We start from the raw sequence: 72089 nt of genomic DNA, 5'->3' as shown, positions 1-72089 counted from the left end.
GTGAGTTAAATCAACAATGAAGATAAAAGTTGCAACACAAGTATTCTACCCGAAGGAAATACCTGAGGAAACATCATATCCATTCATCCTTAAAATACGAAATGCCATTGCACATGTTGCTACATCCAACATGATTTCCTCATCTCTCTGTAACCAGAAACTACAAAATGGATATAGTAAATTAACAGGTCTATAAATATACATACATTAACTTTTCTCTCGGTCATTACCTATGTGTCATGTCGAGGATACTCTTTATTTCGGTTGAAAAATGATGAGATATTCCAGTCTTTTCAAGCGAATCCACCATCGAAAGCTGGCAGTATATATTTATTGGGAACACTGTTGGTACTGCAAATGTTGATTTAGGACGATATTTAGCAACAGTATACAGGTTGCAAATTCATCATGGTGTAAGGCACACAAACTCACCTGAACTACCAAATTTACTAACTAGCAAATTTAGATATTGGAGGGCTTTATCATCATGATTGTATATTAATGCAGCTGCAGTAGCGGAAGGAGAGTTGAACAATGATCCATTCTTCCTCTGAAATTTCATGACTTCATTCCAATCCAACATGTCTCCTAACCCTTCAGCAACATAAGCCATGTATTCTTCTCTACCATAAGATGTATCCTCAGCAAATCTGTATGAGACACACATAATAATTTTCAATTTGTTACTCACATGAGACTGAAATTATGATTGCTACATATGAGACTGAAGTTATGATTGCTACATATGAGACTGAAGTTATGATTGCTACTTTTGACATATACAAGATAAATATCATTGTTCCCCATTTTCCATTTCAAAATTATGGTTTCTCGGAAAATCTAAATAAAATAGAAAAAAATACAAACAATATTTTTCATAAAAGAAAGTGAGATAAAAAAATCAGCTAGTGAGTTTCAATTCATATCCACACATATGCATACTAACAACCAGTTAAACAAAATGCATATATACATAATTTTTGTATAAAGGTCACTCAGCAAACCTTTTCAATTCCATCTGCCGGATGTGAAGAATGTCATCAACATAAGTTTGTTTCACGGGAAATTCCAAACCCATGGAATTGGCTAGGGTAATCATACCAGTAAAAGTAACATTAAAGCCTACAGGAGCATCAATCTGCTCATCCATAACAATCGAGAAATTTCTGCCAATAAAATGTAGTCCTGCCACCCAAGGAAAAAAAGGAGTCATGTGAATGTACATCATTTTATCTCAGTTACAACTTATAGGCCGTCTAAAGTAGAGACCTTAAAACAACAAAAATAAATTAATGATGTTTCAATGTTTCATACCTCTGCTGATGTGCTCGGGACCAACATTCCATTTCTTAAGTGCAAGAATGCATGCCAATGTGGATAAGAGACTACACTTGTCGTTTGACGAGTCATATTTTCTGATACCCCAAGATCCATTATCCTATTGGTTTTGCAATATCCATTCAACACACTGAGGGAAGCATGGAGCCTGAGGGATACCTTGCGAGGGCACCATTGCCACCCATGCTGTGTCGTATGGGGATGGTAACCATTGAGGCTCTTGGAGCTCTTTCTTTATTCTAGCCACCCTTTCCTAGATTATATGCAACATTTGATCATTGTATTTAGTTGCGCCAATAATTCCATGAGACTAGCTCAAAACATCTAGCCGAAACAAGAGTCATAAGTGTTGGGTCATACCTTCTTTTGCATGCTCACATTTTCTTCTACCAAAATCTTCTCAGTATATGCTGTTTGATGAAAGAATATTTTAATGTTAGCATCAATTAGATAACGTTGCTCTCATACATACATGTATTACTAGTAAATAACCCGCAATTACAAAACCAAATACCACATATTCTCGGTGTGTGCTACTTAAGCCCTTGACGCACGGTGGAAGCTATTGTTACAAAAATAACCGACCCAGAATAGATCTGGTCGAGACAGACTCGGACGAATCCGGTCTGGAATCCGGTCAACCGGGCCAGGGACCGGATCGGCCGGTCTGGCGTCCGGTCAACCGGGCGGCAACCGGGAAGTTGCGAGGTTTTCCGGTTTTGATCCGGTACGAGCATCGCATCCGGTTGGCGCCCGGTCAACCGGGCTAGGGACCGGGCTGGCCGGTTTGGCGGCCGGTCCAACCGGGTGCTGGACCGGCCTGGACGTCTTCTTCTCCTCTCGCGCATGCCTCCCGCTCCTCCCTCGCGCGTCCATGAGATATCTTCATGTCCAGCTCCATGTCCAGCTTCACGTCCATCTTGACGTCCGTCTTCATGTCCAGCTGCTCCTCTCCTCCTCGTGCGATGCTCGTCTCTTCTTGATACCTGATGATACATAAGTAATAGGACTTAGGCAGTATAAAGTTCTCATCAATCAAAATACCGTTTAGAAAGAAGTTCACCTGTTGTTTAAGTAGCTTCGCACGAGCCCTTGTAATTGGTCCAATCCGAACTTCATTGGATTTGAGCTTCACAGCAGGTTCATCTTCATTTATCAGTGACAGAGGTAATGGTGTAGTAGGGATGTCCTCATCATCACCCCCCCCCCCCCCCCGTCAAAAGGCGTCGACCCCGACGCTCCAAGGTCTTCTCCGTCATATGGTGTCAAATCAGCAACATTGAAAGAATTACTGACACCAAACTCATCAACTGGAAGATCTATTGAGTATGCATTATCATTGATACTGGCAAGCACTTTGTAAGGACCAGCACCACGAGGCTTCAACTTAGACTTCCGTAGCTTCGGGAACCTATCCTTGCGAAAATGTACCCAGACCGTATCACCAGGCTTGAACAACATCTCTTTGCGCTTCTTATTCAAACTTGCAGCATTGCTCTTGCCTTTCTTCTCTATCAACTCTTTAGTCTTCACATGGATTTTTCGCACAAAATCTGCCCTCTTGGATGCCTCCATATTAACTCTCTCATGTATGGCCAAAGGCAACAAGTCAAGTGGAGTAATGGGTTTAAAACCATACACCACATCAAAAGGACATAGCTCCGTGGTAGAATGTACCGCCCTGTTGTAAGCAAACTCTACATGCGGCAAACACTCTTCCCACTCCTTCAGGTTCTTCTTGATCATGGATCTCAACAGTTGTGACAAGGTTCGATTCACCACCTCAGTTTGACCATCAGTTTGGGGATGACAAGTAGTACTGAACAGCAGTTTTGTCCCAAGCTTTCCCCAAAGTGTCTTCCAGAAGTAGCTCATGAACTTCACATCACGATCAGAAACAATAGTCTTCGGGACTCCATGTAGTCGAACAATCTCTCTGAAAAACAGGTTAGCAATATGCGACGCATCGTCACTTTTGTGGCAGGCAATAAAGTGTGACATTTTAGAAAATCTGTCCACTACCACAAATATAGAATCATGGCCTCTTTTAGTACGCGGCAAACCCAACACAAAATCCATACTAATATCTTCCCAAGGTGTAGTAGGTGCCGGTAATGGAGTATACAAACCGTGAGGCTTCAGCTTGGACTTGGACTTGTTTCAAGTAATGCACCTTTTCACATACCTGTCTACATCCCGCCTCATCTTTGGCCAATAAAAGTGATCAGCGAGCATGAGTAGCGTCTTCTCACGCCCAAAGTGACCCATCAAACCTCCAGCATGTGATTCCTGCAATAAGAGCAAACGCACAGACGATTCTGGAACACATAGTTTGTTAGCTCGAAACAAGAACTCATCATGTATGTGATATTTTTCCCATGCTTTACCAAGAGCACATAAGCGATATGGTTCAGCAAAATCATGATTAGTCGCATATAAATCACATAACACCTCTAATCCAGGAATTTTAACATCAAGTTGAGTTAATAACATATTCTTCCTAGATAGAGCATCAGCAACAATGTTATCTTTTCCCTTCTTATGCTTAATAATGTACGGAAAAGACTCAATGAACTCAACCCACTTAGCAAGACGCCTATGCAAAGTAGATTGGGCTTTCAGATATTTCAAAGCTTCATGATCAGAATGTATGATAAATTCTTTTGGCCACAAATAATGTTGCCAAACCTCAAGAACTCTAATTAAAGCATACCATTCTTTATCATAGATAGGATAGTTCAACTTAGCACCAGAAAGTTTCTCGGAAAAATATGCAATTGGGCGACCCTCTTGCATCAACACACCACCAATTCCAATACCACTAGCATCACATTCAATCTCAAATTGCTTATTGAAATCAGGAAGTGCAAGCAATGGTGCAGAAGTTAACAATCGTTGCAGTTCATCAAAAGCATGATCTTGGGCAACGCCCCACTCAAATGCAACACCCTTTTTAGTCAATTCATTCAAAGGTGCAGCAATAGTAGAAAAATTGGGCACAAAACGGCGATAAAACCCATCTAGACCATGAAAACTTCTAACTTGACTCACATTCATGGGAGTAGGCCAATTTTGAATAGCTTCAATTTTAGACACATCTACTTCTACTCCATGTTTAGAGACAACATAACCCAGATATATGACCTTATCTTTGCAAAATGTGCACTTCTCAAGATTAACATAGAGTTTACTATCACGCAACACTTGCAAAACATGTCGAATATGTATAATATGATCAGATTCATTGCGGCTGTAAATTAATATGTCATCAAAATACACAACCACAAACTTGCCAATAAAATTACGCAAAACATGGTTCATCAGTCTCATGAAAGTGCTAGGTGCATTAGTCAAATCAAAAGGCATTACTAACCACTCATATAAACCAAATTTTGTTTTAAAGGTGGTTTTCCACTCATCCCCTTCTTTCATCCTAATTTGATGATAACCACTACGCAAATCAATTTTAGAGAACACAGCAGCACCACTCAATTCATCTAGCATATCCTCTAAACGGGGAATAGGGTGACGATATCGAATAGTGATATTGTTTATAGCTCTACAATCTACGCACATACGCCATGTACCATCTTTCTTAGGAACAAGAATAACAGGAACAACACAAGGACTAAGGCTTATGCGGATATAACATTTGTCGAGTAGCGCTTGTACTTGCTTCTGTATCTCCTTCGTCTCTTCGGGGTTCGTTCTATATGGTGCCCGATTGGGTAGTGAAGCTCCGGGGATCAAGTCGATTTGATGCTCAATACCTCGCAATGGTGGAAGTCCTGCGGGTACCTCATGCGGAAACACGTCGCCAAATTCCTGCAAAACATTAGAAACACCAAGAGGAAGAGGGGTCATGTCGTTAGAAACCAAAACCGTACCCCTGTATAAGAGCACAAGAGGAATGGCTGTAGGATCCTCACTAAATTCTCTCATGTCTTCTTTGGTGGCTAATGAGATTAAGGAATTCACTCTCTCACTTTTCGTTATATCACTCACAACATTATAATTCTCTCGCCTATCTAAAGAAGCATCCTCCAAGTTAACTTCAACTTTTTGACGAGACTCATTGACAATTTGCTGTGGTGTCATAGGCTGTAAATTGATTTTCTTGCCCTTGAACTCCAAGTGATATGTATTGGCACGGCCATTATGTTGCATAGAACGGTCATAGAGCCAAGGCCGACTCAACAGTAGGTGACATACCGTCATAGGAACGACATCAAAATCAATGCAATCCTTATACGGTCCAATAGCAAACTCAACACGCACCATGTGGTTTACCTTCATCTCACCATTGTCGCTCAACCACTGAATATAGTATGGATGCGGGTGCGGTAGATACTTCAACTTCAGCTTGGTACACAACTCCTTGCTTGCTAAATTGTGGCAACTCCCGCCATCAATAATGACCTTGCAAGCCTTGTCAGGACCAACTAAAGCCTTTGTTTGGAACAAATTGCAGCGCTGAGTAGATGCACTAGGCAACACATTAAGAGCACGCTGCGACACAACAATGGTGCGAGCATCAGACGGATATGCATCTTCACCAACAGTGTCATAATCATCATCTTCTGGAGCATTAGGATCAACATCATCTCCAGTCTCGTACTCATTGTCCTCATTGATAACCATGACTTTGCGGTTAGGACAATCTCTCTTGAAGTGACCCTTGCCACCACATGTATGACAAAGCATGTCACGGTTACGTGCAATAGACACATTAGAGCCACTCGTACTTGCAGCAGATTCGGACTTCTTTGTGTTATACACACTGGAGACCGGCTTACTAGGTGGAGGGACGGAGCGTGTCGAAGGCGCCGGCGCCATAGAAGGGGCCGCGCGGGGTGTGAAACGCCCAGCTCCTGTAGCTCGACCTTTGATCTTTGCTTCGTCAGCCAACTGTGATTCAGCTTCTCTTGCATGATGTAACAATTGATTCATATTGGTGTAGCTGTAGTGACGAACAATGCCTTTGATATCATACTTCAATCCATTGAGGAAACGCTGCATTGTCATCTCGAGAGGCTCACGGACACGGCCACGCTGCATAAGCATCTCCATCTCCATGTAGTATTCATCCACAGTCTTCACACCTTGTCGCAATAAAGTCAGCTTATCATATATATTCCGCAAGTAATTTGTAGGCACAAAGCGAGAAGTCATCGCCTCCTTCATGGCACGCCATGTGCGTATAGGCTGCTCACGATCCTCTTCACGGTTACGAACAAAAGCATCCCACCAACGCAAAGCATAGCCATCAAATTCGGAAGAAGCAAGCTTGATCTTCCGATCGTCAGTATAATGTGGATGTAAGCTCCACAACTTCTCAATCTTGAGCTCCCAAGTGAGGTATTCTTCAACATCAGCTCCTCCTTCAAACTTGGGTATAGTAAATTTGGGCTTACCCAAACCATCTTCCTCATCTTGTCCACGACCATTGCGGCCAAGTGGAACCCAACCGCGAGCACGATTACCACGTGGCGCATCACGAGCATTGTGTGCGTCATCTTGAAGCTCAGGATCATCGTCATCTTCTTGATGTTGTTGCGCGGTCAAATTCTCAACAGCTAAGCGCAAATCAGCAAGATTGCGTTGTACATCCATCATTCGATCTTGCATTGTAGTGACGGTCACATGAGTAGCATCCAGCTTTTGGGAAATCTCATCAATCTTCCCATTAAGCACCTCGTCCTGAGCGCGGAATTCACGTCGCATCTCATTATGAAGAGCCTCATACTCCCTCCATGTGATAATATCTACAGCACTCTTGTTTTCCTGGTTAACAATTCTATGATCACTAGCAGACATGGTTAGTAGATTAGTGCACTAAATCAAAAATATATGGTGGTACTCTCACAACTCACTCAAAACTGATAAGAAAAGGAGATCTTACCGTTCCAAAGTAAATTAGTGTTGCTTACCACTTGTAGTAACAACTAGTGCACAGATGTAGCGAAGCAAATATCAAGGGTATAAGAACAATCACACGACAAAGCAGGGTATATGTGGGGCTGTAGGTAGGCTACCTATTTGCACCAATAACAAGCTCTAGCGCTGACCGTAGACAACCAATGATACTCACACAAGGCGATATAATAGGGCAATGCAACTATTTGTGGGAAAAGGTTGCAATGCACAAGAGAGACGCTAGCAAAGCTCAATGAGGCAGGCACAAGATTGCTCAACTACGGGTACAGTAAAGTAAAATTTAGGCCTTCACTTGAAACAACTAGCACTTCACTTTTCTTGTTGGATTTTCTATTTGTAGAACACACGCAACTATGTAGCTCTTTTTGCTTCTTTTCAATTTTCTTTTTTTTTTGATTTTCTGACACAACTCCTTGATAACACGGCCAACAGAAATATGCAAAGCACCGATAACCTAACGAGCAGCCTGACGAGCGGTAAAACTAGTCTCTTCTGGGGAAGTTCTTAGTCACTTATATCGAAAGGCTGTGTCTATGGTGGGGAACAAGCACACTGTACGCTATGTGGACTCGGAGTAACAAAAACTGACACTAGACGACAAAGATGATAGAGTAAACTCAAACCCTAAAAATACTAGATGGAAAGAAAACATACGCAAAAACAACTACGAAAAGCAACTAAAACTTGAAATTAGTGCAATCTAAGGCTATGGCAAACCCTAACCCTAACTTTTTATGGCTTTTTCTGGATAGGAAAACACTCACAACTCAACTATGGGGTGGATTGTGGATGACTTACCAAGGAAAACTGGAAATCTGATACCAAGATGATAAGGGGTGGCCCGATCTTTTCAGTAAGCAACGGTGGTGATGATGATCACGGGGTGATGGCAGCGGAGAAACACGACGATGTAGTGAAGGATAACTTGTATGACGCAACGAGATCTCTCGATTGGTCCCTGTCGCCAATGCAACAGCTCTCAACCCTGCAAGATATTCGCAACTCCACACACTTGTGCACGTAGCCGCCGACCACGAAGCGGTAAGTTGCAACCGTCTAATTCCCAATGGAACAGCAGATCACACAAGACTTTTTCAGGATCTACACAATATCAAGCAATATGGTGTAGGGATTCAATAGTTTTGCTAGAGCAAACAACTAAGAACTAGGGTTTATCTTAAACGTGGTCTAAAGCAGCTAGGGGGGCGTCCTGGGCACTTATATAGGTGTCCGGGACGAGTTCTGGTCGAAAAGATACAAAAATAACCGACCCAGAATAGATCTGGTCGAGACAGACTCGGACGAATCCGGTCTGGAATCCGGTCAACCGGGCCAGGGACCGGATCGGCCGGTCTGGCGTCCGGTCAACCGGGCGGCAACCGGGAAGTTGCGAGGTTTTCCGGTTTTGATCCGGTACGAGCATCGCATCCGGTTGGCGCCCGGTCAACCGGGCCAGGGACCGGGCTGGCCGGTCTGGCTGCCGGTCTAACCGGGTGCTGGACCGGCCTGGACGTCTTCTTCTCCTCTCGCGCATGCCTCCCGCTCCTCCCTCGCGCGTCCATGAGATATCTTCATGTCCAGCTCCATGTCCAGCTTCACGTCCATCTTGACGTCCGTCTTCATGTCCAGCTGCTCCTCTCCTCCTCGTGCGATGCTCGTCTCTTCTTGATACCTGATGATACATAAGTAATAGGACTTAGGCAGTATAAAGTTCTCATCAATCAAAGTACCGTTTAGAAACAAGTTCACCTGTTGTTTAAGTAGCTTCGCACGAGCCCTTGTAATTGGTCCAATCCGAACTTCATTGGATTTGAGCTTCACAGCAGGTTCATCTTCATTTATCAGTGACGGAGGTAATGGTGTAGTAGGGATGTCCTCATCATCTCCCCCCCCCCCCCGTCAAAAGGCGTCGACCCCGACGCTCCAAGGTCTTCTCCGTCATATGGTGTCAAATCAGCAACATTGAAAGAATTACTGACACCAAACTCATCAACTGGAAGATCTATTGAGTATGCATTATCATTGATATTGGCAAGCACTTTGTAAGGACCAGCACCACGAGGCTTCAACTTAGACTTCCGCAGCTTCGGGAACCTATCCTTGCGAAAATGTACCCAGACCATATCACCAGGCTTGAACAACATCTCTTTGCGCTTCTTATTCATCCTTGCAACATTGCTCTTGCCTTTCTTCTCTATCAACTCTTTAGTCTTCACATGGATTTTTCGCACAAAATCTGCCCTCTTGGATGCCTCCATATTAACTCTCTCATGTATGGCCAAAGGCAACAAGTCAAGTGGAGTAATGGGTTTAAAACCATACACCACCTCAAAAGGACATAGCTCCGTGGTAGAATGTACCGCCCTGTTGTAAGCAAACTCTACATGTGGCAAACACTCTTCCCACTCCTTCAGGTTCTTCTTGATCATGGATCTCAACAGTTGTGACAAGGTTCGATTCACCACCTCAGTTTGACCATCAGTTTGGGGATGACAAGTAGTACTGAACAGCAGTTTTGTCCCAAGCTTTCCCCAAAGTGTCTTCCAGAAGTAGCTCATGAACTTCACATCACGATCAGAAACAATAGTCTTCGGGAATCCATGTAGTCGAACAATCTCTCTGAAAAACAGGTTAGCAATATGCGACGCATCGTCGCTTTTGTGGCAGGCAATAAAGTGTGACATTTTAGAAAATCTGTCCACTACCACAAATATAGAATCATGGCCTCTTTTAGTACGCGGCAAACCCAACACAAAATCCATACTAATATCTTCCCAAGGTGTAGTAGGTGCCGGTAATGGAGTATACAAACCGTGAGGCTTCAGCTTGGACTTGGACTTGTTGCAAGTAATGCACCTCTTCACATACCTGTCCACATCCCGCCTCATCTTTGGCCAATAAAAGTGATCAGCGAGCATGAGTAGCGTCTTCTCACGCCCAAAGTGACCCATCAAACCTCCAGCATGTGATTCCTGCAATAAGAGCAAACGCACAGACGATTCTGGAACACATAGTTTGTTAGCTCGAAACAAGAACCCATCATGTATGTGATATTTTTCCCATGCTTTACCAAGAGCACATAAGCGATATGGTTCAGCAAAATCATGATTAGTCGCATATAAATCACATAACACCTCTAATCCAGGAATTTTAACATCAAGTTGAGTTAATAACATATTCTTCCTAGATAGAGCATCAGCAACAATGTTATCTTTTCCCTTCTTATGCTTAATAATGTACGGAAAAGACTCAATGAACTCAACCCACTTAGCAAGACGCCTATGCAAAGTAGATTGGGCTTTCAGATATTTCAAAGCTTCATGGTCAGAATGTATGATAAATTCTTTTGGCCACAAATAATGTTGCCAAACCTCAAGAACTCTAATTAAAGCATACCATTCTTTATCAAAGATAGGATAGTTCAACTTAGCACCAGAAAGTTTCTCAGAAAAATATGCAATTGGGCGACCCTCTTGCATCAACACACCACCAATTCCAATACCACTAGCATCACATTCAATCTCAAATTGCTTATTGAAATCAGGAAGTGCAAGCAATGGTGCAGAAGTTAACAATCGTTGCAGTTCATCAAAAGCATGATCTTGGGCAACGCCCCACTCAAATGCAACACCCTTTTTAGTCAATTCATTCAAAGGTGCAGCAATAGTAGAAAAATTGGGCACAAAATGGCGATAAAACCCATCTAGACCATGAAAAATTCTAACTTGACTCACATTCATGGGAGTAGGCCAATTTTGAATAGCTTCAATTTTAGACACATCTACTTCTACTCCATGTTTAGAGACAACATAACCCAGAAATATGACCTTATCTTTGCAAAATGTGCACTTCTCAAGATTAACATAGAGTTTACTATCACGCAACACTTGCAAAACATGTCGAATATGTATAATATGATCAGATTCATTGCGGCTGTAAATTAATATGTCATCAAAATACACAACCACAAACTTGCCAATAAAATTACGCAAAACATGGTTCATCAGTCTCATGAAAGTGCTAGGTGCATTAGTCAAACCAAAAGGCATTACTAACCACTCATATAAACCAAATTTTGTTTTAAAGGCGGTTTTCCACTCATCCCCTTCTTTCATCCTAATTTGATGATAACCACTACGCAAATCAATTTTAGAGAACACAGCAGCACCACTCAATTCATCTAGCATATCCTCTAAACGGGGAATAGGGTGACGATATCGAATAGTGATATTGTTTATAGCTCTACAATCTACGCACATACGCCATGTACCATCTTTCTTAGAAACAAGAATAACAGGAACAACACAAGGACTAAGGATTATGCGGATATAACCTTTGTCGAGTAGCGCTTGTACTTGCTTCTGTATCTCCTTCGTCTCTTCGGGGTTCGTTCTATATGGTGCCCGATTGGGTAGCGAAGCTCCGGGGATCAAGTCGATTTGATGCTCAATACCTCGCAATGGTGGAAGTCCTGTGGGTACCTCATCCGGAAACACGTCGCCAAATTCCTGCAAAACATTAGAAACACCAAGAGGAAGAGGGGTCGTGTCGTTAGAAACCAAAACCGTACCCCTGTACAAGAGCACAAGAGGCATGGCTGTAGGATCCTCACTAAATTCTCTCATGTCTTCTCTGGTGGCTAATGAGACTAAGGAATTCACTCTCTCACTTTTCGTTATATCACTCACAACATTACAATTCTCTCGCCTATCTAAAGAAGCATCCTCCAAGTTAACTTCAACTTTTTGACGAGACTCATTGACAATTTGCTGTGGTGTCATTTGCTGTAAATTGATTTTCTTGCCCTTGAACTCCAAGTGATATGTATTGGCACGGCCATTATGTTGCACAGAACGGTCATAGAGCCAAGGCCGACCCAACAAGATGAGTGACATACCGTCATAGGAACGACATCAAAATCAATGCAATCCTTATACGGTCCAATAGCAAACTCAACACGCACCATGTGGTTTACCTTCATCTCACCATTGTCGCTCAACCACTGAATATAGTATGGATGCGGGTGCGGTAGATACTTCAACTTCAGCTTGGTACACAACTCCTTGCTTGTTAAATTGCGGCAACTCCCGCCATCAATAATGACCTTGCAAGCCTTGTCAGGACCAACTAAAGCCTTTGTTTGGAACAAATTGCAGCGCTGAGTAGATGCACTAGGCAACACATTAAGAGCACGCTGCGACACAACAATGGTGTGAGCATCAGACGGATATGCATCTTCACCATCATTGTCATAATCATCATCTTCTGGAGCATTAGGATCAACATCATCTCCAGTCTCGTACTCATTGTCCTCATTGATAACCATGACTTTGCGGTTAGGACAATCTCTCTTGAAGTGACCCTTGCCACCACATGTATGACAAAGCATGTCACGGTTACGCGCAGTAGACACATTAGAGCCACTCGTACTTGCAGCATATTCGGACTTCTTTGTGTTAGACACACTGGAGACCGGCTTACTAGGTGGAGGGACGGAGCGCGTCGAAGGCGCCGGCGCCATAGAAGGGGCCGCGCGGGGTGTGAAACGCCCAGCTCCTGTAGCTCGACCTTTGATCTTTGCTTCGTCAGCCAACTGTGATTCAGCTTCTCTTGCATGATGTAACAATTGATTCATATTGGTGTAGCTGTAGTGACGAACAATGCCTTTGATATCATACTTCAATCCATTGAGAAAACGCTGCATTGTCATCTCGAGAGACTCACGGACACGGCCACGCTGCATAAGCATCTCCATCTCCATGTAGTATTCATCCACAGTCTTCACACCTTGTCGCAATAAAGTCAGCTTATCATATATATTCCGCAAGTAATTTGTAGGCACAAAGAGAGAAGTCATCGCCTCCGTCATGGCACGCCATGTGCGTATAGGCTGCTCACGATCTTCTTCACGGTTACGAACAAAAGCATCCCACCAACGCAAAGCATAGCCATAAAATTCAGAAGAAGCAAGCTTGATCTTCCGATCGTCAGTATAATATGGATGTAAGCTCCACAACTTCTCAATCTTGAGCTCCCAAGTGAGGTATTCTTCAACATCAGCTCCTCCTTCAAACTTGGGTATAGTAAATTTGGGCTTACCCAAACCATCTTCCTCATCTTGTCCACGACCATTGCGGCCAAGTGGAACCCAACCGCGAGCACGATTACCACGTGGCGCATCACGAGCATTGTGTGCGTCATCTTGAAGCTCAGGATCATCGTCATCTTCTTGATGTCGTTGCGCGGTCAAATTCTCAACAGCTAAGCGCAAATCAGCAAGATTGCGTTGTACATCCGTCATTTGATCTTGCATTGTAGTGACGGTCACATGAGTAGCATCCGACTTTTGGGAAATCTCATCAATCTTCCCATTAAGCACCTCGTCCTGAGCGCGGAATTCACGTCGCATCTCATTACGAAGAACCTCATACTCCCTCCATGTGATAATATCTGCAGCACTCTTGTTTTCCTGGTTAACAATTCTATGATCACTAGCAGACATGGTTAGTAGATTAGTGCACTAAATCAAAAATATATGGTGGTACTCTCACAACTCACTCAAAACTGATAAGAAAAGGAGATCTTACCGTTCCAAAGTAAATTAGTGTTGCTTACCACTTGTAGTAACAACTAGTGCACAGATGTAGCGAAGCGAATATCAAGGGTATAAGAATAAATCACACGACAAAGCAGGGTATATGTGGGGCTGTAGGTAGGCTACCTATTTGCACCAATAACAAGCTCTAGCGCTGACCGTAGACAACCAATGATACTCACACAAGGCGATATAATGGGGCAATGCAACTATTTGTGGGAAAAGGTTGCAATGCACAAGAGAGACGCTAGCAAAGCTTAACGAGACAGGCACAAGATTGCTCAACTACGGGTGCCGTAAAGTAAAATTTAGGCCTTCACTTGAAACAACTAGCACTTCACTTTTCTTGTTGGATTTTCTATTTGTAGAACACACACAGCTATGTAGCTCTTTTTGCTTCTTTTCAATTTTCTCTTTTTTTTTTGATTTTCTGACACAACTCCTTGATAACACGGCCAACAGAAATATGCAAAGCACCGATAACCTAACGAGCAGCCTGTCGAGCGGTAAAACTAGTCTCTTCTGGGGAAGTTCCTAGTCACTCATATCGAAAGGCTGTGTCTATGGTGGGGAACAAGCACACTGTACGCTATATGGACTCGGAGTAACAAAAACTGACACTAGACGACAAAGATGATAGAGTAAACTCAAACCCTAAAAATACTAGATGGAAAGAAAATATACGCAAAAACAACTACGAAAAGCAACTAAAACTGAAATTAGTGCAATCTAAGGCTATGGCAAACCCTAACCCTAACTTTTTATGACTTTTTCTGGATAGGAAAACACTCACAACTCAACTATGGGGTGGATTGTGGATGACTTACCGAGGAAAACTGGAAATCTGATACCAAGATGATAAGGGGTGGCCCGATCTTATCAGTAAGCAACGGTGGTGATGATGATCACAGGGTGATGGCAGCGGAGAGACACGACGATGTAGTGAAGGATAACTTGTATGACGCAACGAGATCTCTCGATTGGTCCCTGTCGCCAATGCAACAGCTCTCAACCCTGCAAGATATTCGCAACTCCACACATTTGCGCACGTAGCCGCCGACCACGAAGCGGTAAGTTGCAACCATCTAATTCCCAATGGAACAGCAGATCACACAAGACTTTTTCAGGATCTACACAATATCAAGCAATATGGTGTAGGGATTCAATAGTTTTGCTAGAGCAAACAACTAAGAACTAGGGTTTATCTTAAACGTGGTCTAAAGCAGCTAGGGGGGCGTCCTGGGCACTTATATAGGCGTCCGGGACGAGTTCTGGTCGAAAAGATACAAAAATAACCGACCCAGAATAGATCTGGTCGAGACAGACTCGGACGAATCCGGTCTGGAATGCGGTCAACCGGGCCAGGGACCGGATCGGCCGGTCTGGCGTCCGGTCAACCGGGCGGCAACCGGGAAGTTGCGAGGTTTTCCGGTTTTGATCCGGTACGAGCATCGCATCCGGTTGGGGCCCGGTCAACCGGGCTAGGGACCGGGCTGGCCGGTCTGGCGGCCGGTCCAACCGGGTGCTGGACCGGCCTGGACGTCTTCTTCTCCTCTCGCGCATGCCTCCCGCTCCTCCCTCGCGCGTCCATGAGATATCTTCATGTCCAGCTCCATGTCCAGCTTCACGTCCATCTTGACGTCCGTCTTCATGTCCAGCTTCTCCTCTCCTCCTCGTGCGATGCTCGTCTCTTCTTGATACCTGATGATACATAAGTAATAGGACTTAGGCAGTATAAAGTTCTCATCAATCAAAGTACCGTTTAGAAACAAGTTCACCTGTTGTTTAAGTAGCTTCGCACGAGCCCTTGTAATTGGTCCAATCCGAACTTCATTGGATTTGAGCTTCACAGCAGGTTCATCTTCATTTATCAGTGACGGAGGTAATGGTGTAGTAGGGATGTCCTCATCACAATGTTTGTTGATGCGCGATATTTCCAAACCATAGTCCTATTACCTCCATTCTTATGAATAGGCGCACAAGATTTTTATAACTCTGTTAGGATAAGAAAGCTACAAGAATTATAGTAAAAAGTATTAGCACCATATGAAAGAAAAGATGAAAGGATTTATCAGAAGAGATTTGGGTGGATGAAAAATGAAAATTCTCCTCCAAAACAGATTATAAATGAATCATTATTACAGAAGTTTTGGAAAGCTAAATTTCGTTTGTCAAAATGCTTTACATTTAGGAACAGAGGTAACAATTGAAATTCAAGATTTGGTTCCTGATTAGGAACAAATCTTGAGCTGTTGTTAGTCAATGCACATGTGTTACTTCTGCGCAGTTATATCTCACTAGTCACTACGAAGTTGCGCGGGACTTATCGCCATGAGTCACCACATACTGTACGAAAGTACACAGTCAAGTGTGAGTATCTAAGCTGGACCTTCACCACAAATTCTATAGATGGTACCGGTCAACATGTGTGCCTTATTTTTCCGCAGTACTCCGTATATGTTACCGGTCACCACAATATAGAAGCTGGATTTTGGCTTGACATCTGTGGCTCTAATCAAGGGCCGTGTACGTGGGTCTTACTTTTCAAGCACACATGTTGCGACGTCGAGCTGCAGTTTGGAATAATGTTCCATCCGAAGTGTATTTGACATTTCCTTGGTGAAATGGTGAGTGGTGAGTACAACCAACCCGAGCGAGGCTATAGCCTGAATGTACTTAAGAGCGCTGAACAAGAGTACATCCAATCCTATTGAACAATCACTCCGTCAATGGAGTATACACAACCTTGTGCATCCAATCCTAGTTACTGATTCAACGCCAGGAATATGAGACAAGCCTCGGAGCAGAAACAAAGGTGACTCGCAAAAAAAATTAATCAGATATATACACGCACAAATAAGTTCGTAAACCATACAACAAAATTGATTGATTAAACAAGTTAAAAAAAACGGTCATGTTCGATAGAATGACTATATACATGAGCTATTGTTTAATGGACGAACTCGGCAGCTCATTAACTACTACACATGTTCTATTAGCTTTAATATTTTGGATCAAAATTAGATTGTTCGGATAAGACCATTGGATAATTCAAAATAATTTTGAGATACGGATATCTACAGGCAATTTAGCATACCATATCCTATATTATATCCGCTATCAAGTTCGGAATCGTGTATCCTTGTCCCGATCTCTCACCTCCCTTTTAACCAAGGTTTTTTTTTGACAAATATAACCTTGGGGCAAAATTAATGCCTCATCAATTCATCGACAAACTATTTCGAAATCTGAACCTCAATTTGGATGCTAAGGCTGACCATAGTGGGTAGTATCATATAATAGTATCATGCATATGATACTTTTGTATGATACTAGATTCATAATGAATAATATCATAGACTTGTATCATAGTTTTACTATATTAATTGATTTGTAGAATCCCAATACAAATTTGTGTACAAGATTTATTTGATATTAACTTTTCTCGTGATGTGCGCTATGATACGGTATCTAATCTATGATAGTCTAATCTTCTCTCTCATCCATAATTACCTGCCACATCAGCATTTTTGGTGAGGCTATGCATGATCTAGTTATGATACTAGCACTAAGGCTAGCCTAAGATGATGCATTAGTTTTGCGAAAATGCGAAAATGTTAGTTTTGTGAAAGGTCAGATTTGTAAGAGGAAAAAAAATACCGCGCCGCCGGTCCCCTGCTAAGCCTCCGTCCCCGCCTCCGGCAACCACGGTACTCCAGGCATGCGCCGCCGCAGCTCAGCTCTATTTGGGAATCCCCTCGTGCACGGATGCAAGAGAGGGGCTGTTGGAGATGCCGCTCCTCCTCTGAGCCGCTCCCCAACTCCCGATTAATGCCGCCGCTGCCTCGGTCGATGACGGTGCGGGCCCGGCCATGGACGACGCTTGCGGCTCCGGCGCTCCGCTGAATACTAGTCCATCCAGGCCGCCGGCGTCTGCTCCCAGCCGGACACCGTGCTTGCCCACGCCTCCTACTGGCAGATGACCAGGCTGGGCGCCTCCACCATCCTCACCAGCGACCCAAGTATGTGACTACCCACATTTGCTCCTCATTATCGAATCTTGGGCACAAAGAGACTGCAGATTGATCGATGAGCGACTTTGTCGATTCAATCGTATTATTAAGGCCACAATGCACTGCGGTTTTCATGAGTACTACAGTCCGACTCATACTCTGCTCTTCAGGATGCTGCTCGTTTTCCCTTTAACTTTCATCTTGTTCTGCACAATTTGTTTTCGTTAACAAGTTAGCAGTCTGATTAAGCATAACTGCTTTAGCACATAGCAGAATCATATAAGCACCTGCAGATCACAAGTGAAGATGACAACTAGGATTGTAGGAGGAAATAAATACAAGAAATCTTTGTGAAAAATCAGACAGAACAAGCAAGAACAAGATACAGCAGAGCTTGTCAACTGATCACGGAACAATCAAGACTTGTAAGGGAAATATATTACACCGTTTATAGAGAACATGCAACTGCCACATCTTTCAGTCTTCCCCATTAATATATCAAAATTCACTATGAACAAGTACATCGCCGAGACTGGGCACAGCTGTTACACAAGAAACTGGACCTATACATGGGACAACTCTTCCTTCATCTCGAGGCTTCACATCTCCACCTAACTAATTTTAGTTCCTTCTGCACCGCGGCATAGTTAGACAGGGCATTTATACTGCACCAGATCATATTTATTTATCTATCAAGGAAAGCTTGTGATCCTTTAGGAACCCTTAGTGTTCTGATTTAACAGTCAAAGATGGATCGCTAGTTTGGAGTTTGAGAGGCTCGTAGATAACGGCATTCACTGCACCAACCATTTCTTTTTGAGAGCTATATCCATCAGTCTGAGAGTAGAACAAGTGATTTATCTTGCACATCTTCCAAAACACCTCCTTGCATGGCCTAGGAACAGCACTGTCTTCCTTTAGAACCAACCTCAGCAAGTCTTTCCGACATGAAGCTATATACTCCTCAATCGTCTTTTTAGCTGATTCTGAGGACATGAAACCACCACTGTGAAGAACAAGTAGTGAGACACTATTCACTTTTCCCTGGCTGCCCTCCCTCTGCAGGATTTGGTAAAAAGATGTCATAATCTCCAAAAAATACATACGAGTTTAAACAAGAATGGTCAGTATTATTGTTTTCTTACTCTTTGATAATTCAACACAAAAGGCCTATGGGTATTATATGTATGTATATATACCATCCTGTTTGTGTGACTGGATACCATAGACCATAATGCATATATTTGAGTATTATTTGGACGTATATTTACCCTCCCTGCTTGTAAATGTATCCCCTTAATTTAATAAAATATATATCATCAAAGACTGCTACAGTTTTTTGGCAAACAATAATGCATATGTTTCGCTACAGTTCCATATGTAGCTGAAATTATACTACGACCCAAAAGAGGTATTTGTTCAGCGACTATAAAAACAAATTTGATGCACCATTTTTAATCTAAAATCCAACAAAATAAGTTGCGTTGGTCTTCTTTTTCTTAACGTGAAATTTATTTCTATGGCCTCAACCATTGAAAATTTTAAACCATTTTCTCGGAACTTATAGTCCACTAGACTTAAATATGCTACATGCTAGAAAGATAATTTACGTGTAATGATATGTGAAATAACTTGCTATAACATCAAACAGAATCATATTTCTTAATAGCTACAACAAATGTTTATGTGTTTGAACGCAGTTTACAAGGATACAATCATTTTGTCATAAAACGATTCATATACGTACCTCATATCCTTGAATGTCATTCAGGAGACGACAACAGATGTTCATTAGCCTGATTAATTCATTGTACTCTTGATCTCTGACAACCGACTCCGAAAGCTCTTGCCCGACAAAGTACAATGACGCGGGTATAATAGGCCCCAGTCCATATGAGAGATTTGCATTTGTCATGTACTCATTGATTGTCGGCACATACTGACTCGTCACCCATTCTGCCTCAGCTGACATGGACCTCAATGTTTCTATCCACTACAGATGCAATTTAACTCATTATAAAAATCATGAATTTCAACATGCAATACATAACATGATACAATTCATAATGATGGGATCATATATGGAACTCACCAATTCTATCATGTGCTTCCTAACATCACGGTTTTGTAGCGCAGAAGCGCTTTCCCCGAGCTGATTCACTGTAGTATAGATAGCAAAAAATAATATTTCTACACTCTCAGAGTAAAATTGAAGTTCTTGGTGCTCATCCCACCTAAGACAACAAAGCAAGCCAGACAACTTGTTAACAAGTGCACAAGAAACAAGCACCTAACAAAAAGCAGCCAAAGAGATCAAGATAAGGAACTATACTTTTCGACTAATGATATCAGATTTTCTATTTCTTCTGTTGATCCCGCGACATCGAAGAAGTCATCAACAATAGTTATGAGAACGGAAGTTTTGGCAAATGAAATGCGAGCTTCAGATAGTTCCGGAGTGAACATGGTGCCAGAAGCAGAGAGGTAGCAATATGCCTGCTTCTGTCTTGCAAATTGTAGCTGGTCTATGTAACACCCCAAATTTCAATAAAAAGAAAGTTAGAGAATTCCAGAAAGCAAAATTTCAAACCAACAAAAACTTTTCTTTTTTTTGCATATAGTACCCTGCATAGGACTTGTGCATTTGAGTGATATGCCATGATGATTGCTTCTACTTGTATTTGCTATACTCTAAAACCCTCGTGTGATCATATGAAGATCACCAACCAAATAAATCAAAGAGGAAGAAAATATAATAAAATGCAAAACCCTAAAAACCCCCACATATGCCCTATGGCATTTTTGTAAATCTTGACCCTAGACCTATTTGGTCTTCACCATTAGTTGGATAATGTTATTAAACACTTATTACAACTTTTGGAATCAAAATTTCACAGTTCAAATGAAATTCAAACACATTTCCCACTCACATATGATAATGGTCAAAACTGAAATTTATAGTCTGATCACCACTTTGAGCCCCTGCAATTCAATTTTCCCAAACCAATTCTTGCTAACTCTTTGCACCATTTCAAAGTCAACATCAAGGTGAACAACTTTGATGAAGATCACCATGCCAAATTCATCTTTGATCATTAGCTATTCTCATCCAAAGTTGCAACATTTTAACAAGTGGAACAATCTCACACTTGTCAATTTTTGCAATTCTTGAATTCTACTTTTTCCACCACCACCTCTACTCATCTCTGGTCAAATACAACTTATCTCAACACTCACATTTCAAAAACTTGCACCTTTTGAATTAATTCAAATTTGGACAAATTTGCAATTTTCCAAATATGGCACTATTTGCACTATTTGCAAATAGTGAATCTACTCCACCCCATCTACCCTAACCTGCCCCATTTGGTTCCCTGGTCCCCTTAAACCCTAATTGGTGTATAGTAAGGCTAAGGAGAGGAGGAGAGCAACTAGGGCATGGCCATGCCGGCCATGTCCCGAGCCCGACCACCTCCCCCTCTCCTCCTTCACTTTCCGCCCTGGCCACCGTGCCCTTGATCGCCACCGCACCTCCCTAGTGCCGCCTAGCACCGCCCTGGTCGAGGAGGAGCTCGACAACGCCCGGACGATGCGCGCCCAAACCTGCCCTGGATGCCGCTCGCGTCGCAACCATGCGCGCCATGGACGCGCACTGGCCACGCGCCGCGCAGCCACTCCGCTCACACCCTGGACCCCCTGTCTTTGCCAAGCACACCGCCGTGACACCTCAGCCGCGCCAGACACGCGCCCAGCCCCAACCCGTGACCGCCGGCGCCGGAGACGACGACTTGTTCCCGTACGCGCCGCGGCCGTCGTGGAAGAAATGCGACCAAACCAGACGTCCCCCGACCAAGCCAACACCACCCATAGCTTCGCCTGGAAGAGGAGAACCCGACAGCGCCCTCGCCTAGCCCAACCACTCGCCGGAATCGCCGCGAGCATGTCGACCTCGCCGCAGCCCTCACGGTCACTCGCTCGCCTATAAAAGGAGAGCTCCGTTCGTCGAATTGAGCACACCAGCACACTCCCCTCATCTCACTCGACCGCCTGAGCCACTCCACCATCAACATTCGCCGCCGTAGCCACCCAATCGCCACCTCACTGCCAACGGACGCCGCGGAAGCTCGCCGCCGATTGAAGCCGATCCAGGAGTTGCCGCCGGTACCAGTCGACTCGCCGTCGTCTACACCTTCACCGCGCACACTGCCAACCCTAGCTGGAGCCGCGGTGAGCTCTCCGACCCCCTACCCTCGCCGCCAACCTCTCTGCCTCTCGCCGGAGAAGACGACGCACCAGCGCCGTCCGATCCCGATCTAATCCTACGTCCCACGTTGAAACTTACCGTTTCGGGTTTTAAGAGAGACTGACGGGTGGCCCCCACCCTGTCAGCAGGCCCGCGCGCACTGGATGCGTTGCTGGGCCGTTTCTTCCTTTTTCAAACCGTTTCGGCCCAGTTAGTTTCCCGCCGGCCCTTTTAGTTCAAACTGAGTTTAATTAATTCAAATGAATTTCAATACTGCCCAAACTTTGAAATTCAACCATTTCAAATTGGCTAAACCAAATTTAGTGAATTTTATGTTGTTAGAAAGCCACTGAAATTCTCTACAACATGCCACTGGCCCCATGGCCAGATTCCTTGTAGAATTAATGTGACAAAAATAACAAGACAGGGACTTTTCCCTATTCAAATAATTCTTAAAAATCAACCAAAATAGATATTAAGTTAGTTCCAACTCTAATAGCTCACATTTGACTTACACTAATTGTTTATGCAATAAAATGGTGTGGTCACTTTGCATGATCATGCCCTAGTTTAATTAATGGATATTTTGACTAGTTTAACTAGTTGATATTGTCCAAAACTATTAAAGTTAAAGTGTGTGAAGTCTTATACTTCATTTAAACTTGTCTCACATGAATTCATGAGATGTTTGGACCCCTGGTCCCAAACTCTCTTATATGAATTACTTGAGATTTAAATCAAATGTAGTGTTATTTAAATGGTATGAGGTGATCCACCTCATTTAAATCATTTTCCCAAATGATGATGATGAACATTTGACTTAGGTCAAGATGAGTTCATACATGATTGTTGGAGAAATTAAATCTTAAGAAGATTTCAATGAGAGGAAATTATTTCTCAAGAACCCTATGGAAACTATCATTTACATATGAAATACAAAGAAGTGAATTCTATTTAAACCCCACAACCCATGCACCCTAGTTTATTTACTTGTGTGCATAGACTAGTTTGTGTGTTATATTGATGTATGGAATAGCCATTGAATTAGTGAGTAATTATACTCGTATTCAACTTTAGACGGTAGCACTGTCAACACCCGGATTTTTAAGTCCAGATGCCTGTTATGCCATACCTCGCAATCCTAGGAATATTGTTGTTGCGAGACATAACAGTTGAATATCATAAGTCATCATTCATTACATACCATAGTCGCCTTACAAGTAGAGATCACCTGATCCAATATTACACAAAGAGTTGATCTAATGATCAACAGACACAAAGTTCATAGTTTCATAGCGGAAGCGTAACGTAGAAGGGACTCGCTAGTCCACAGGCCAACGTCTGACGTCAGAAGATTCCCTAGTTGTCGTGGGCGTCCTGCTGGTCGTCCTCCTCATACCTGCTGTTCTGCTTCATAGTCTGGCCATTTGAATAGCCAGGGACACAGCCGTGAGTACTTTAAAGTACTCGCAAACTAATACTAATGAAAGTGCTAACAATTCTAGTAAGGGGTGCTAAGCTCTAGTTTATTTTGCATAAAGCCCATTTTAGTTCACAAACATTTTTGTAAACAACTCTTTATGTGCTAACTACCTCAAGTGGGAACATTAGTGTCATTCCCACAACTCTGTTGTGATTCAAAGTCAGAATCACCTTTCAAATTCAAATTCACAAATCACCATTCACCATCTATAGTTTTTGAGAAAAGTTCTGATGACGGAACAGTATGGCCTTTCCAATTGTCCATAACCAAGGACGCGGCTATTCGAATAGGTTTAACTCTGCAGAGGTTGTACACTTGTGCCACAACAATTGCAATAGCTCGTCGAGGTAATCGGCCCTGATTTATCGTACGCGATACGCGAACTACCAATCATAACCTTTCATTTACATACCCTAGTATATGCACCTCTCCCCATGAGCTTGGCCTCCCAGTGAAGACAGACAGTCAGCCTGGGAACTGCACAGGGCTTGGGCCGGACATTCACCTCTTTTCGCATCATATCATATCGTTTCTATTGTGGTAGAGACAGCTTTCGGCATAACCCCGATGACGCTTGTTTAGAGGGAACCCATACTAAGACACACAAACTTCCGGTTAAGCCCTACCCAGATTCAGGTATTGTGGGGGTACATGTAAAATTGGAATGGTATCGCATCCGAACCCAACCATCAGTGTTTTTGGTAAAATTCACCAAGTCCTTCACCAGTCATATTCACCTTCAAAATCTCTCAATAGAATGACTCATCATTCCAAGGTTTTCAAAGTCATTTCAATTCCCAAATTCCCAAATGGAGTAGTCACTTTCAAATTAGCACTAGCATCTAGGTATGAGGGGTGCTAAGTATTTTGCTTTGCTTCTAGGCTAACTTTGATACTCTTGTACTAATCCAATACTAACCAAGTGAATCATGAATCAAAAAGTACTTTGATAAAACAAAAGTAAATAAAGATTGTAAAGTAAAACTGGGAAATAGGATCATAAGCATAAAGTAAAGAGGGTAATGCCTTGCTCATAGTGAGCTTTGCAATGTGCTAGAGTATTATCTTGCACTGGGGTTAACTTGCAAAGTCTAGCTTGCCTTGGTAATCGCTTGCTAACTTTACCACCCTAGTACTTCTTTCCTTTGACCAACGTTAACTATAAAGTAACTCATTTAGAAAAACCATTAAACTTGTAAAGTAAAAACTTGGGATGGGTTCATATAAGAAAAGGTAAGAATCATGGTGCCTTGCCCCAAAGGGGCTTTGCACTTTGCAAGAATATTAGCTTGCATTGGTAGTAGCTTGCCTTGGTTGAAGTGAGGGTCCATGTTCTCTTCTCCTTTCTCTTTGTAGAAGTCCTCCTCTTCCGGATACTCCTTGGTACTAGCGTCTAAAATACGAATACGGGGTATACAATCATCATACCAAATTTACATACTAAACCAAGCACACACAAGCTTTACACACTTAACTAGCATTACACACTACTATTAAGTAGGTGGATGTGTTCCTCTTATTTAAGAAAATAACTTCCTCTCATACTAACTTAGGTGTTACTTTCAATTACTTAGAGAAATAATTTCCTCTCATTACCTTATTAAGATTTAATTTCTCTTATGAACAAAATATGACCTAGGTTGACTAAAGTCAACCTCTTCATACTTATCATCTGAGAAAATGATTTAAATGAGGTTCCATACCTCATACAATTTAATATTAACATGGTAGTGATTTAAGGTCACCCAGTACTCAACATGAGATTATATAGACCATGGTCACCACCTCATGTTGAAATACTTGAGACCAAGTGATACGTCTCCGACGTATCGATAATTTCTTATGTTCCATGCCACATTATTGATGTTATCTACATGTTTTATGCACACTTTATGTCATATTCGTGCATTTTCTGGAACTAACCTATTAACAAGATGCCGAAGTGCCAGTTGCTGTTTTCTGCTGTTTTTGGTTTCAGAAATCCTAGTAAGGAAATATTCTCGGAATTGGACGAAATCAAAGCCCAGGGGCCTATTTTTCCACGAAGCTTCCAGAAGTCCGAAGGAGAGACGAAGAGGGGCCACGAGGGGGCCACACCCTAGGGCGGCGCGGCCCCCCCCCTTGGCCGCGCGGCCCTGTGGTGTGGGGCCCCCGTGCCGCCTCTTGACCTGCCCTTCCGCCTACAAATAGCCTCCGTGACGAAACCCCCAGTACCGAGAACCACGATACGGAAAACCTTCCAGAGACGCCGCCAACGCCGATCCCATCTCGGGGGATCCAGGAGATCGCCTCTGGCACCCTGCCGGAGAGGGGAATCATCTCCCGGAGGACTCTACGCCGCCATGGTCGCCTCCGGTGTGATGTGCTAGTAGTCTACCCCTGGACTATGGGTCCATAGCAGTAGCTAGATGGTTGTCTTCTCCCCATTGTGCTATCATTGTCGGATCTTGTGAGCTGCCTAACATGATCAAGATCATCTATCTGTAATTCTATATGTTGCGTTTGTTGGGATCTGATGAATAGAGAATACTTGTTATGTTGATTATCAAAGTTATACTTATGTGTTGTTTATGATCTTGCATGCTTTCCGTTACTAGTAGATGCTCTGGCCAAGTAGATGCTTGTAACTCCAAGAGGGAGTACTTATGCTCGATAGTGGGTTCATGCTGCATTGACACACAGGACGATGTGAGAAAGTTCTAAGGTTGTGTTGTGCTGTTGCCACTAGGGATAAAACATTGATGCTATGTCTAAGGATGTAGTTGTTGATTACATTACGCACCATACTTAATGCAATTGTCTGTTGCTTTGTAACTTAATACTGGAGGGGGTTCGGATGATAACCTGAAGGTGGACTTTTTAGGCATAGATACAGTTGGATGGCGGTCTATGTACTTTGTCGTAATGCCCAATTAAATCTCACTATACTCATCATGATATGTATGTGCATTGTCATGCTCTCTTTATTTGTCAATTGCCCAACTGTAATTTGTTCACCCAACATGCTGTTTGTCTTATGGGAGAGACACCTCTAGTGAACTGTGGACCCCGGTCCAATTCTCTTTACTGAAATACAATCTACTGCAATACTTGTTCTACTGTTTTCTGCAAACAATCATCTTCCACACAATACGGTTAATCCTTTGTTACAGCAAGCCGGTGAGATTGACAACCTCACTGTTTCGTTGGGGCAAAGTACTTTGGTTGTGTTGTGCAGGTTCCACGTTGGCGCCGGAATCCCTGGTGTTGCGCCACACTACATCCCGCCGCCATCAACCTTCAACGTGCTTCTTGGCTCCTCCTGGTTCGATAAACCTTGGTTTCTTTTTGAGGGAAAACTTGCTGCTGTGCGCATCATACCTTCCTCTTGGGGTTCCCAACGAACGTGTGAGTTACACGCCATCAAGCATATTTTCTGGCGCCGTTGCCGGGGACCTGAAGAAAAGTTACACCACAGAGATCTCTAACTCCCACGTCAACTTTGCGCCAGCAGCCATATTTTCTGGCGCCGTTGCCGGGGAGATCAAGACACGCTGCAAGGGGAGTCTCCACTTCTCAATCTCTTTACTTTGTTTTTGTCTTGCTTAGTTTTATTTACTACTTTGTTTGCTGCACTAAATCAAAATACAAAAAAATTAGTTGCTAGTTTTACTTTATTTGTTATCTTGTTTGCTATATCAAAAACACAAAAAAATTAGTTTACTTGCATTTACTTTATCTAGTTTGCTTTATTTACTACTACTAAAATGAGTAATCCTGAAGTTGAAGTTCGTACGTTTAAGCAACGAGGGGGAGAATGTTTGAGAGATGCTTGGTATAGAATTAGTGATGCCCATAATAGATGCACTAAGAAACACTCCACCATTATTTTACTCAGGAACTTTTATGTTGGTATCTCTAGCTGGAATAGATATGTTCTTGATAGTCTCGCAAAAGGTGACTTCTTAAGTACTCCTGCATTAGAAGCTAGTTGCATTATTGAGAGTTTATTTGGAATACCCCCTGTTGATAAAGCTAAAACTGAAATCTCTCTTGAAGATGTTATGAAAAAATTGGAAACCATAGAGAAAAATTCTCCAAGTATTGAAGCTAAATTGGAAATATTACTTGATAAAACTGATGAACTTGATAAATCCTTAGGAGGAATTGATGAAAGAATTAGTGTCCTAGGAACTAATGCTGTCCATGATGATCAAATCAATAGGATTGACGAACTTGAAAAAGCTATGGAAACCTTGGGTTCAACATTTTCTTCTCTTAAATATAAGGAGAAAGCTTATGTGGGTAAGGAGCAAAAGTTTATGTATGTCTCTAAAGTGCCTAGACCAAAGAAGTATTATTATAGGCCTAAAATTGACAAAGCCCTTAGTACCACTGCGGATAGGGGAGCTCATAATAACGACACACCACCCTTCGATAATACTTGATACACACTTTCTGCGCCTAGCTGAAAGGCGTTAAAGAAAAGCGCTTATGGGAGACAACCCATGTTTTACCTACAGTACTTTGTTTTTATTTTGTGTCTTGGAAGTTGTTTACTACTGTAGCAACCTCTCCTTATCTTAGTTTTGTGTTTTGTTGTGCCAAGTTAAGCCGTTGATAGAAAAGTAAGTACTAGATTTGGATTACTGCACAGTTCCAGATTTCTTTGCTGTCACGAATCTGGGTCCACCTCCCTGTAGGTAACTCAGAAAATTAAGCCAATTTACGTGCATGATCCTCAGATATGTATGCAACTTTCATTCAATTTGGGCATTTTCATTTGAGCAAGTCTGGTGCCATTTTAAAATTCGTCAATACGAACTGTTCTGTTTTGACAGATTCTGCCTTTTATTTCGCATTGCCTCTTTTGCTATGTTGGATGAATTTCTTTGATCCACTAATGTCCAGTAGCATTATGCAATGTCCAGAAGTGTTAAGAATGATTGTGTCACCTCTGAATATGTCAATTTATATTGTGCACTAACCCTCTAATGAGTTGTTTCGAGTTTGGTGTGGAGGAAGTTTTCAAGGATCAAGAGAGGAGTATGATGCAACATGATCAAGGAGAGTGAAAGCTCTAAGCTTGGGGATGCCCCGGAGGTTCACCCCTGCATATATTAAGAAGACTCAAGCGTCTAAGCTTGGGGATGCCCAAGGCATCCCCTTCTTCATCGACAACATTATCAGGTTCCTCCCCTGAAACTATATTTTTATTCCATCACATCTTATGTGCTTTTTCTTGGAGCGTCGGTTTGTTTTTGTTTTTTGTTTTGTTTGAATAAAATGGATCCTAGCATTCACTTTATGGGAGAGAGACACGCTCCGCTGTAGCATATGGACAAGTATGTCCTTGGTTTCTACTCATAGTATTCATGGCGAAGTTTCTCCTTCGTTGAATTGTTATATGGTTGGAATTGGAAAATGATACATGTAGTAATTGCTATAAATGTCTTGGGTAATGTGATACTTGGCAATTGTTGTGCTCATGTTTAAGCTCTTGCATCATATGCTTTGCACCCATTAATGAAGAAATACATAGAGCATGCTAAAATTTGGTTTGCATATTTGGTTTCTCTAAGGTCTAGATAATTTCTAGTATTGAGTTTGAACAACAAGGAAGACGGTGTAGAGTCTTATAATGTTTTCAATATGTCTTTTATGTGAGTTTTGCTGCACCGGTTCATCCTTGTGTTTGTTTCAAATAAGCCTTGCTTGCCTAAACCTTGTATCGAGAGGGAATACTTCTCATGCATCCAAAATACTTGAGCCAACCACTATGCCATTTGTGTCCACCATACCTACCTACTACATGGTATTTTCCGCCATTCCAAAGTAAATTGCTTGAGTGCTACCTTTAAAATTCCATCATTCACCTTTGCAATATATAGCTCATGGGACAAATAGCTTAAAAACTATTGTGGTATTGAATATGTAATTATGCACTTTATCTCTTATTAAGTTGCTTGTTGTGCGATAACCATGTTTACTGGGGACGCCATCAACTTTTCATTGTTGAATTTCATGTGAGTTGCTATGCATGTTCGTCTTGTCTGAAGTAAGGGCGATCTACACTGAATTGAATGGTTTGAGCATGCATATTGTTAGAGAAGAACATTGGGCCGCTAACTAAAGCCATGATCCATGGTGGAAGTTTCAGTTTTGGACAAACATCCTCAAATCTCTAATGAGAAAAGAATTAATTGTTGTTGAATGCTTAAAGCATTAAAAGAGGAGTCCATTATCTGTTGTCTATGTTGTCCCGGTATGGATGTCTAAGTTGAGAATAATCAAAAGCGAGAAATCCAAATGCGAGCTTTCTCCTTAGACCTTTGTACAGGCGGCATAGAGGTACCCCTTTGTGATACTTGGTGAAAGCATATGTATTGCGGTGATAATCCAGGTAGTCCAAGCTAATTAGGACAAGGTGCGGGCACTATTGGTACACTATGCATGAGGCTTGCAACTTATAAGATATAATTTACATGATGCATATGCTTTATTACTACCGTTGACAAAATTGTTTCATGTTTTCAAAATCAAAGCTCTAGCACAAATATAGCAATCGATGCTTTTCCTCTATGAGGACCATTCTTTTACTTTTAATGTTGAGTCAGTTCACCTATTTCTCTCCACCTCAAGAAGCAAACACTTGTGTGAACTGTGCATTGATTCCTACATACTTGCTTATTGCACTTATTATATTACTCTATGTTGACAATATCCATGAGATATACATGTTACAAGTTGAAAGCAACCGCTGAAACTTAATCTTCTTTTGTGTTGCTTCAATGCCTTTACTTTGAATTATTGCTTTATGAGTTAACTCTTATGCAAGACTTATTGATGCTTGTCTTGAAGTGCTATTCATGAAAAGTCTTTGCTTTATGATTCACTTGTTTACTCATGTCATATACATTGTTTTGATCGCTGCATTCACTACATATGCTTTACAAATAGTATGATCAAGATTATGATGGCATGTCACTCCGTAAATTATCTCTGTGTTATCGTTTTACCTGCTCGGGACGAGCAGAACTAAGCAGGGATGCTGATACGTCTCCGACGTATCGATAATTTCTTATGTTCCATGCCACATTATTGATGTTATCTACATGTTTTATGCACACTTTATGTCATATTCGTGCATTTTCTGGAACTAACCTATTAACAAGATGCCGAAGTGCCGATTCTTTGTTTTCTGCTGTTTTTGGTTTCAGAAATCCTAGTAAGGAAATATTCTCGGAATTGGACGAAATCAAAGCCCAGGGGCCTATTTTTCCACGAAGCTTCCAGAAGTCCGAAGGAGAGACGAAGAGGGGCCACGAGGGGGCCACACCCTAGGGCGGCGCGGCCCCCTTGGCCGCGCGGCCCGTGGTGTGGGGTCCCCGTGCCGCCTCTTGACCTGCCCTTCCGCCTACATATAGCCTCCGTGACGAAACCCCGGTACCGAGAACCACGATACGGAAAACCTTCCAGAGACGCCGCCAACGCCGATCCCATCTCGGGGATCCAGAGATCGCCTCCGGCACCCTGCCGGAGGGGAATCATCTCCCGGAGGACTCTACGCCGCCATGGTCGCCTCCGGTGTGATGTGTGAGTAGTCTACCCCTGGACTATGGGTCCATAGCAGTAGCTAGATGGTTGTCTTCTCCCCATTGTGCTATCATTGTCGGATCTTGTGAGCTGCCTAACATGATCAAGATCATCTATCTGTAATTCTATATGTTGCGTTTGTTGGGATCCGATGAATAGAGAATACTTGTTATGTTGATTATCAAAGTTATACTTATGTGTTGTTTATGATCTTGCATGCTTTCCGTTACTAGTAGATGCTCTGGCCAAGTAGATGCTTGTAACTCCAAGAGGGAGTACTTATGCTCGATAGTGGGTTCATGCCTGCATTGACACCGGGACGGTGTGAAAGTTCTAAGGTTGTGTTGTCTTGTTGCCACTAGGGATAAAACATTGATGCTATGTCTAAGGATGTAGTTGTTGATTACATTACGCACCATACTTAATGCAATTGTCTGTTGCTTTGCAACTTAATACTGGAGGGTTCGGATGATAACTGAAGGTGGACTTTTTAGGCATAGATGCGGTTGGATGGCGGTCTATGTACTTTGTCGTAATGCCCAATTAAATCTCACTATACTCATCATGATATGTATGTGCATTGTCATGCTCTCTTTATTTGTCAATTGCCCAACTGTAATTTGTTCACCCAACATGCTGTTTGTCTTATGGGAGAGACACCTCTAGTGAACTGTGGACCCCGGTCCAATTCTCTTTACTGAAATACAATCTACTGCAATACTTGTTCTACTATTTTCTGCAAACAATCATCTTCCACACAATACGGTTAATCCTTTGTTACAGCAAGCCGGTGAGATTGACAACCTCACTGTTTCGTTGGGGCAAAGTACTTTGGTTGTGTTGTGCAGGTTCCACGTTGGCGCCGGAATCCCTGGTGTTGCGCCACACTACATCCCGCCGCCATCAACCTTCAACGTGCTTCTTGGCTCCTCCTGGTTCGATAAACCTTGGTTTCTTTCTGAGGGAAAACTTGCTGCTGTGCGCATCATACCTTCCTCTTGGGGTTCCCAACGAACGTGTGAGTTACACGCCATCACCAAGATTTAAATGAGAGGGAAACCTCTCATATGAGTTAACACATAGTTGTAACTTGGTTAACAACTATCATTGAGGGGATTTAACATCATCAACAATTCATTGGCTATTCTAACATTACTTGTACTCACACCAACTATTCTATTCACACAAATACTACAATTAGGGTGCATTGGTTGTGTTGCTTGAGGAAAATAATTTCCTCTCCTTACATATGTAAGTGATAATTTCCATAGGGTTCTTGAGAAATACATTTCTCTTATTGAAATCTTCTTAAGATTTAATTTCTCAAACAATCATACATGAAATCATGTTGACTCAAGTCAACCATTCATCATCATCATTTGAGAAATAGATTTAAATGAGGTAGAGTACCTCATACCATTTAATAACACTACATATGATTTAAATCTCTAGGTAATTCATATAAGTGAGTTTGGCCAGGGGTCCAAACATCACATGAATTCATTTGAGACAAGATTTAAATGAAGTATAAGACTTCATATGAAGTACTTAATAGTTTTGGACAATATCCACTAGTTAAACTAGCCATATTGTACACTACTTAAACTAGGGCATGATCATGTAAAGTGACCACACCATTTTCTTGCATAAACAATTAGTGTAAGTCAAATGTGGGCCATTGGAGTTGGAATCAACTCAATATCTATTTTGGTTGATTTTTAAGAATTATTCTAAGGCAGAAAAGTCCCTGCCTTGTTTATTTTGCTACATTAATTCTACAAACAATTTTGAGATGGGACCAGTGGCATTTGATAGAGAATTTCACTAGCTTTCCAACGGTATAAAAATCATCAAATTTGGATAAGCCAAACAGATTCTATTGAATTTTGAAAACAGGGTCAGTATTTAAATTTGTACTAAATTCATCTAACCAGATTTGAAAAATGGGCCGGCGGGAAAATAACCGGGCCCAAGGATTTGAAAATGCCAGGGGGCAGAGTTGGGCCGGCCCAGCAGTGCTTCCAGCGCGCAGCGGGCCAGCTGACAGGGGGAGGTCCACATGTCAGTGATGGTGGCTTACCGAAATGGTATGGAGGATTGTGGGACGTAGGATCAGAAGCAGATCGTGCGGTCGAGGCGCGTCATCTCCGTCGAGGGGAGGGCTTGCTGCCGCGGTGGAGGAAGGGGGTCGGCGGCGAGCGGGGACTCCGGCGAGGGTCAGCGGCGGCGCAGGACGGCGTTGTCGATGATGAGGAGTGCGCTGGTACCCGCGGCGTCGCTCGGGGAGGCGTCAATCGACGGCGGCTTCTGCGTCGGGTTCCGGCGATCGACGGAGCAATTGGCGAGCTCCAGTGAAGATTGGAGAGGGGAAAGGGGTCGAGGAGATCGGGGAGAAGGAGGCGAGCAGGTTTGGTGTGAAGATGAAGGCGCGGGGATGGCTCTATTTATAATGGCGAGGGGGCCGTGTGGGGTGCGGTGAGGGTGACAACATCGCGGCGGCTCCGGCGGGGGAATCGGGTCGGCGAGGTAGGCGCTAGCTAGGTGTGGTCCAGGCGGTGCTAGAGAGCTAGGATACGAGGTGGGGGACGGTCTGGTTGGCGCGCGCGACGTCGAGCTCTGGCGGCACGGGCGCGGGATAATGGCGATGATGTCGACGGCGACAGGCGGCGCGGGGACACGGGACCGGGTCAGGCAGGTTGGCGCGGCGACGGTGATGCTCAAGGTGCAGAGAGGGGGGCCAGGGGCTGCACCGGTCGTCGGGGCGGCAGGTGGCCGTGGCGCGCGCTGGGGGCGTGTCCACGCCGTGATCGGCATGGCCTGGGCCACTCTGGACGCGCGTTGCCTGACGCGTGTGGGCTTCCTCTCCGGCAATGGCGGGCACAGGGGGTTGCAGGGGAGTGAGGTGGAGCCAGAGGACATGGTGGCCACGGCTGGTGTGGAAGGAGAGAAGAAGAGGGGGAACATGGCCGGCATGTCATGGCTATGCCATGCTTGGCTAGCTCCTCTAGGGTTTCTGTGGGTGATGAGGCAGAGAGGGGACAAGGGGATAGGGACTTAGGGTTGGGTGTAGGACACTATTCCAAATAGTGGCAAATAGTTCCCTATTTGCATTTCACAAATTTTGTCCAAATTTGGTTTGATTCAAAAAGTTGGCCAACTTGATTTGTGTGGGTTTGGTTTGGTTCCAAATGACCAGAGGCAAAGAGAGGTGGTGGTGCAATTTAGAAAAGCAAAATATTGCAAAGTTCACTAAGTGGGAGATTGTTCCACTTAATTGAAAGTTGCAACTTTGCATGAGCATAGCAAATGATCAAAAAGGATTTTGGCATGGTGGTCTTTACAAAAAGTGCTCACCTTGATGTTGACTTTGAAATGGTGCAAAGAGTTAGCAAGATTTGGTTTGAGAAAATTGAATGGCAAGGGCTCAAAGTAGTGATCAGGCTTCTAATGGCAGATTTGACCAATATCACATGTGATCCCCAATTGAGTTTGAAATTGGTTTGAATTGGGTTTCTTGGATTCCAAAAGTTGTAATAGGTGTTTAGTAACATTATACAACTAATGGTGAAGGCCAAAATGGTCTAGGGTCAAAATTTATAAAAAATGGCATACACCATAAGTGAGGGTTTTGTGATTTTCTAGCTTTTTATTTTTTTATTTCTCTTTGCTTCATTTTGACAAGAGTGAGGTTTATTTGGTGTTAGATTGAGTTGGGTAGAAGGTTCCAACCATTTTGAGGCAAAGTTGGTGGCTAGGTCAAGATTGGATAATTTGGCTCAAGGTGTATGTGAGTGAAAAATGGAGTTATCTCACTATTTGATTCCTCTCCATTTGATTTGACTTTTCTTGACTCTAAGGTGATTCCTATTAGTTTAGAAACATTTTCAAACCATTGAAACCATTTCAAATGGTCTTGCTCAAAGATTTGCAAAATTGGCCAGAACACATGAGAGGGGACATGTCAATTTTTCTTATTCTTGTAAGGTGCTCCCCTTGCTTTACTTGAGCAAGGTTGAGGGTCAATTTAGGGTTAGATTGGGTTTAGATATGGTTTCACACCATTTGGTAAAAGGAGCAGTGCATAGGACAAGAATTGATGAGAATGGCTATGTGTCACCTATGCTTCTATGCATATGTGGCATTTGATTTTTAATTGGCTAGGCTTGACCCAATTGATGTTATTGAGAGTTGAAAAGGTATATAGGAGTGATCCAACCATTCAATTTCAAGTCTTAGGGTCAAGATCCTCAATTTCACAAATTTGATATTTTGCTCTCATATGCCTCTATGGCATTATTACTTTCTTCTTACCATCTTTTGTTTCACTTGGGACTGGGTTGGAGAAGTTCTAGATAAGGTTTAAGAAGATTTTCCAATCCTCTAAATAAATTAGAAAGGCCTAGGGTAAAGTTTTACAAAATAGCCATAGGCATATATGCCTCTTTCTTAAATAAGAGTTTTCCTTTTTATCTTATTTCTCAAAGATTGATGACGAGAGGGATGTGGTTTAGGGTTTAATAAGTCTTGCAATGGTTCACCACCATTTAGTAAAAGTAAGAAAAGATAGTGTTCAAATTACAAAATAAGGCCATAGGCCCACATATGGCTTTTTCTTTATTTTAGGTTTCTCCAAATAGATCCAAAAGATATTTGAGAAGGTTTAGGATTTAGGGTTTTTCTTATTTGATTTCTTTCTCTTTTAACTTTATTTGGTTTGTGATCTTCACTTGATCACTCTAGGGTTTTAGGGTGTATCACACAAGTATAATAACACTCATCATGGCAAAATACAAATAATAGGTAGGAGCACTAAGCATAGCACTCTATGTAAGAAAAGTTTTTGTTGGTCCTCATTTTTGTAAAAAGGAAATTCATTTTCTCTTTATTTGGAAATTTGGGGTGTTACAAACCCTTCCCCCTTAAACAAATCTCGTCCCGAGATTTTAAGAAGAGTTAGGTTCCTAAGAGAGATTGGGTGATATGATTTAGCAGGAAACATACTTGGCATATTCCGAGGTGCTTCTTGTGCTTCGGTGGCCGTCATTTTGTAGTAGCGGCCGTTGCGGTTGTTCGGGTAGTTTGGAGCATACTTTCTTCTAGTTGCGATACGGCGTTGCTGCTGTGCAGGTGCAGCGGGGTTGGTGGCAAGCTTGGCAAGCTTCTTGGGGCATTCATTGGAGTAATGACCCACCGTTCGACATTCATAGCAGGTTACCGTTGACTTGTCTGTTTGTGCGATGGGTACAGCATTGCTTCTAGTCCTTGGGGCATTGTTGGCGGCTTTCATCGGGCACTTGTTAGAGTAATGACCAGTAACACCACATTCATAGCAAGTCACATGGGACTTGCCTCTGGGGGCATTGTTGGGTGTCGGGATGAGCTGCTCCAGTGATGCTATCCTCACGCGGAGGCGAGCAATGAGGTAGTCCTTCCTGGCGTGCTGATGGCGAAGTGCCTTGCGCTCCATTGCAAGGATGTTGATGGTGTCAGTCATCTTGGCGTGCTCAAGGTGCACCTGGTTGGCCTGGGCACGGGAGTTGTTGCGGGTTGGAGGGGCCATCTGAACAATGGGGTAGATCATAAGATAAGAGGGAAATTTCTATGGTTTGTTTGAGTTCAAGTTCAACAGTTCAAAACTTGAAGACTTGGGTAGTGTTGAGGGGGTAAAAACCAGCAACACTTTTTCATTCATACCTAACATCACACATTACAAATCTAACACACCGTTGGTTTGAAGAACCATTCATTCGCTCTACGATACAGGGGGATCCTGATACAACTCACACCTACTTAAGTGCTGGAGTGATACTACTCTTCCGGGTGGATTCTTCTTCTTTACGGGTGAGGTGCTTGGCTAGAGGTGAGAGCGTTGTCCAAATCCCTGCGGGTTTTGTACTGCCTGAAGTCCTGAGGTGCTTCATAGGGGTTCATCTTTGGTTGTGGTGGGGGCATGGTCATCGGTCTTCCCATGGAGTCATGTCTTGGGTAGTAGATGAAACGAGTGTTTTTGATCTTGTCCTCATTTTGTCCACACAGACGGGAAATTGCTTCTTGCATAGCTTTGACTAGTCCTTTCCTTCCAAGTGTTTCCCGTTACAGAAATCCAGATGGTTTCCCATACCGGGGCATCAAGCTTCCTTCGTAGATCAGTAGAAACGTCCCACTGAGGTGGTTCTCCTGACTGAGCTTTGAGTGGTATTCCGAAGAACTCGGGATACGGGTGTCCTAGATAGTCCACTAGTTGCTTCAATTCCTTTTCGAACTTTAGGTCGCCTTCGGGACCAAGCTGATAGGACTCCCATTGGTACTTCATCTGTGAGCAATTAGGGTAAGTAAGTTAAAGAAGTAGTCCAGTGTGCAACATTTTAGGTAGGCTTGCAAGGAAAGTCAAGTAGAGATTTCTCATTTTTGCAAAAGATCTCAAGGATAAGAGTAAGAACAAGTTTTCACAAATATTCATTTCATTGGTTTTTGAAACTAAGTTTTTCAGACGTCCATTCTAACTAGGGTCTCCTAAGGTCAAACAATGGCTCTGATACCAACTTGTCAACACCCGGATTTTTAAGTCCAGATGCCTGTTATGCCATACCTCGCAATCCCAGGAATATTGTTGTTGCGAGACATAACAGTTGAATATCATAAGTCATCATTCATTACATACCATAGTCGCCTTACAAGTAGAGATCACCTGATCCAATATTACACAAAGAGTTGATCTAATGATCAACAGACACAAAGTTCATAGTTTCATAGCGGAAGCGTAACGTAGAAGGGACTCGCTAGTCCACAGGCCAACGTCTGACGTCAGAAGATTCCCTAGTTGTCGTGGGCGTCCTGCTGGTCGTCCTCCTCATACCTGCTGTTCTGCTTCATAGTCTGGCCATTTGAATAGCCAGGGACACAGCCGTGAGTACTTTAAAGTACTCGCAAACTAATACTAATGAAAGTGCTAACAATTCTAGTAAGGGGTGCTAAGCTCTAGTTTATTTTGCATAAAGCCCATTTTAGTTCACAAACATTTTTGTAAACAACTCTTTATGTGCTAACTACCTCAAGTGGGAACATTAGTGTCATTCCCACAACTCTGTTGTGATTCAAAGTCAGAATCACCTTTCAAATTCAAATTCACAAATCACCATTCACCATCTATAGTTTTTGAGAAAAGTTCTGATGACGGAACAGTATGGCCTTTCCAATTGTCCATAACCGAGGACGCGGCTATTCGAATAGGTTTAACTCTGCAGAGGTTGTACACTTGTGCCACAACAATTGCAATAGCTCGTCAGGGGTAACTGGCCCTGATTTATCGTACGCAGTACGCGAACTACCAATCATAACCTTTCATTTACATACCCTAGTATAGGCACCTCTCCCCATGAGCTTGGCCTCCCAGTGAAGACAGACAGTCAGCCTGGGAACTGCACAGGGCTTGGGCCGGACATTCACCTCTTTTCGCATCATATCATATCGTTTCTATTGTGGTAGAGGCAGCTTTCGGCATAACCCCGATGACGCTTGTTTAGAGGGAACCCATACTAAGACACACAAACTTCCGGTTAAGCCCTACCCAGATTCAGGTATTGTGGGGGTACATGTAAAATTGGAATGGTATCGCATCCGAACCCAACCATCAGTGTTTTTGGTAAAATTCACCAAGTCCTTCACCAGTCATATTCACCTTCAAAATCTCTCAATAGAATGACTCATCATTCCAAGGTTTTCAAAGTCATTTCAATTCCCAAATTCCCAAATGGAGTAGTCACTTTCAAATTAGCACTAGCATCTAGGTATGAGGGGTGCTAAGTATTTTGCTTTGCTTCTAGGCTAACTTTGATACTCTTGTACTAATCCAATACTAACCAAGTGAATCATGAATCAAAAAGTACTTTGATAAAACAAAAGTAAATAAAGATTGTAAAGTAAAACTGGGAAATAGGATCATAAGCATAAAGTAAAGAGGGTAATGCCTTGCTCATAGTGAGCTTTGCAATGTGCTAGAGTATTATCTTGCACTGGGGTTAACTTGCAAAGTCTAGCTTGCCTTGGTAATCGCTTGCTAACTTTACCACCCTAGTACTTCTTTCCTTTGACCAACGTTAACTATAAAGTAACTCATTTAGAAAAACCATTAAACTTGTAAAGTAAAAACTTGGGATGGGTTCATATAAGAAAAGGTAAGAATCATGGTGCCTTGCCCCAAAGGGGCTTTGCACTTTGCAAGAATATTAGCTTGCATTGGTAGTAGCTTGCCTTGGTTGAAGTGAGGGTCCAAGTTCTCTTCTCCTTTCTCTTTGTAGAAGTCCTCCTCTTCCGGATACTCCTTGGTACTAGCGTCTAAAATACGAATACGGGGTATACAATCATCATACCAAATTTACATACTAAACCAAGCACACACAAGCTTTACACACTTAACTAGCATTACACACTACTATTAAGTAGGTGGATGTGTTCCTCTTATTTAAGAAAATAACTTCCTCTCATACTAACTTAGGTGTTACTTTCAATTACTTAGAGAAATAATTTCCTCTCATTACCTTATTAAGATTTAATTTCTCTTATGAACAAAATATGACCTAGGTTGACTAAAGTCAACCTCTTCATACTTATCATCTGAGAAAATGATTTAAATGAGGTTCCATACCTCATACAATTTAATATTAACATGGTAGTGATTTAAGGTCACCCAGTACTCAACATGAGATTATATAGACCATGGTCACCACCTCATGTTGAAATACTTGAGACCAAGATTTAAATGAGAGGGAAACCTCTCATATGAGTTAACACATAGTTGTAACTTGGTTAACAACTATCATTGAGGGGATTTAACATCATCAACAATTCATTGGCTATTCTAACATTACTTGTACTCACACCAACTATTCTATTCACACAAATACTACAATTAGGGTGCATTGGTTGTGTTGCTTGAGGAAAATAATTTCCTCTCCTTACATATGTAAGTGATAATTTCCATAGGGTTCTTGAGAAATACTTTTCTCTTATTGAAATCTTCTTAAGATTTAATTTCTCAAACAATCATACATGAAATCATGTTGACTCAAGTCAACCATTCATCATCATCATTTGAGAAATAGATTTAAATGAGGTAGAGTACCTCATACCATTTAATAACACTACATATGATTTAAATCTCTAGGTAATTCATATAAGTGAGTTTGGCTAGGGGTCCAAACATCACATGAATTCATTTGAGACAAGATTTAAATGAAGTATAAGACTTCATATGAAGTACTTAATAGTTTTGGACAATATCCACTAGTTAAACTAGCCATATTGTACACTACTTAAACTAGGGCATGATCATGTAAAGTGACCACACCATTTTCTTGCATAAACAATTAGTGTAAGTCAAATGTGGGCCATTGGAGTTGGAATCAACTCAATATCTATTTTGGTTGATTTTTAAGAATTATTCTAAGGCAGAAAAGTCCCTGCCTTGTTTATTTTGCTACATTAATTCTACAAACAATTTTGAGATGGGACCAGTGGCATTTGATAGAGAATTTCACTAGCTTTCCAACGGTATAAAAATCATCAAATTTGGATAAGCCAAATAGATTCTATTGAATTTTGAAAACAGGGTCAGTATTTAAATTTGTACTAAATTCATCTAACCAGATTTGAAAAATGGGCCGGCGGGAAAATAACCGGGCCCAAGGATTTGAAAATGCCAGGGGGCAGAGTTGGGCCGGCCCAGCAGTGCGTCCAGCGCGCAGCGGGCTAGCTGACAGGGGGAGGTCCACATGTCAGTGATGGTGGCTTACCGAAACGGTATGGAGGATTGTGGGACGTAGGATCAGAAGCAGATCGTGCGGTCGAGGCGCGTCGTCTCCGTCGAGGGGAGGGCTTGCTGCCGCGGCGGAGGAAGGGGGTCGGCAGCGAGCGGGGACTCCGGCGAGGGTCAGCGGCGGCGCAGGACGGCGTTGTCGATGATGAGGAGTGCGCTGGTACCCGCGGCGTCGCTCGGGGAGGCGTCAATCGACGGCGGCTTCTGCGTCGGGTTCCGGCGATCGACGGAGCAATTGGCGAGCTCCGGTGAAGATTGGAGAGGGGAAAGGGGTCGAGGAGATCGGGGAGAAGGAGGCGAGCAGGTTTGGTGTGAAGATGAAGGCGCGGGGATGGCTCTATTTATAATGGCGAGGGGGCCGTGTGGGGTGCGGCGAGGGTGACAACATCGCGGCGGCTCCGGCGGGGGAATCGGGTCGGCGAGGTAGGCGCTAGCTAGGTGTGGTCCAGGCGGTGCTAGAGAGCTAGGATACGAGGTGGGGGACGGTCTGGTTGGCGCGCGCGACGTCGAGCTCTGGCGGCACGGGCGCGGGATAATGGCGATGATGTCGACGGCGACAGGCGGCGCGGGGACACGGGACCGGGTCAGGCGGGTTGGCGCGGCGACGGTGATGCTCAAGGTGCAGAGAGGGGGGCCAGGGGCTGCACCGGTCGTCGGGGCGGCAGGTGGCCGTGGCGCGCGCTGGGGGCGTGTCCACGCCGTGATCGGCATGGCCTGGGCCACTCTGGACGCGCGTTGCCTGACGCGTGTGGGCTTCCTCTCCGGCAATGGCAGGCACAGGGGGTTGCAGGGGAGTGAGGTGGAGCCAGAGGACATGGTGGCCACGGCTGGTGAGGAAGGAGAGAAGAAGAGGGGGAACATGGCCGGCATGGCATGGCTATGCCATGCTTGGCTAGCTCCTCTAGGGTTTCTGTGGGTGGTGAGGCAGAGAGGGGACAAGGGGACAGGGTAGAGAGGTTTAGGGACTTAGGGTTGGGTGTAGGACACTATTCCAAATAGTGGCAAATAGTTCCCTATTTGCATTTCACAAATTTTGTCCAAATTTGGTTTGATTCAAAAAGTTGGCCAACTTGATTTGTGTGGGTTTGGTTTGGTTCCAAATGACCAGAGGCAAAGAGAGGTGGTGGTGCAATTTAGAAAAGCAAAATATTGCAAAGTTCACTAAGTGGGAGATTGTTCCACTTAATTGAAAGTTGCAACTTTGCATGAGCATAGCAAATGATCAAAAAGGATTTTGGCATGGTGGTCTTTACAAAAAGTGCTCACCTTGATGTTGACTTTGAAATGGTGCAAAGAGTTAGCAAGATTTGGTTTGAGAAAATTGAATGGCAAGGGCTCAAAGTAGTGATCAGCCTACTAATGGCAGATTTGACCAATATCACATGTGATCCCCAATTGAGTTTGAAATTGGTTTGAATTGGGTTTCTTGGATTCCAAAAGTTGTAATAGGTGTTTAGTAACATTATACAACTAATTGTGAAGGCCAAAATGGTCTAGGGTCAAAATTTATAAAAAATGGCATACACCATAAGTGAGGGTTTTGTGATTTTCTAGCTTTTTATTTTTTTATTTCTCTTTGCTTCATTTTGACAAGAGTGAGGTTTATTTGGTGTTAGATTGAGTTGGGTAAAAGGTTCCAACCATTTTGAGGCAAAGTTGGTGGCTAGGTCAAGATTGGATAATTTGGCTCAAGGTGTATGTGAGTGAAAAATGGAGTTATCTCACTATTTGATTCCTCTCCATTTGATTTGACTTTTCTTGACTCTAAGGTGATTCCTATTAGTTTAGAAACATTTTCAAACCATTGAAACCATTTCAAATGGTCTTGCTCAAAGATTTGCAAAATTGGCCAGAACACATGAGAGGGGACATGTCAATTTTTCTTATTCTTGTAAGGTGCACCCCTTGCTTTACTTGAGCAAGGTTGAGGGTCAATTTAGGGTTAGATTGGGTTTAGATATGGTTTCACACCATTTGGTAAAAGGAGCAGTGCATAGGACAAGAATTGATGAGAATGGCTATGTGTCACCTATGCTTCTATGCATATGTGGCATTTGATTTTTAATTGGCTAGGCTTGACCCAATTGATGTTATTGAGAGTTGAAAAGGTATATAGGAGTGATCCAACCATTCAATTTCAAGTCTTAGGGTCAAGATCCTCAATTTCACAAATTTGATATTTTGCTCTCATATGCCTCTATGGCATTATTACTTTCTTCTTACCATCTTTTTTTTCACTTGGGACTGGGTTGGAGAAGTTCTAGATAAGGTTTAAGAAGATTTTCCAATCCTCTAAATAAATTAGAAAGGCCTAGGGTAAAGTTTTACAAAATAGCCATAGGCATATATGCCTCTTTCTTAAATAAGAGTTTTCCTTTTTATCTTATTTCTCAAAGATTGATGACGAGAGGGATGTGGTTTAGGGTTTAATAAGTCTTGCAATGGTTCACCACCATTTAGTAAAAGTAAGAAAAGATAGTGTTCAAATTACAAAATAAGGCCATAGGCCCACATATGGCTTTTTCTTTATTTTAGGTTTCTCCAAATAGATCCAAAATATATTTGAGAAGGTTTAGGATTTAGGGTTTTTCTTATTTGATTTCTTTCTCTTTTAACTTTATTTGGTTTGTGATCTTCACTTGATCACTCTAGGGTTTTAGGGTGTATCACACAAGTATAATAACACTCATCATGGCAAAATACAAATAATAGGTAGGAGCACTAAGCATAGCACTCTATGTAAGAAAAGTTTTTGTTGGTCCTCATTTTTGTAAAAAGGAAATTCATTTTCTCTTTATTTGGAAATTTGGGGTGTTACAAGCACCGGAGAGTACGCCGAAGAAGAAGGTTGCTACCAAGAGGAGGAGGAGGAACAGTTTGAGAACTACCAAGGCAAGCTAATATTCTTGCAAAGTGCAAAGCCCCTTGGGGCAAGGCACCATGTTTCTTACCTTTTCTTATTTGAACCCATCCCAAGTTTTTACTTTACAAGTTTGTACTTGTTTTCTAAATGAGTTACTTTTATAGTTAACTTTGGTCAAAGTACAAGTTGTTACTAGAGTAGTGAGTTAGTCTTCTCCAAGCAAAGCAAGTTAGCACCCCTCATGAATTAGAGCTAGTGCTAATGAATTAAAACTTGACTACTCTAGATGGGAACATTGTGAATTTGAAGGATTTTTGAAACCTTGGAATGAAGATGCATTCCATTGAATGATTTTTTGAAGGTGAATATGACCAAGAGAAGATGGTGATTTTTTGATAAACAATGATGTTGGTTTGAATGCGATACCTTTCCAATTATTAAGTACCCCCACAATACCTGATTATGGGTAGGGCTTAACTGGAAGTTTATGCGTCTTAGTATGGGTTCCCTCTAAACAAGCGTCATCGGGGTTATGCCGAAAGCTGCCTCTACAACAAAAGAAACAATATGATATGATGCGAAATGAGGTGAATGTCCGGCCCAAGCCCTGTGCAGTTCCCAGGTTGACTGTCTGTCTTCACTGGGAGGCCAAGCTCATGGGGAGAGGTGCTCATACTAGGATTTGTAAGTGAAAGGTTATGGTTGATGATCCGCGTACTGTGTTACGATGATTCGGGGAAATCCCGACGGATGTAATCAAATGTTGTGGCACAAGTGTGCAACCTCTGCAGAGTGTAAACCTATTCGAATAGCCGCGTCCACGGTTACGGACGGTTGGAAAGGCCATACAGTTTCCGATGTCATATCTTTGAAAATGATGTTGAAAAGGATGATGGTGAAATGACTTGTGGTGGATTAAATTGAAATCACCACTTGAATGGTGGGAATGACACTAATGTTCCCACTTGAGTTAGTTAGCACTTGAATAAGCTTTTCTCAAACTTTGTGAACTAAAACTAGCTTTATGCAAATAAACTAGAGCTTAGTAAACCATACTAGAATGTCTAGCACTTACATTAGTATTACTTTGCGAGTACTCAACGTACTCACGGCTTTGTCCCTGGCTATTCAAATGGCCAGAGTATGAAGACGACCAAGGAGATGACCAGCAGGACGCCTACGACAACTAAGCACCTTCCGACGTCAAGCGTTGGCCTGTGGACTAAAGAGTCCTTGTATCTTACGCTTCCGCTATGTTGAACTATGAACTTGTGTTTGTTCGTTGATCAATAGATCAACTATTCGTGTAATATGGATCATGTGATTCCAATTTGTAAGACTTATGGTTTGTAATGAATGATGACTGTGATACTTAACTATTATGCCTCGCAACAACAATATTCCTGGGATTGCGATGTATGACATAATAGGCATTCGGACTTAAAAATCCGGGTGTTGACAAGTTGGTATCAGAGCCATTGTTTGACCTTAGAAGACCTTAGTTAGAATGGGCGTTCTGAAAAATTTAACTTTGAAATCAAATGAAAGAAACTATTTGTGAAAATTTACTACATTCTTGTCTTTGAGACTTTGCCAAAATTTGATGAATCATGTCTACCTTATTGGAAACAACTTAAAATTTTGCCACACGTTGCACTCTCTAATTTACGCATCCAATTCTCTTTCAGATGGCGCTGAATGAAGCCATCAACACCAAGTTTTACCAGCTTGGGAACGGAGGAAGCTTGATCTTCGAGCACGACCTCAACGCCCTCTCTGACTTCCTTGGGCGCCCACACCCCGAGTTTCACGGGGTTCAGCTGGACGACACGCCCAGAGGAGAGTTGCAGTGGGTGATCACTGCCGACTTGAGGGGCAAGATGGAGCCTCCCACTTCTGAGAGGATCCTCTTCTCCTTCCGTGAGAGCAACTGGCTCGACGGACTCGCACGTGGCCTACAGGAGGCACTTGCGCGCCTCTGTGGACAGAACGTGGTGAGCATCCTCGCCTCTCGCTACGCCCACCTTGTGAGGCGTGATGCCGCGGGAGTACCCATGGAGCTGCAGCCGCACCCGGAGTTGAGGCACCATGCTGAGCACCTGGACTTTATGCTCTACCAGACTCAGAGGGACCTCGACGCCACTCGCGCTTACGCGAACCAGACCCATGCTCACATCACTGAGCAGGGTGAGGCGATCAAGCTACTCAACAACGACCGCAAGAGCCTTCGCCAGCAGCGTGCCAAGAAGGACGCTACGATTCGTCGCCTTCGCGCCCGGATCGCGTCACTTGAGGCCACTGTCAAGGCCCAGGAGGATCAGATTCGTCAGCTGGAGGATGACGATGGAGGCATCGACATTCAGGGAGGAGACGCCTTCCTGAGCGACGACAACGACTTTGAGGAGGACGAGAACACCGAGGAGGAGGACTACGAGTTCCTGGAGGCAGGACCCGACGACTACGTCCCGATCGATGTCGATGATGAGGAGTAGTTGCACTAGTTCCACTTATAGTAGGTGTGAGTTGTATCCCGTCCCTTGTATCGTAGCATGAGAATGGTTCTTAAAACCATTGGAGTATGTGTGTAGTTTGTACTATGTGTTGCATGAATGAATGAATGTTATGTTTGTCATAAAAAGATTACAAGTTTTCAAATGCTTTTCAAACTTAACCAAAATGAACCATAGAATGTTCCCTCTTATCTCATAATCTTCTACATCTCCAGATGGCCCCTCCGAATCGCACCAACGACGCGATGCTGCAACTTCTGCAAACCATGCTTGCAGACCGGGAAACCGAAAGAGCCGAACGCCAAGCCAACCTCATCGCCTTGCAGAACATCGCCAACCAAGGCCATGGAAATCATGACCACCCCGGATCCAAGCTCAAGAACTTCCAAAACACCAACCCTCCGGTGTTTAGCAAGACCGAGGAGCCCCTCGACGCCGACGATTGGCTCCAGACTATGGAGAACAATCTGGAGGTAGCTGGAGTGGAAGCCAACGAGAAGGTGTTGTTCGCCACTCACTATCTCGCTGGACTAGCTCGCGCTTGGTGGACAAGCACCCGTGCCATGAACGGAGGTCAATTCATGACTTGGGAGGATTTCAAACTCAAGTTCAGCAAGTACCATGTACCCCCGGGTCTTATCAAGAAGATGAGGGATGAATTCCGTGAGCTGAAACAAGGTCGCATGACGGTGGTTGAATACCGCGACAAGTTTCTCACTTTGTCGAGGTATGCCCCTGATGAGACCGACACCGTTGAGAAGAGAAAGGAGAGATTCCTGAACGGACTGCATGATGAGATGCAGACTGTCCTCGTCAACATCCCCTTCGCCGACCTCGAAGCCCTTGTTGACTCCGCCATCCAGATGGAGGGCAAGTTAAACCAAGCTAATGAGAACCGCAAGCGCCGCATGGCCAATCAGAGTGGATCAAGCCACCCCCAAAAGTTTCGCCCTAGCTCAAGCGGAGGTTTCACTCCGAGAAACAACAAACCCCAGCTGCAGAACTCTCGCCCCGGTTATCAGAACCGGAGCGGAGGAAACTCCAAGCCAGGAGGCTACAACAACAACTACAACAACAACAACTACAACCGCGCTCGACCCCGAGCCCCTAACAACAACAACACCAACACCAACACCACTCCCAGGACCGGGAGCAATGCTGTTCCCGTTGCGAACAAGCAGGACAAGAGCACTATCACTTGTTATGAGTGTGGTGTAGTGGGGCACTACTCCAACGAGTGTCCCAAGCGTCTCGCCAAGCTCGCCGGCAACACCGCTGCACCTGCTCAGCAGCAACGCCGTGTCTCCACCGGCAAGAAGTTCGCCCCCAACAACCCCAACAACCGCAACGGCCGCCTCTACCACATGAACGCCGAAGAAGCCCAGGAAGCACCAGATGTTGTGCTGGGTATGTTTTCTGTCAACCACATCCCTGCTAGAGTGTTGTTTGATTCCGGAGCATCTCATTCTTTTGTCACCAAAGACTTTGCATCAACAAGTAAAATTCAACCCCTCAGTTTGAAGCATGTTATGATAGTCCAAATCCCCGGATCAACCACCAAAGCCAGAAAATTTTGTAAAAATGTGCCAATCAAAATCCATGATGTAGATTTCTTTGCAAATCTAATCATACTTGGAACCAAAGGTTTGGAAGTTGTCCTAGGAATGGACTGGATGTCCAAGCACAATGGATTGATAGACTGTGCCAAGAAAGCCATAACCATGACTAGCAGCACCGGTATCGTAGTTGAGCACGTCTCTGAAAAACTACCCAGAAAATTTACCTGCAACCAAAGTGTATCCAAGCCAACTCTGGATCAAATCAGGGTCGTTTGTCTCTACCCTGATGTGTTTCCGGATGATCTACCCGGTATGCCCCCGGATCGGGATATCGAGTTTATCATCGAGTTAATCCCCGGAACTGGACCCATCGCCCAGAGAGCCTACAGCATGAACGCAACCGAGCTTGTGGAACTGAAGAAGCAAATAGATGACATGTTAGCCAAGGGTTTGATTAGACCAAGTGCATCCCCATGGAGATCCCCCGTCTTATTTGTCGACAAGAAAGATGGTGCAAATCGTTTATGCACGGACTATCGTAAGCTTAACGATGTCACCATCAAAAACAAATACCCCCTACCCAAGATCGAAGACTTGTTCGACCAACTCACCGGATCCCGAGTTTTCTCCAAGATTGATCTTAGAACTGGATACCACCAACTGAAGATTCGAGCCACCGATATTCCAAAAACTGCCTTTACCACCAGATATGGGTTGTATGAGTACAACGTCATGTCGTTTGGACTGACCAATGCCCCCGCTTATTTCATGAATCTCATGAATAAGATCTTCATGAACTTCTTGGACAAGTTTGTCGTTGTGTTCATCGACGACATCCTCGTCTACTCCAAGTCCGAAGAGGAACATGAACAGCATTTGGAGATTGTCCTAGAAACCCTTAGACAACACAAGTTGTATGCCAAGTTTAGCAAGTGCGAGTTTTGGCTGGAAGAAGTTGGATTCCTCGGACACATCTTGTCTGCAGGAGGAATTGCCGTAGATCCCGCCAAAATCAAAACTGTTATGGAATGGAAAGCCCCAACCACACAAACCGAGGTCCGCGCTTTTCTTGGATTAGCCGGATACTACCGCAGATTTGTAGAAGGCTTTTCAAGCATCGCTCGACCAATGACCCAACTGCTGAAAAAGGACAGAAAGTTTGAATGGACCGACAAATGCGAAGAGAGCTTTCAACAGCTCAGGAGTAGACTGACAACAGCCCCAATCCTGATCATGCCAGATATCGCAAAGCCCTTTGACGTATATTGCGACGCCTCCAAGACTGGACTTGGATGCGTGCTTATGCAAGAAGGCAAGGTTGTATCCTACCTTTCAAGACAACTCAAGCAACATGAACAGAACTACCCAACCCACGACCTCGAACTTGCAGCCGTGGTCTTAGCCCTGAAAGTTTGGCGTCATTACCTCATGGGTAATCGATGCGAGATCTACTCCGACCACAAAAGCCTCAAATATATATTCACCCAGAAAGAGCTAAACATGAGACAACGCCGATGGATCGAATTGATCAAGGATTACGACATGGAGATTCACTACCACCCCGGCAAGGCCAATGTGGTAGCGGATGCTTTGAGTCGACTGCCGTGCCAGTTGAACTCCATGCTCGCAACCGAACAGCCCAGCTTGCACCAAGAGTTTGAACAGTTCAGACTTGAACTTGTTAGTGAAGGATTCCTAGCCAGCATAGAACTGCAACCCACCTTGGTTGGTCAGATCAAGGAAGCCCAGAAAGACAACGCTAGCATTGACGGAATCAAGAAACAGATAGCCGCAGGAAAAGCCCCCGGATTCACCGTAGACGAAGCCGGAGTGCTTTGGTACAAAGAACGTCTCTGCGTACCATCGGACTCTGACTTGAAACAAGTAATCCTGCAAGAAGCCCATGACACCCTTTATTCCATCCACCCCGGAGGTACTAAGATGTACCAGGACCTGAAAGAACAATTTTGGTGGCACGGAATGAAGAGAGAGATCGGTAGCTATATCGCTAAATGTGACATCTGTCAGAGAGTCAAGGCAGAACATCAACGACCCGCCGGACTGTTACAACCCCTCCAGATTCCGGAATGGAAATGGGACTCCGTAGGAATGGACTTTATCACCGGACTGCCCAAATCCAGCAAAGGCAATGATTCAATATGGGTAGTGGTCGATAGATTGACCAAAGTCGCCCATTTCATCGCCGTCAAAACCACCTATCAAGGCCCCAAGTTAGCTGAACTTTACATCTCCAGAATAGTCGCTCTGCACGGAACCCCCAAATCGATAGTGTCAGACAGAGGATCACAGTTCACCTCAAGGTTCTGGCAGAAAGTGCATGAAGGACTAGGCACTCGCCTAAATTTCAGCACCGCCTATCACCCTCAGACCGACGAACAGACTGAGAGAGTAAACCAGATACTGGAAGACATGCTTAGAGCATGCGTACTGGAATACGGATCCAAGTGGGAAGACTGCCTACCTTACGCAGAATTCTCTTACAACAATAGTTACCAAGCCAGCCTACAGATGGCCCCCTTTGAAGCCTTGTACGGAAGGAAGTGCCGTACCCCCCTGAACTGGTCAGAAGTCGGAGAAAGCCAAGTTTTCGGCCCAGATGTTCTTCATGAAGCCGAAGAGAAAGTCCACAAGATCCGAGAGTACCTCAAGACGGCGCAATCCAGACAGAAGAGCTACGCCGACAAGAGACGTCGGGAGATGACCTTTGAGATCGGAGACTTCGTCTATCTCAAAGTATCCCCCTTGAAAGGAATGCAAAGATTCCAACTGAAAGGAAAGCTTGCACCCCGCTATGTCGGACCTTTCAAAGTCCTTAGCCGCCGAGGTGAAGTATCTTATCAACTGGAGTTGCCTGAAGAAATGTCGGCTGTGCACGACGTGTTTCACATCTCACTTCTCCGTAAGTGCCTTCAAGTCCCTGAGAAGACCGAAGTGTTCAGGAACATCGATCACAGATCGGTGGATATCAACAAGGACCTGACTTACCGCGAAGTGCCGATTCGCATCCTGGAAGAAGCTTACCGAACCACCCGCACCCGAAGCATCAAGTTTCTGAAGATCCAATGGAGCAATCATACGGAGGATGAAGCCACATGGGAACGCGGAGACTTCATGAAGAAGGATTACCCAGATCTCTTTAGTACCTAACTTTCTTTTCGATCTCGGGACGAGATCTTTTGTAAGGGGGAAGGGTTTGTAACACCCCAAATTTCAATAAAAAGAAAGTTAGAGAATTCCAGAAAGCAAAATTTCAAACCAACAAAAACTTTTCTTTTTTTTGCATATAGTACCCTGCATAGGACTTGTGCATTTGAGTGATATGCCATGATGATTGCTTCTACTTGTATTTGCTATACTCTAAAACCCTAGTGTGATCATATGAAGATCACCAACCAAATAAATCAAAGAGGAAGAAAATACAATAAAATGCAAAACCCTAAAAACCCCCACATATGCCCTATGGCATTTTTGTAAATCTTGACCCTAGACCTATTTGGTCTTCACCATTAGTTGGATAATGTTATTAAACACTTATTACAACTTTTGGAATCAAAATTTCACAGTTCAAATGAAATTCAAACACATTTCCCACTCACATATGATAATGGTCAAAACTGAAATTTATAGTCTGATCACCACTTTGAGCCCCTGCAATTCAATTTTCCCAAACCAATTCTTGCTAACTCTTTGCACCATTTCAAAGTCAACATCAAGGTGAACAACTTTGATGAAGATCACCATGCCAAATTCATCTTTGATCATTAGCTATGCTCATCCAAAGTTGCAACATTTTAACAAGTGGAACAATCTCACACTTGTCAATTTTTGCAATTCTTGAATTCTACTTTTTCCACCACCACCTCTACTCATCTCTGGTCAAATACAACTTATCTCAACACTCACATTTCAAAAACTTGCACCTTTTGAATTAATTCAAATTTGGACAAATTTGCAATTTTCCAAATATGGCACTATTTGCACTATTTGCAAATAGTGAATCTACTCCACCCCATCTACCCTAACCTGCCCCATTTGGTTCCCTGGTCCCCTTAAACCCTAATTGGTGTATAGTAAGGCTAAGGAGAGGAGGAGAGCAACTAGGGCATGGCCATGCCGGCCATGTCCCGAGCCCGACCACCTCCCCCTCTCCTCCTTCACTCTCCGCCCTGGCCACCGTGCCCTTGATCGCCACCGCACCTCCCTAGTGCCGCCTAGCACCGCCCTGGTCGAGGAGGAGCTCGACAACGCCCGGACGACGCGTGCCCAAACCTGCCCTGGATGCCGCTCGCGTCGCAACCATGCGCGCCATGGACGCGCACTGGCCACGCGCCGCGCAGCCACTCCGCTCACACCCTGGACCCCCTGTCTTCGCCAAGCACACCGCCGTGACACCTCAGCCGCGCCAGACACGCGCCCAGCCCCAACCCGTGACCGCCGGCGCCGGAGACGATGACTTGTTCCCGTACGCGCCGCGGCCGTCGTGGAAGAAATGCGACCAAACCAGACGTCCCCCGACCAAGCCAACACCACCCATAGCTTCGCCTGGAAGAGGAGAACCCGACAGCGCCCTCGCCTAGCCCAACCACTCGCCGGAATCGCCGCGAGCATGTCGACCTCGCCGCAGCCCTCACGGTCACTCGTCGAATTGAGCACACCAGCACACTCCCCTCATCTCACTCGACCGCCTGAGCCACTCCACCATCAACATTCGCCGCCGTAGCCACCCAATCGCCACCTCACTGCCGACGGACGCCGCGGAAGCTCGCCGCCGATTGAAGCCGATCCAGGAGTTGCCGCCGGTACCAGTCGACTCGCCGTCGTCTACACCTTCACCGCGCACACTGCCAACCCTAGCTGGAGCCGCGGTGAGCTCTCCGACCCCCTACCCTCGCCGCCAACCTCTCTGCCTCTCGCCGGAGAAGACGACGCACCAGCGCCGTCCGATCCCGATCTAATCCTACGTCCCACGTTGAAACTTACCGTTTCGGGTTTTAAGAGAGACTGACGGGTGGCCCCCACCCTGTCAGCAGGCCCACGCGCACTGGATGCGTTGCTGGGCCGTTTCTTCCTTTTTCAAACCGTTTCGGCCCAGTTAGTTTCCCGCCGGCCCTTTTAGTTCAAACTGAGTTTAATTAATTCAAATGAATTTCAATACTGCCCAAACTTTGAAATTCAACCATTTCAAATTGGCTAAACCAAATTTAGTGAATTTTATGTTGTTAGAAAGCCACTGAAATTCTCTACAACATGCCACTGGCCCCATGGCCAGATTCCTTGTAGAATTAATGTGACAAAAATAACAAGACAGGGACTTTTCCCTATTCAAATAATTCTTAAAAATCAACCAAAATAGATATTAAGTTAGTTCCAGCTCTAATAGCTCACATTTGACTTACACTAATTGTTTATGCAATAAAATGGTGTGGTCATTTTGCATGATCATGCCCTAGTTTAATTAATGGATATTTTGACTAGTTTAACTAGTTGATATTGTCCAAAACTATTAAAGTTAAAGTGTGTGAAGTCTTATACTTCATTTAAACTTGTCTCACATGAATTCATGAGATGTTTGGACCCCTGGTCCCAAACTCTCTTATATGAATTACTTGAGATTTAAATCAAATGTAGTGTTATTTAAATGGTATGAGGTGATCCACCTCATTTAAATCATTTTCCCTAATGATGATGATGAACATTTGACTTAGGTCAAGATGAGTTCATACATGATTGTTGGAGAAATTAAATCTTAAGAAGATTTCAATGAGAGGAAATTATTTCTCAAGAACCCTATGGAAACTATCATTTACATATGAAATACAAAGAAGTGAATTCTATTTAAACCCCACAACCCATGCACCCTAGTTTATTTACTTGTGTGCATAGACTAGTTTGTGTGTTATATTGATGTATGGAATAGCCATTGAATTAGTGAGTAATTATACTCGTATTTAACTTTAGACGGTAGCACCGGAGAGTACGCCGAAGAAGAAGGTTGCTACCAAGAGGAGGAGGAGGAACAGTTTGAGAACTACCAAGGCAAGCTAATATTCTTGCAAAGTGCAAAGCCCCTTGGGGCAAGGCACCATGTTTCTTACCTTTTCTTATTTGAACCCATCCCAAGTTTTTACTTTACAAGTTTGTACTTGTTTTCTAAATGAGTTACTTTTATAGTTAACTTTGGTCAAAGTACAAGTTGTTACTAGAGTAGTGAGTTAGTCTTCTCCAAGCAAAGCAAGTTAGCACCCCTCATGAATTAGAGCTAGTGCTAATGAATTAAAACTTGACTACTCTAGATGGGAACATTGTGAATTTGAAGGATTTTTGAAACCTTGGAATGAAGATGCATTCCATTGAATGATTTTTTGAAGGTGAATATGACCAAGAGAAGATGGTGATTTTTTGATAAACAATGATGTTGGTTTGAATGCGATACCTTTCCAATTATTAAGTACCCCCACAATACCTGATTATGGGTAGTGCTTAACTGAAAGTTTATGCGTCTTAGTATGGGTTCCCTCTAAACAAGCGTCATCGGGGTTATGCCGAAAGCTGCCTCTACAACAAAAGAAACGATATGATATGATGCGAAATGAGGTGAATGTCCGGCCCAAGCCCTGTGCAGTTCCCGGAGTTGTTATCTGTCTTCACTGGGAGGCCAAGCTCATGGGGAGAGGTGCTCATACTAGGATTTGTAAGTGAAAGGTTATGGTTGATGATCCGCGTACTGTATTACGATGATTCGGGGAAATCCCGACGGATGTAATCAAATATTGTGGCACAAGTGTGCAACCTCTGCAGAGTGTACACCTATTCGAATAGCCGCGTCCACGGTTACGGACGGTTGGAAAGGCCATACAGTTTCCGATGTCATATCTTTGAAAATGATGTTGAAAAGGATGATGGTGAAATGACTTGTGGTGGATTAAATTGAAATCACCACTTGAATGGTGGGAATGACACTAATGTTCCCACTTGAGTTAGTTAGCACTTGAATAAGCTTTTCTCAAACTTTGTGAACTAAAACTAGCTTTATGCAAATAAACTAGAGCTTAGTAAACCATACTAGAATGTCTAGCACTTACATTAGTATTAGTTTGCGAGTACTCAACGTACTCACGGCTTTGTCCCTGGCTATTCAAATGGCCAGAGTATGAAGACGACCAAGGAGATGACCAGCAGGACGCCTACGACAACTAAGCGCCTTCCGACGTCAAGCGTTGGCCTGTGGACTAAAGAGTCCTTGTATCTTACGCTTCCGCTATGTTGAACAATGAACTTGTGTTTGTTCGTTGATCAATAGATCAACTATTCGTGTAATATGGATCATGTGATTCCAATTTGTAAGACTTATGGTTTGTAATGAATGATGACTGTGATACTTAACTATTATGCCTCGCAACAACAATATTCCTGGGATTGCGATGTATGACATAATAGGCATTCGGACTTAAAAATCCGGGTGTTGACAGTCTATCCTGTTCTCTTTCACCCAACTGTTGAAAAAAAATCCAAACCTATAAGAAAGGGAGTTGATGACATAAGTTGATAACATAATACACAATTTACCTTTCAACATGCGCAAGTTCAGCCTGGTAAGCAAACTGAGAGAAGGTGAAATCTTCAACAGCCAAAGCAAGATGGTCTTTGTTAGCAAGGCATGGCCTGATGCAGTAAAAACTTGTTATTAGACAAAAAAATCAATTGAGACTATTATAAATGTTGTGGGTTTGACATTTTTAGAAGAATGTTTTTACCGGATAATTGAAAATAAATGGACTCTAAAAAAGTACATGCTCAATCATAGGTTTGAATTATATCACCCCAATTATTGCTTCTTTCTTCTTTGTGGGAACAGCAAAGAGATGACTCAGGAGTATTTGGATACAATAAAATTAGTTGAAGTTATTTTTTTGGAAATTATGAACATCGATCGTAGGAGTTTGTGGCTTGAGTTATTAATTTAATTATATGCAAACTACTTTTGGGGATGAGAATCTTACAAGTACGATGTCTTGAACATCTGATAACCCTGAGCATCAAAATGTTCAATACTCCTCCTGTGGTCTAGACGTTCCATTGTGGCATAAAATGGAAACTTGACAGCATACTCCACCTGAAATAACAGACGCATATAATTAAGTGTAAACCAAACCCTTAATCAAATCTAGGATCAATAATTTTTGAATTATATTTTTTTGCATCCAAGCACCTCTGTGAAGACCGGAACTATATCCACATCATTAGAACTCATCTTTTCCTTTAAGAAGTTGCTTGACCAATAGCCTATGTTATCAAGGATCGTTTCATTTTTTGAAACACTAACTGTTGAAGCCTTCTGTAGTTCTAGTAAAGATTTTGTATCATTCAGATACCCTTGAAGTGAACTACGGAAAGCAGAGGCTTCAGCAAGATGGGATAGTTCATCTGCGTAAAATTGGAACTTGTGAGTTAAATCAACAATGAAGATAAAAGTTGCAACACAAGTATTCTACCCGAAGGAAATACCTGAGGAAACATCATATCCATTCATCCTTAAAATACGAAATGCCATTGCACATGTTGCTACATCCAACATGATTTCCTCATCTCTCTGTAACCAGAAACTACAAAATGGATATAGTAAATTAACAGGTCTATAAATATACATACATTAACTTTTCTCTCGGTCATTACCTATGTGTCATGTCGAGGATACTCTTTATTTCGGTTGAAAAATGATGAGATATTCCAGTCTTTTCAAGCGAATCCACCATCGAAAGCTGGCAGTATATATTTATTGGGAACACTGTTGGTACTGCAAATGTTGATTTAGGACGATATTTAGCAACAGTATACAGGTTGCAAATTCATCATGGTGTAAGGCACACAAACTCACCTGAACTACCAAATTTACTAACTAGCAAATTTAGATATTGGAGGGCTTTATCATCATGATTGTATATTAATGCAGCTGCAGTAGCGGAAGGAGAGTTGAACAATGATCCATTCTTCCTCTGAAATTTCATGACTTCATTCCAATCCAACATGTCTCCTAACCCTTCAGCAACATAAGCCATGTATTCTTCTCTACCATAAGATGTATCCTCAGCAAATCTGTATGTGACACACATAATAATTTTCAATTTGTTACTCACATGAGACTGAAATTATGATTGCTACATATGAGACTGAAGTTATGATTGCTACATATGAGACTGAAGTTATGATTGCTACTTTTGACATATACAAGATAAATATCATTGTTCCCCATTTTCCATTTCAAAATTATGGTTTGTCGGAAAATCTAAATAAAATAGAAAAAAATACAAACAATATTTTTCATAAAAGAAAGTGAGATAAAAAAATCAGCTAGTGAGTTTCAATTCATATCCACACATATGCATACTAACAACCAGTTAAACAAAATGCATATATACATAATTTTTGTATAAAGGTCACTCAGCAAACCTTTTCAATTCCATCTGCCGGATGTGAAGAATGTCATCAACATAAGTTTGTTTCACGGGAAATTCCAAACCCATGGAATTGGCTAGGGTAATCATACCAGTAAAAGTAACATTAAAGCCTACAGGAGCATCAATCTGCTCATCCATAACAATCGAGAAATTTCTGCCAATAAAATGTAGTCCTGCCACCCAAGGAAAAAAAAGGAGTCATGTGAATGTACATCATTTTATCTCAGTTACAACTTATAGGCCGTCTAAAGTAGAGACCTTAAAACAACAAAAATAAATTAATGATGTTTCAATGTTTCATACCTCTGCTGATGTGCTCGGGACCAACATTCCATTTCTTAAGTGCAAGAATGCATGCCAATGTGGATAAGAGACTACACTTGTCGTTTGACGAGTCATATTTTCTGATACCCCAAGATCCATTATCCTGTTGGTTTTGCAATATCCATTCAACACACTGAGGGAAGCATGGAGCCTGAGGGATACCTTGCGAGGGCACCATTGCCACCCATGCTGTGTCGTATGGGGATGGTAACCATTGAGGCTCTTGGAGCTCTTTCTTTATTCTAGCCACCCTTTCCTAGATTATATGCAACATTTGATCATTGTATTTAGTTGCGCCAATAATTCCATGAGACTAGCTCAAAACATCTAGCCGAAACAAGAGTCATAAGTGTTGGGTCATACCTTCTTTTGCATGCTCACATTTTCTTCTACCAAAATCTTCTCAGTATATGCTGTTTGATGAAAGAATATTTTAATGTTAGCATCAATTAGATAACGTTGCTCTCATACATACATGTATTACTAGTAAATAACCCGCAATTACAAAACCAAATACCACATATTCTCGGTGTGTGCTACTTAAGCCCTTGACGCACGGTGGAAGCTATTGTTACAACTCTTCTTTCTGGCCTGTACCACATCGATCCTTTGTCCACCGCCACATACCTCCTTCCCACACTACATGTTCACTAACTCCCTCCATTCTGCTAGGTGGCGTGCCATCATACTCACCTCACTGAATCCACCATTGTCAAGGAGCACCCACGTCATTGGTTCTTGAGCAGCTCACAGCTGCCATGGCATCGTAATGGGAGAAAACTAGAGGAGAGATAACTGTACCTTTTTTTGCGCTTACGGTTTTTTAGAAGATTATTGCACATTAATTAAATAAGCATATGTTTACAACGCACACATTAGTACAATTTGGAAAGAGAGGTGTTGCCACAATAACAAAAGGAACATGACGGAAAGCAAAAACGACATTTGAGTCCATAGGATCTAGGTGAACCCCGTTGCCGCCTGCTACTGACCACCATTGCTGCAGAAGAACACACGGACCACCCCCTATCCTAGATACAGGAGTGCAGGCGCATCATTTTAGATCGACTACTTTGGGAACCAAAGATGTAGCTCAATTTCCCCGTCTCAACGACAATGCAGCCCTGTACTCCTTGGCCCATCAGCTAAGAGTACCTGATATGTGCATAGACCTTACATCCAATAGCTACACTTCCCGATATCATCAGGGACCATGCGATAGACTTGTCATGCCCACTGCCCAATTCTATATAATACAGGAACCTCACAACACTCATCACTCCCCCAATCTGCCCCCCTGAAGCAATATTGACACCTCACTTCCCACTCCATATGGCGCTCTTTGTAATCCATCACTGATAAACTCCCTACTTTCTACGCCCAACTATAAACCCTAGATAGCCGCACTTCGACCAGCCTCCTCATGAAGATGGTGTTCAAGGTGAAGGCATCAAGGATGTCCATGGTGTCTCAGTGTCGTGTCTTCCCCCCAACATAAGCAACCCAGAATCCTTTGTTAGCATTCCTGTCCCACAAGTCTGTTCTTGCTGCTTTCTCCAAGTTAATGATTTTTCTCTACTCTAATAGCCTACATCTCCCTTCTCAGATCCACTGATAGGATGACGGCATGCAGGTCTAGCTATGATGCAGGAGGATGAAATGCAGAACAATGAGTTGCTCGAAGAAATCTAGGAGACAAAGGAAGAATTTCCTAAACAACAAAGATGATCTTCCTTGACCACAAAACTTCTCTTTGTAGTTAGTTTGGTAGATCTAGGGTCTACTGACTATGGTGTAAATTTTTTTTTCAAAGTTTAGATGCAAAATGAGATGTATGAAACGGATGCCATTAAGAAATGGTGTCATGTAAGAAATGAACCACATGAAAAATAGATATAAATGAAATTGTATTTTGTTTTTGTTTTTAACAGTATGAAACAAACATATGTGTTCTCATTAACATGTGTGCCATGAAAGGAATACCTGCCACACGACTTAAATTTGTATATCCCTGTGCAAGCCATAACTGTTGCCTAACAACATGGGTAGCTAAGTGTCGAGCTAGCGATAGTTCCCCGAAAATACTTTCCGTGATGTTTTTTTCCCTAGAAGCCTATAAGCGCCGCACAAACTGTGTCTCATCCATCTACAAGTTAGCGAATGTAAGTGCCTTGTCAGCCCTACGTGCTGTAATACTAATATATCAGTATGAGTAGAAGCTAATGCTTTTGGTTTGCAAACAAAAATAGAGTTGGTTGTGCCAAAAAAAAACCAATTTTACATTGGACATAATGTGATAAATCTTAGGCTAGGGCTTATTTTACGCACAACAAAATAGGAAGAGACTATGAAATCTTCATAATATATTCTAAAACCGTGAAAGCTGATCATTCGGGGTGGACGTTGGGGTGTGCCCAAAGAAATTGACATTCTACATTGGATGTTTTTTTTAAAAAAAACATAGGGTTTACTACACAAGAAAATCAGGAAAGTACTATGAAAGGTTCATCCTTTTTTTTTTGTACCACGAAAGCTTCATCTTTTGGGGTGGACGGTTGGAGCCGAGGTTTCTGAGTTTTAGTTGACTGCTGCACATCTTCATAGTGTGTGCTATTTGAGGTGTAAAGTCTAATTTGTGTACAAATTGGAGTGTGATATATGACGCGCAACATTAAGCTAGCTTCATTATGAAAGACATCGGGCGATATTTCCGGCAATAGTACTGGACGCCAGCTCTGATAGCGACTGATTACTGACAAACACATAACTCTAGAAAAAAAATGTTCTAATCTAGCAAGCCAGAGGTCATTTACCTAAACAGGATGAGATCATCGTCCTTGTCCTCCTCGCGCATATCGGGTAGAGGTGAGGAGCGCCATGACGGCCGCGAGCGAACAGTTCTCCGTGGGAGGAACCGTGCTCTTCAGCACGGGCGGAGGCGAGGCAGAGATGGCTCGTTCGTCGCTGACGAAACTTTGACAGGGACGGCGCCGAAGCCGCAGCAGGGAGCGCGTGGCCGCTAGCCGCCTGCCGGCGATGTGCCGGGAGGACGGAAGAGGCACCCCCTGCTACTCTCGGGATCGAGTTGGACAACATTGTAAGTGAGGGAGAGGATCGATCACCGGAACTGAGAGCGGTGGAAAATCAAGGTTGAGGCGTCTGCATGTTTATATATCAGCACGCTTGCCCATATGTCGAGATTGCTGACCGAGCCAGCCGCCGGGTTCGATGTAGCTCGTGAAGTCGTGATTGGGTCAATGCTTGTGGCCATGCGTCTTCGAAGAAAATCGAGAATGCGGCCACCTATATCGTGGCGATAATCCTAGACGTACGGACGAATTTGGTTACGGAAGGATTACGGACAGACGTGGGTTGCTTTGGTTGGCTGGAGTTTGATCCCCTCCTGAAAAATCGGACCAGATTTTTGATTTCTGCTGCTGCTTTGTGAGTCCGTAAGCATTTTATGTAAAAGATTATCGTGGTGGGGTCAATCCGCCAATACATATGCTTGTGACCGGGTGTTTTCAAGGCAGCAGCTACTTGATCTACATGACTTTCAACACGCAGGCACTTTTTCCTTGGAATTCTGAAGATTAGAAAGCTAAGAAAAATGGGCAAAAGAATGTTGGACATCATAGAGAAAACGAAAGATCTTCAGCAACAAGTAAACGGAAATACCATTCTTTATCATTCTTTCAACTATGACTGACCCTATTCTCGGAAAGACCCCATTTGACCTATCAAATCCTCATAAACATCACTGCTCCATTAGCCGGGTAATCACTTTTGCCATTCTATCATAATATATCCAGTGTTATTATGTAATCATTTTGCCTGAGAGAGTTGAGGTCTCTCGGGACTGAATTTTTGCACATGCTGAATTTTTGGTATGGTGCGTGCTAAGTTTCTCAATTTTGGATAAAATATGGACGAAAACAATCTTTACTATTAAATTTGCATCCGTTGTTCGTAGGCGTACGCGTCCGACTGAACCATCGCCCTCCCGCAAAAAAAGAAAAACAACGGTTCCTTTGTCCCCACGATCCGATACGACTACCAATAAACGTGGCGATCAACACGGCAACACGTCGCGAGATAAAAGGAAACTAACAAACGAGAAAGAAAATCAGCGGGCGGCAACGGGTGGAGAGAAAGAGCCGCGAGTAATCTAATCTGTCCGGGGCTGCGCCGGTTCGCGGATATTTGCCGCTGCAACCGGAGGAGAGAGAAGTCCGACGCTCAAAGTTGGCCATGCCGTCAGCGGGCTGCACATCAGGTGGTGGAGGACAGTCAGCAGTCTCATGGCGCCGTTGCTGCTGCTTCGGCGGACGAGAGCCAGGAGCCCCATAGGATGTGCATGTAAGGTTATTGCTCGTAGCAGTGTATACACGTGAGTTAAACAGTATAAAGTATAGCTAGAACTCCACTGTAACCAGCTCAATGTGGATTCCAAAGTAAACATACAGATGATTCAGCATATGGTACCGGATAAGCAGACTCTTCAGTTACCTCAAGCAAGGTGTGCCAAGGTGTGCCACACATGTACTCATCACCTCTGCCAAGTTAAACAGTATAAAGTATAGCTAGAACTCCACTGTAACCAGCTCAATGTGGATTCCAAAGTAAAAATACAGATGATTCAGCATATGGTACCGGATAAGCAGACTCTTCAGTTACCTCAAGCAAGGTGTGCCAAGGTGTGGCACACATGTACTCATCACCTCTGCCAAGAATATGTTTTTTGACATCTTCATATGTCACTGCCACGTGAGTACTGATTGGATACTCCGATCAATTGGAAATATGCTTACTTAAACTAATTACAAAGCCAAGAAGGTTAAACATACGAATCAAAAATTCCCCATTTTCCCCGAATCGAGCCAAGAGTCCGGGCTGGAAGAATGAATAATCCACACTGATTTTGGAAGGCAAGTAGCTGAAATGGCTGGTGGTCGATGAGCCATGAATAACGACAACACCATCATGCAACTCTTTCTTGAAGTCAAACCAGCCAGAGGTCGGCAAGGCCACCAACGACGACAACTACATCATCGCTCTACACCCAAACCCAACGGCAGCAAGCAATTCGTTTGGTGGACCACGCCGAGTCCCAAGGCATGTCCAGTGAAAAAAAAACAGATTAGAAGTCTAATTTATAGCGGTCCTAAGTTGTTTCCTTGTTGCAACGCATAAAAAATTGAAGCGGCCATGACGACGCACGGGCTTTAAAAAATACTCCATAATTCTTTTTTTTGCATAAAAATGGAGGAAAATGGAGGATAAAAAAGGCCAGATGTACTTTATTTCATGTAGATTCCTTCCTAGAATATTCATGTTCAAGTAAGACTGACGTATCGCTTCCCGGTCGAACAAAAATCTAATTCTTAGGTAAACAAAGTTTTGACGTACGTGATAAAGCCTCTGAATCACAAAAGTTCATGCGGTCACTTTCGTACAACGTGGAGACGTCTCTTTGGAAGGAACGAAATACCCGGTCACGCATCAAGGTGTTGTCAGTACGAAATTGAGGAATGGTGATTGCAGAAGAAGATAAACACTTATAAAATTGGGCATGTTTTAATTTGAAAGACAAGAAATTTCGCGTGATCATGTTTTAATTAATATGTGTTTCAATAGTAAAGACAATCTAATTATTTTTCTAAAACATTGGACTCAACGTTTGGTCTATCCGTAGCAACGCACGGGTATTGTACTAGTAGACATATAACACAAAAGATATAAGAGGCGTTTAATAGAATGTAACACATGTGATATGTCATATTTGAACATGTAGTGTGTTAAATTTAGTTTATGGTCTGAACTTGGTGTTATGTGAATACAAATGATGGTACTGATTCAATTTGTGGTCTTGTGCCTTATATGTCTATTTATTTGTGAAATTATGTGCACTTATGCTGAGTAAAATTTTTTTATCTTATGTTCTATATATATGCCCATCATTTCTACCCATATGTTACCCAAAACTGATAAATTTCAAGACACACCATTCCAAAATTTCAGTACACGTCATGCCAAAGTTCAGCTCTGGTAGCTCTCAACTCCACCTAATGAAGAAAAAAACTGATTAGATACTAATGATGGAGATACGTTGGAATGACCAAACTGATTATCGAGGTTTTTCCGAGGATAAGATCGGCCAAATGGTGTTTCCGAAATGAGGGATGAGACCCCCGGCCTTTGCATCGAAAAGATGCATACATCATTCTTTATTAATTTATTCAACAAAGTACGATAAAGAGCATGCATTAAAAAATATGAAGACACCACACAACACCTACAAACCCGTCAATGGGTGAAGATTATGTCGACGTGGCCTTATGCCAGTGATATAACGAGATCCCTCCACCAGCTAGGAATCAGATGTTTGTGAGGATATGATCGGTCATAGTGGCAAGATCGATAAAAAATGAAACAATGAGCATCACTCCTCTCATTTTCCTTTGAACCAAACAAGCCCATAGGTTTTGACAAAACTCGCATAAGAGAGACGTGTTACATAGCTTTTGGCAGTCCGGTGTCTATCCTTTCTTCCCTTTTCGAGGAACAATACGACCAAAAAGTAAGGTCTAGCGAAGTTGGCTGATTGTTTTTTTAGGGGAAGTTGTTTGATTGTTGGATATGAAGACTTTGACATTTCCGTCGTCGACAGACCAATGATAGAACCATCCATATCACCGACCATGATCATTGTTCCTCAACCAAACAGCCAGTATTTGTTTTACCAAAGGGACATTAGTAGTCTTTCTGAAAAGGGATTTGTTGCGATGACCATCGCATATAATATACCATTGCATCTTTTAGCATCAAGTGAACATATCGCAGACTTCAGAAAAAAAGATCAAATAAAAAAGAAACAAGAGCATGATCTCAACATGCATGGAAGGCAGCCCCGCAGCTAGTAAAAATGCATGGAGGATGGAGTCAAACACATGCGAATGACCGATGAAAATTGATTCGATCGGTCGGCTCTGTGAGAGCATACACTCCGAATACTTTGAAAATAAACAAAGTCAAGAAAAAAGAGACCATTATCGCAAGTCTCAACATGCACGGAGGAACTCCCATGTAGAAAGAAAAATGCATGGAGGATGCAGAGTCAAACACATGCCAATGACCAGTACAAATTTGTTGGTCGGCTATGTGACAGATACTACTACATGTGCGAGGACTCGAAGAGTCAATCCATAGAAACACTCATCTGGCCTCAGCCGTTGTTCGTCAATTCACGTGTCTTACTTTTCCGCAGTTTATATTTTACTAGTCACCATCTATTATAGTACGAACATAATTGTTAATCAAGCCTGAATCTTGAACTTGACTTTGTACACGTGTGGCTGAGCCGTCGCTCTTTGCATATGTCAGCAGCCACCAGCTAGCGCCCATCACATGCTCCTACCGAGTTTGACTTGCCACTGTACGTGGGTCTCATTTTTCCACGGATGTCAGGGCATTTTGGGTCGTCTGGGTGGCCGAGCAGACACGCGGACAGCGGCCCGCGTCCGTCTGTCCGTTTGGGTCGCGCGCTGCGCCCAACGCGCGGACGCAGTGCATATGTAATAAAATAAAACAAAAATCAAAATAAAAAGGACAACAACAAAACATAAATTTAAACTAGTTGGTCATTAAATTTAGCCCTATTTTGGGCAAATTTTACACAAAAGAAAGCCCTATATGGGCTTTAAACTAAAAAAAAAGCAAACCCTAGCCAGGATTTGCGAGCACGCGGTGGCCGCCGGCAGTACTACCCCCAGTAGTACTCGTCGTCGTCGGTGTCAATGACGACGACGCCCCCCGGCGGCGAAGCGTTGTTCCGGCTAGAAACGTCGGAGGGCGGCGGGGACTCCGGCCAGGGCGACCACAGCGCCCTTTCCTAGACGGAGTGCGGGCTCGGCGGGCTCGCCGGCCTGCGCAGTCGTGCCCTTCGCGCGGACTCCTTGCGGAGCTGCTCCTCCTCCTCCTCCGCCCGGAGCGCGTCCAGGCGCTCCTCCTCCGCCAGGAGCGCGGCACGGCGCTCCTCCTCCTCACGGAGCGCCGCCAGGCGCGTGTCCTCCTCCTGCCGGCGCGCCATCTCGAGGAAGGCCCACGCCTCCGCCTGGGCGTTCTCCTGGGCCTTCTAGGCCAGGGCGGAGACGCGCAGCGTCTCGGCGAGGTGCGGCCATTTGGCCAGCTCGTCGAGGTCGCACTGCTCGCGAGACGCCGCGAGCGCCGCCTGCAGCTCGGGTCGTCTTCGTTCTCCCTGCCGGGCTGCGGCGGGGGCTCTTGGGGCGGCTCGTCGATGTACGAGCCGCCGGGGCGGCGGCCTGCCCACCTTGCAGGTGTGCGCGGCTGCGCCCGAGGCCGCGCCGTCGCCGACGTGAAGCACGTGCGCCGACGTGCATCGTGCTCCACCTCGAACCACAAGTCCCGGTTGGGACTTGCGTCGCCGTACGCGGGGTCCTCCCGGAGGTCCGTCGGCGGTGCGCGCGGCACCTCCGGATCTCCGCGACGCGAGCGCGGCCGGACGCCGGGATGGGCGGCACCGGAACCCGATCTGGGCTCGGGTAGCAGCCACAGGGGGAGGTGCACGTCCCCCACGGCATTGGGACGCCGGCGTCCCTGAACATCTGCGTCACCGCTACGGTGACGTAGATCCGATCGCGTCGGGCGTCGCCGCCGGCCCCCATTGCGAACGCCGGCGGCGCGACTGGCCGGCTGCTGCCGGCCTCGTGGTCGTTGGCGGACGGCGCGAACTCACGCTTCGGGGCCATGGCGGCGCGGAAGCTTCGAGCTCGCACGTGCGGCCGGAGTGGATAGTGGAGACTGGTGGATAGGGACAGTCCCCCTCCCCAGTCCACATTTAATAGGACTAGGGCATCGACAGGTGGGCCAGCCACGCGGACCAAGCGGACACGTGAGGACGCCGCATGCCATCCGTGGCCACGCAAACCCGGGCCAGATTTGCGTCGTTCCGGACGCCGCGGCCATCCGTTTTTGCGGTGCGTCTCCGCGTTGAGCTGCATTTTTATCCGGCTCGACCCATCCAGACGCACGGGCGCGAGATGGATCGCCCCGTTGGAGATGCCCTCAAGCACATGTGTAGACCAACGCAGCCCGGCACACGTACACGCGCATCACGAAGCTCGTCGCGCGCGCGTCAACGGTCAAGCAAGCATGGATCGGTAAGATGGACAAAAAACCCCGATGGCGACATCGTCGAGCTACAGTTTGAATTAATCATGTCCCATCCGAACTGTAATTGACCTGAACAAGCTTGACTGATTGCGACAATACGCAGCCCCTCTCTTCGTCGCCAGACTCGCCACATGATGGATCAGTCGATGTTTCAAGATATTCTGTGTTCAAGCAGTGCTGTGATTCGTGCATGTATGAACGTTGAGAACGACAGAACAAAGGAAAAGTGTCACGAACTGATCTGTTTCATTTTAGGAGAATTCTAACGGGAGGCGCCGCATAGGGTTGGTATGCATGCGATGGTTATGTTTGTACAATTTTTCCTTATAGAGAAAGCAACATGTGTGTACGTAGGAAATCTGCTAGCTCACGATGACATCATTGTATTAATTGCTAAATTCGAAATTCAAAATGATGTATCTCCTAAACCATTAATCCGGTTAGTGATTCGTTTTCACCGTTGAGTTCATCTCGGCGAGGGCTTCAAAACTAGATCCAATATTGTTATGTTTTGACGATTTGTTTTTATCGCATTAACTACCAGATTATGTTAGCATGGCTGCCAGATTAGCAGAAAACAACTACCATGATAATTCTGTACAGTTTTAGATGAATTTTACATATTTTTACACATCAAATGATCCGCACGATTAGATAGCGAGTTTTAAAATGTGTCCAACTAAGAGATGATATCTCTAAACAAACAAATAGTAGCATGCATAATGCATCGAGATAAAATAGCGGACATGGTACCGATAAAAAGACTATTTTTAATCCAACAACTAAATAGCAAATAATTTGGAAAGCATGTGACAACAAGCAAGTTGTTTTGATTAGAGAACTAAATAATGCATAATCGGCAAATATCACGGAAATAACGACAACCACATTATTATTTTTAATCTAGTAACTAAGTAGTGATAATGTGGCAAGCAAGTGATAATAATCGGGCAGCCGTCAATGTGAAAAAAAAGTTATCAAAACATATTGATATTGGATTTAGTTTCGAAGATATCGCCGCCAGAAAGCTAATGGTGAAAACGGATCGTCAATCGGATTAACCGTTTGAGAGATAAAACTTTTAAAAAATTTAAAACCGAAGGAATCTTTTGATGACGTAAAGTTTAACATGCATGAAAAGAAGACTAGGCTGCCGCCCGCACGGTTTCGCGTATGTGCGGCGCCGCTGCTTAGCACAGTCCTTCATTTTATTAGGCATGATGCAACGACGTCGACATCTCTCTTTGAAGTACTATAAGATAAGACGCGAAAGATGAAGCATCAAGTACTATGCCATTTTAAATTTGTTTAATGATTTTTCCTATTTACCGAAAGCTTATATAACCATAATATGACTCTACGCCCAAACAAATCTCAATTTCTGACAAGTTTTACATATTCTTTCCTATTAAAACATTGTAGAAAATGGTAACTAAATATTTGTGTTATATAACAAGTGTTGATTTTAATTCACGTTTATTATATTATTATTAGAGGCTTGCTCCATTACAACCTCCTCCCCAAAACTCAGTTGGCCTTTAGGTAATTAGCCAATATAATTAATTAATTAATTGTGAGCCCTCTTAAGCCAAATTCAAACCTAGTACTCCCATTTACAAGTATACCGTGTACCGATCACAAGATAGTTCGTCCATTAGTGCAAGACAGTCTGGCCGGTAGCACAAGATAGTCCAGCCAATCATGCAAGACAGTTCGGCCCATTTGTCTGTCCAAGAGGACGCCAAACAGTTTAGCGCGTGTTCATCGAGACTATAAAATGGAAGCCACCAATCTGGCTAGCATCGAGACAGATAGTCCGGCTAATCTCAAGGCATATCACGTTGTTGCACCGCCAACGAGGCCGTGTCGAGGCTCGTGGCGGCCTGCGCCACCTCGTAGTGCCTCGTGGCCGGCAAGCACCACCTTGCCATGCCTACCAGCCATGACCACCACCTCCTGGCAAAGTCGCCACCGATGAGCCAACAACGGCATACATACATACTAATGTTGGAGATATGCCCGAGAGGCAATAATAAAGTGGTTATTATTATATCTTAATGTTCATGATAAATGTTTACATCCCATGCTATAATTGTATTAACTGGAAACATTAATACATGTGTTGTGTAAACAACCAGAGTCCCTACTAATTCTCTTGTTAAGCTAGCTTGTTGATTAATAAATGATCATGGTTTCCTGATCATGAACGTTGAATGTTATTAATAACTAGATCATATCATTTGGAGAATGATGTGATGGACACACACCCATAGTAAGCATAACATAAGATCAAGTTATTAAGCTCAACTTGCTATAAGCTTTCAATACATAGTAACCTAGTCCTTCGATCATGAGATCATGTAAATCACTTATACTGGATGGGTACTTTGATTACATCAAACATCACTGCGTAAATGGGTGGTTATAAAGATGGGATTAAGTATTCGGAAAATATGAGTTCAGGCATATGGATCAAGAGTGGGATTTATCCATCCTGATGACGGATAGATATACTCTGGGCCCTCTCGGTGGAATATCGTCTAATTAGCATGCAAGCATGTGAAAAGGTCAGAAGATATGACATACCACGACACGAGTAAAGATTACTTATCGTTAACGAGGTTGAACTAGGTATAGAGATACCGATGATCAAACCTCAGATAAGTAAAATATCGCGCGACAAAGGGAATCAATATCGTATGTTAATGGTTCATTAGATCACTAAGTTATCATTGAATGTGTGGGAGCCATTATGGATCTCTAGGTCCCGCTATTGGTTATTGATCGGAGAGGAGTCTTGATCATGTCTGCATAGTTCACGAACCGTAGGGTGACACACTTAAGGTTCAATGTTGTATAGTAGATATGGAATATGAGATGGAGACCGAATGTTGTTCAGAGTCTCAGATGGGATCCAAGACATCACGAGGAGGTACGGACTAGTCCGGAGAATATGATTCATATATGGTAAGTCATTTTCAGGGTTACCGGAAAAGTTCAGGATTTTTCGTTATTGTACCGGAGGGTACCATAGTGGGGCCCACCTATCCCGTACGACCAACATGGACCGGAGGGGTCGCATAGGCCCACATGGGCCAGGCACACCAGCCTCCAAGGCCCATGTGGCTGGATCAAGTGGATAAGATCAAATCTCTTGAAAATAGGGACTTAACTTGGGGGGAAGTTCCCCCCTCTTGTTTTGGCCGACCCTAGGGCTTGGTGGAGGGGCCAAGGAAGACCCCACCCCTATATAAGAGGTAGGGGAGGGTTGGGGCGCATCACATCATTCCCCAAACCCTAGCCGCCCCTCTCTCCCTCCTCCTTCTTCATGCGCAGGCTTGGCGAAGCCCTGCAGGAATTTCTCCTCCACCTCCGCCACCACGCCGTCGTGCTGCTGGGATTCCGAGGGGTCCTACCACCTCCACTTCCCGCTGGAACGGGCAAAGAAAGGACGTCATCGACACCATACGTGTGACCGAGTACGGAAGTGCTGCCGGATTGCAGCACCGGAACAACCGTCTACATCAACCACGAGGTCTGATCTCGTTAAGGTTTTGGATCTACGAGGCTTAGTCTCTCATCTATCTAGTTGCTCTGATCTCATTGATTAGATCTTGGCTTTTCCATAGATTGGATCTTGGATTTATTCGTTTTTGCGATATAATTTTTTTGTTTTCCATGTATCGAACCCTACAGTGATGTCAGAGCCGTGTCTATGCATAGATATGTTGCACGAGTAGAACACAATGGTTTTGTGGGCGTTGATGCTTTTGTTGTCTTTTGTTATTTGTACTTTTCATCTTGCGGGATGGTGGGATGAAGCGGCCCGGGCTAACTTTATATGACCGTGTTCATGAGACTTGCTCCTCGCTTGACATGCAACTTGTATTGCATAAGTGGCTTTTCGGTTTTCTGTCTCTCTCACCATAGTTAAGATTCAATTTACTATTTCAATCGACAACACTAGTATCACCGTTGTGGTTCTTGTTCGTAGGTAGATCAGATCTTACTCAAAAACTCCAAACCACGTAAAACATGCAAACACTTTTTAGAGGCGTCTAACTTGTTTTTGCAGGGGCATGTGATGTGATATGGCTATGTGATTGTGACTATATTTGATGTATGAGATGATCATTATTGTATTATGGCAACTGGCAGGAGCCTAATGGTTGTCTTTATTGTTTCATGACTTGCATGTCAATCACCATGTAATAGCTTTATTTCATTACTATGAGTTAGTAGTTGTAATAGTTGCTATGGATGGTGGAAAATCATGAAGCGGCGACATGGACATTGGCGCAATGCTGGTGATGATGGAGATCATGCTCATGTGCTTTGAAGATGGAGATCAAAGGCACAAGAAAAAAAGGCCATATCATATCACATTATGCATGCATGTGATTTTAATCCTTTATTGCATCTTATTTTGGTTAGATCACGACGGTAGCATTATAAGATGATCCTTCACATTAATATCAAGATAATAAAGTGTTCTCCCCTCGTATGCACCATTGCTAAAGTTCGTCGTTTTGAAGCATCTCGTGATGATCGGATGTGATAGATTCTATGTTCACATACAACGGGTGTAAGCCATGTTGCACATGCCGAAATACTTGGGTTTGTTTGACGAACCTAGCATGTACATACATGGTCTCGGAACACAGGAAACCGAAAGGTTGAACACGAGTCATATTGATGATATGATCAACATGTTGATGTTCACCATTGAAGCTACATCATCTCACGTGATGATCGTACTTGGTGTATTGAATATGGATCGTGTGCCACTAAACAACTATAAGAGATGTCGTATTAAGTGGGAGTTCATTAGTAATTAGATTAAAACTTGAACTAATTATCATGAACATAGTGTGAATAGTATTTTGAATTAAATTTGTAGAATTGGCATCCGTTATCGACCATGCGCTAGTCTTGTAATTGAGATAGAAACATTGTTAAATCTGACAAGTAACTTTACGGACTGGTACCGTATTGTTAAAGAATCAAGAAACGATTAAGTCCTATTGCAAACTTTTGGTAAACCTCACATTGTTGATTCAAAGATCAATGGTTTCAATTAGTACCTAAAATCATCTTGTCTCCGTGAAACTTGAAGTTCAAATTGAAAGTTCAGAGATGGTAAACCTACAGGGGGTGAATAGGTTAC

At 43.4% G+C, this 72089-nt stretch overlaps 2 protein-coding genes and 1 pseudogene across 2 annotated transcripts; all 3 read right to left on the bottom strand.

The window, feature by feature from the left end:
- LOC127336227 (ent-kaur-16-ene synthase, chloroplastic-like) overlaps positions 1-1767 on the bottom strand; it is a 4835-nt pseudogene extending 3068 nt beyond the window's left edge.
- A 16547-nt stretch (positions 1768-18314) lies between these two features.
- Positions 18315-20412, bottom strand: LOC127336231 (acyclic sesquiterpene synthase; the record flags this gene model as incomplete). Its single annotated transcript, XM_051363026.2, has 4 exons — positions 18315-18942; positions 19631-19876; positions 19976-20117; positions 20216-20412. Coding segments are annotated over 4 exons (921 nt in total), but the record flags the coding sequence as incomplete, so codon positions are not given.
- A 34986-nt stretch (positions 20413-55398) lies between these two features.
- Positions 55399-60912, bottom strand: LOC139830085 (9-beta-pimara-7,15-diene synthase, chloroplastic-like). Its single transcript, XM_071825715.1, has 11 exons — positions 60544-60912; positions 58094-58143; positions 57710-57986; positions 57399-57579; positions 56827-57044; positions 56625-56745; positions 56457-56554; positions 56161-56375; positions 55952-56064; positions 55518-55613; positions 55399-55444 (listed from the first exon to the last, which is right to left on the bottom strand). Exons 1-11 carry the CDS (start codon positions 60824-60826, stop codon positions 55399-55401), a joined length of 1698 nt encoding a protein of 565 aa, XP_071681816.1. The 5' UTR covers positions 60827-60912.
- Between the last annotated feature and the right edge of the window lie 11177 nt (positions 60913-72089).

Source organism: Lolium perenne, chromosome 2 (assembly GCF_019359855.2).
Source record: "Lolium perenne isolate Kyuss_39 chromosome 2, Kyuss_2.0, whole genome shotgun sequence".
Classification (NCBI taxonomy): Eukaryota; Viridiplantae; Streptophyta; class Magnoliopsida; order Poales; family Poaceae; genus Lolium; species Lolium perenne.
Note: the sequence above shows the minus strand (reverse complement) of the source record. Positions and strands in the feature narration are given on the sequence as shown.

What these genes read in the sequence shown, in the direction of transcription:
- LOC139830085 (XM_071825715.1), bottom strand. Translation starts at nt 60,826, where the DNA reads ATGTTGTCCAACTCGATCCCGAGAGTAGCAGGGGGTGCCTCTTCCGTC. An exon ending in ATGTGAGCATGCAAAAGAAG is followed by an intron (nt 57,987 to 58,093) that starts GTATGACCCAAC and finishes CATATAATCTAG; the next exon opens with GAAAGGGTGGCTAGAATAAA. An exon ending in TCCCGAGCACATCAGCAGAG is followed by an intron (nt 57,580 to 57,709) that starts GTATGAAACATT and finishes CTTGGGTGGCAG; the next exon opens with GACTACATTTTATTGGCAGA.